The 60,243-nt window shown below is 44.0% G+C and overlaps 1 protein-coding gene across 1 annotated transcript; it reads right to left on the bottom strand.

Annotated features, from left to right (window-relative positions):
- Positions 1-16,062: 16,062 nt before the first annotated feature.
- LOC109906756 (ventral anterior homeobox 2-like) lies at positions 16,063-55,501 on the bottom strand. The gene is made up of 3 exons (XM_020504619.2): positions 54,412-55,501; positions 50,062-50,249; positions 16,063-18,635 (listed from the first exon to the last, which is right to left on the bottom strand). Exons 1-3 carry the CDS (start codon positions 54,671-54,673, stop codon positions 18,138-18,140), a joined length of 948 nt encoding a protein of 315 aa, XP_020360208.1. The 5' UTR covers positions 54,674-55,501; the 3' UTR covers positions 16,063-18,137.
- Between the last annotated feature and the right edge of the window lie 4,742 nt (positions 55,502-60,243).

Consider the following 60,243-nt stretch of genomic DNA (forward strand, 5'->3'; position numbering starts at 1 on the left):
TCACCTGTTCAATCAATCAGAAAATGATTCATCATTAATCAATAATCATATTCAGGTCAACCTTCAATACATTAAATAAACACTCCTCTCTCCCTGCTCCACCAGCTCTCTTTTCCTGGCGAAAGAAACAGAGAGAGAAAGAGAGAGAGATGAGGTGAGACAGAGGGAGAGGGAGAGTGAAAGAGGGTAAGGAGGGAGGGAGGGCCCTCATTCCCTTTTCAATAGACGTGTGAACAAAAGCCTGTTCAAACTGTCGGGCGCGGAGCCTTGGGTGTTTACTGCTCTTGTATCTATAACCAACAAATCAAGGCTTTGGCCTCTCATCCACTTCCCCCCACCCCCTCCATGGCCTCCTCCATCACTGTATTGGGAACAGCAAATTAAGGACTGGCCCATCTGGGTGTTATGACCAATTACGGGGGAAGCTGTCAGCCCAGATTAAAGCCTGTTGGGGAAGGAGGGCGTATGAGGGGGTCTTTTATTAGAGATCTGGAGGGAGGAGGGAGAGAGGGATGGGGGTGAGAGAGAGAGAGAGAGAGAGAGAGAGAGAGAGAGAGAGAGAATGATGGATGGATGGATGGATGGATGAGTATGGGAGAGTATGGGGGAGAGAGAGAAGGGCAGAAAAGGAAAGAGAGATTGTGAAGAAAGAGAGAGAAGGGGACTATGGTGGACCATCATTTTTCCTATAAGGCTGTTAATTGAAACATTATGTTACACTTTCAGATTTCTGTGAGTTAGCACACTTATGATCCTATGGGTTCTTGGGGAAGTTCCATTATCTGGCTGTAGCTACAGGTCTGGATCTGTGTAGTTCGATGTGTTCTAGATTATGAGGTCAATTCAATTCAGTGTCACTGATTTGGAACGGTAAACAACAGAGACATGACTTCACACTAACGAGTCAGGATGAGTGCACTTTCTCAGCTAAACATAAAGGGATCATGTAAGCGATATAAACACAGGGGAAAATCCCCACGGTCCATGTACTTGGTGGCGTACCTTATTATCTCTGCTCACTGGCATAAGCAGTGATTTTCTGTAGCATTTTCTCCGGCCAGCTTTTCTCTCTTTGGGGGACTCAAACAAAAGACCCATCATTAACTTTTTGCTCCATCGGAATGCTGAAAGACCTGTCAACCACAACGCCCCTCCCTTCCTCCCCCTCTTCCTCCCCCCATCCTGCCTTTCTCTTGCTGCTTTTTGAGGGCTCCCAATTTGCAAAGGCCAGGTGTGCCTGGGCCCAGAGTTAGCCAGGGAGGGGGTGGGTGAAGGGGTAAGGGGGTGAGGGGGTGGTGGGCACACAAAGGGGGTTCCACAAGCGTTCCTGAGAGCACTGGTGCGGACCGTTCTCTGGTCCAGGCGGTGATGGAGGGTGGTGGGGCAGCGACTAGCTAGTGACGATGGTACAATATCAGAAGCTGGGGGACTGGAGGACAGAAGTGGGTGGGTGGGTGGACGAGCTAGAGGGGAGCGGGGAGAGGGGAGAGCAGAGCAGGGACTGACTAATTGGCACTAATTGAATTGGATGTGCAGATCAGATAGGGAAGCCGTGGAAATAATCTGAAGTGTCACAGCAGATAACGCCGGGCCGACCCAGAGTGTCCACCTCATACGGCCGTCTGTAACATAGCCTGCGAGAGGGCACCGGCCCCCTTTGTCAGCGCCACAATGGGGAGGCAAGCGGGACCCGGCAGTTACAGAGAGGAGCGGCGAGCCCAACAGGGGAAAGGGCGGCAGGAGGAGGGGGGAGAAGACGGAGAGTTTGCATTGTGCAGGACCACTTGGCTGAGTTTGGACTATAACTTGTGGGACATTTTAAACTTGAATTAACTCAGTTTGTTAAGGTAAACTTGGGTTTAGCTTACATTAACTTATTTTAAGTCATATGCTCAGTATTGTTTATGGTGTAGTCCTGTGAGAAACTATTTGCACATACTGTTGGGTAGTAGACTACTATGAGGTAGTCACTAAAACAGACAGGGCGAGGGAGGTTTAGATACCACAAGATTAATCTTCTGTGTGTGATGGCAGGCAGGCAGGCAGGCAGGCAGGCAGGCAGGCAGGCAGGCAGGCAGGCAGGCAGGCAGGCAGGCAGGCAGGCAGGCAGGCAGGCAGGCAGGCAGGCAGGCAGGCAGGCAGGCAGGCAGGCAGGCAGGCAGGCAGGCAGGCAGGCAGGCAGGCAGGCAGGCAGGCAGGCAGGCAGGCAGGCAGGCAGGCAGGCAGGCAGGCAGGCAGGCAGGCAGGCAGACAGACAGACAGACAGACAGACAGACAGACAGACAGACAGACAGACAGAGAGAGAAAAAGAACAAATTCATTGTCAAGCAATGAAGGAAAAGAAGAGGTGATACTGATGTACAGTATATACAGGCCTTTACAAAACATAACTGTACAAACCTAAAATGAGAGTTGTCAAATTGTCCTTGGTTTGGGGGAATTAGTCTGTGAGGTGAACATTTTATTTGATGGCAATGCTATTTTTCCATCAAAATGTTTTGCCTTGATCACATTGATGCCTGCACAGGAAGAAGAACAATATGTAATCTTAACTTCTAGTCCCTGCTTCAATCCCTTTTATACTGGGATTCTATCATTTGGAAGGCAGGTAACCTAGTGGTTAGAGCGTTGGACGAGTAACCAAAAGGTTGCTGGATCAAATCCCCGAGCTGACAAGGTAGAACTCTGCTGTTCTTCCTCTGAACAAGGTGAACAAGGCAGTGTTCCCTGGTAGGCTTTCATTGTATAGGAGAAATTGTTCTTAACTGACTTGCCCAGTTAAATAAAGGTTAAGTTCAAATACTAACTGACACTCATTTTGAAAGGATTTTGAGATTGAAAATAGTGGGAGAGGAAGAGGGGAGTTACTGGGGACACTGGTACAGTAGGTGACCTGTACGCTTCCATGATTTCTCTGTACGCTTTTGATTAATAAGCAAAGAAGAAGTCACAAAAGTGTTGGAGTGACACAACATCTACGCTGTACTTATCGGAATAATTACAGAGAAACAACAACACCACAATGTAAAGTGTGGCCCAACACCAAGAACATTTTGTAATGTATATACTGTATAAGGACTCTAGGAGAGACGGAGACCCAAAAACTGTTGATAAAGCGGACAAATCCACCACTGAGGCTTGAATTCAAAAATAGACTGGATTTATTGGGGCATCATGATGCACAAAAAGTGCATTGTGCAGAAAAGTGAATCAATCAAATGGTGAAAATAAACAAAAGACAATGTTTATACAGAAACGTGACACATTAATGATACAATGTATATATGGTAGCTAATTGTAAGTCTACATATCATTATGTATCATATGTTATATATACCATGATACCTCTGGATGGGTTGCCCCGACACAGTTCTAAATAAGATGTCCAACAGATTGTGCGTTGGATTAGGGTCAGATGAAACACATCAAATAAACATCACTGAGCAAAGAGGCACGAGCCTGTACAACATGTGAGTCAGCTAAGTGGACTGGGTTAGTCAATGAGCAGACCTGCACAACATGTGAGTCAGCTAAGTGGACTGGGTTAGCCAATGAGCAGACCTGTACAACATGTGAGTCAGCTAAGTGGACTGGGTTAACCAATGAGCAGACCTGCACAACATGTGAGTCAGCTCAGTGGACTGGGTTAGTCAATGAGTAGACCTGCACAACATGTGAGTCAGCTAAGTGGACTGGGTTAGCCAATGAGCAGACCTGCACAACATGTGAATCAGCTCAGTGGACTGGGTTAGCCAATGAGCAGACCTGCACAACATGTGAATCAGCTCAGTGGACTGGGTTAGCCAATGAGCAGACCTGCACAACATGTGAATCAGCTCAGTGGACTGGGTTAGCCAATGAGCAGACCTGTACAACATGTGAGTCAGCTCAGTGGACTGGGTTAGCCAATGAGCAGACCTGTACAACATGTGAGTCAGCTCAGTGGACTGGGTTAGTCAATGAGCAGACCTGCACAACATGTGAGTCAGCAAAGTGGACTGGGTTAGCCAATGAGCAGACCTGCACAACATGTGAGTCAGCTCAGTGGACTGGGTTAGCCAATGAGCAGACCTGTACAACATGTGCGTCAGCTCAGTGGACTGGGTTAGCCAATGAGCAGACCTGCACAACATGTGAGTCAGCTCAGTGGACTGGGTTAGTCAATGAGCAGACCTGCACAACATGTGAGTCAGCAAAGTGGACTGGGTTAGCCAATGAGCAGACCTGCACAACATGTGAGTCAGCTCAGTAGACTGGGTTAGTCAATGAGCAGACCTGCACAACATGTGAGTCAGCTAAGTGGACTGGGTTAGCCAATGAGCAGACCTGTACAACATGTGAGTCAGCTCAGTGGACTGGGTTAGCCAATGGGCAGACCTGCACAACATGTGAGTCAGCTTAGTGGACTGTGTTAGTCAATGAGCAGACCTGCACAACATGTGAGTCAGCTAAGTGGACTGGGTTAGCCAATGAGCAGACCTGTACAACATGTGAGTCAGCTCAGTGGACTGGGTTAGCCAATGGGCAGACCTGCACAACATGTGAGTCAGCTCAGTGGACTGGGTTAGTCAATGAGCAGACCTGCACAACATGTGAGTCAGCTAAGTGGACTGGGTTAGCCAATGAGCAGACCTGTACAACATGTGAGTCAGCTCAGTGGACTGGGTTAGCCAATGAGCAGACCTGCACAACATGTGAGTCAGCTCAGTGGACTGGGTTAGCCAATGAGCAGACCTGCACAACATGTGAGTCAGCTCAGTGGACTGGGTTAGCCAATGAGCAGACCTGCACAACATGTGAGTCAGCTCAGTGGACTGGGTTAGCCAATGAGCAGACCTGTACAACATGTGAGTCAGCTCAGTGTACTGGGTTAGCCAATGAGCAGACCTGCACAACATGTGAGTCAGCTCAGTGGACTGGGTTAGTCAATGAGCAGACCTGCACAACATGTAAGTCAGCTCATTGGACTGGGTTAGTCAATGAGCAGACCTGCACAACATGTGAGTCACCTCAGTGGTCTGGGTTAGTCAATGAGCAGACCTGCACAACATGTGAGTCAGCTCAGTGGACTGGGTTAGCCAATGAGCAGACCTGTACAACATGTGAGTCAGCTCAGTGGACTGGGTTAGTCAATGAGCAGACCTGCACAACATGTGAGTCAGCTCAGTGGACTGGGTTAACCAATGAGCAGACCTGCACAACATGTGAGTCAGCTCAGTGGACTGGGTTAGTCAATGATCAGACCTGCACAACATGTGAGTCAGCTAAGTGGACTGGGTTAGCCAATGAGCAGACCTGTACAACATGTGAGTCAGCTCAGTGGACTGGGTTAGCCAATGAGCAGACCTGCACAACATGTGAATCAGCTCAGTGGACTGGGTTAGCCAATGAGCAGACCTGCACAACATGTGAGTCAGCTCAGTGGACTGGGTTAGCCAATGAGCAGACCTGCACAACATGTGAGTCAGCTAAGTGGACTGGGTTAGCCAATGAGCAGACCTGTACAACATGTGAGTCAGCTCAGTGGACTGGGTTAGCCAATGAGCAGACCTGCACAACATGTGAGTCAGCTAAGTGGACTGGGTTAGCCAATGAGCAGACCTGTACAACATGTGAGTCAGCTCAGTGGACTGGGTTAGCCAATGAGCAGACCTGTACAACATGTGAGTCAGCTCAGTGGACTGGGTTAGTCAATGAGCAGACCTGCACAACATGTGAGTCAGCAAAGTGGACTGGGTTAGCCAATGTGCAGACCTGCACAACATGTGAGTCAGCTCAGTGGACTGGGTTAACCAATGAGCAGACCTGTACAACATGTGAGTCAGCTCAGTGTACTGGGTTAGCCAATGAGCAGACCTGCACAACATGTGAGTCAGCTAAGTGGACTGGGTTAGCCAATGAGCAGACCTGTACAACATGTGAGTCAGCTCAGTGGACTGGGTTAGTCAATGAGCAGACCTGCACAACATGTGAGTCAGCTCATTGGACTGGGTTAACCAATGAGCAGACCTGCACAACATGTGAGTCAGCTCAGTGGACTGGGTTAGCCAATGAGCAGACCTGTACAACATGTGAGTCAGCTCAGTGGACTGGGTTAGCCAATGAGCAGACCTGCACAACATGTGAGTCAGCTCAGTGGACTGGGTTAGCCAATGAGCAGACCTGTACAACATGTGAGTCAGCTCAGTGGACTGGGTTAGCCAATGAGCAGACCTGCACAACATGTGAGTCAGCTCAGTGGATTGGGTTAGCCAATGAGCAGACCTGCACAACATGTGAGTCAGCTCAGTGGACTGGGTTAGCCAATGAGCAGACCTGCACAACATGTGAGTCAGCTCAGTGGATTGGGTTAGCCAATGAGCAGACCTGCACAACATGTGAGTCAGCTCAGTGGACTGGGTTAGCCAATGAGCAGACCTGCACAACATGTGATAACTGATAAGACTACATGTGAAAACATTTGACAACATGTGAAAACATGATCTGGTGTTAAATAAATGTGACATGGGGATGCAACATTTCAACATCTGATATGAAACTACATGTGACATTTTTTAACACGTGGAAAGGAACATTTGATTGTCACATGCAAAAGTTTTTCAAACGTGAAAATGCAATTCCACCTGTGAGAGTTCGATTAGATGTTATTCTCCTCACATGTGTAAAGGTGGTGTTAACATGTAAACTCTATATTGAACACCTGTGGAAAAACTGACATCACGTCTCTTTTGTTTTCACATGTGAACAATTCAGCTCAACATGTGAAAACTGTTATTTCACATAATTACTTTTGTTGTAATGGAAGTAATGAAATGGGGTTTTAAGGTAAGTGGTACAATGTTCAGCTAAAATAGTGTCAAAGTTGAACATATACATTCAATACCTATAATACATCTCTGCATGTAGCAAAATAGTGGCATCTACACTGCTGTTTTAGTTATCAGTTCATCTCACTATTCTGTCATCATTGATTTCATTTACTGGATTCAGCAATTTGAGTGTTTTCTGTATAGTTGTCTAATGTTGTTGGGGCATAATATTCTGTTTTAATGTTACTCCTGAATAACTATGATAAATATAATAGGTTTTAATGTTACTCCTGAATATAATATTTTTTCTTGAGCGTATACAAAGTTGACTTTGAAGTCAAAAGTGTTGGAATACAGATGAAATCAGTTGTTGACACAGACATGGTGGCATTGCAGGATGTTTGGTATGCTGTGAACTAAGAGGTTGTGAGTTCAAATCCCGGTAGAGGATGTGTTGAATAATGACTGTGTAAATCCTGTGTCAAATATATAAGTTGAAAACATTGCGGGTACTTTGGGGACATCCTAACAACTCATTTTTGTTTGCAGGACATTCATGTGTAACTTCATGTGAAATATCATCTCATATGAAGTGTTCTAAAACCACATGCTTTGACATGATTTTATATGAGAAAGGTTCTGTGATCATGTGAAAATCCACGTGACGATATTTCACATAAATATTCCAAAACCACATTGTTTCACATGGGAAATAAAATTTGCAAAATATGACAATTTCACTTGAAATCATGTGTTTTTCCCCATAAGGGAATTGTGAACACTCCATTTTAGACTGGAGCGGTGGGTATGGAAGCTAGACAAAAAACGATATTTTCCAAATCTATTGTGGGATTATCACAACCTCTGTCAATAAGTACGATTTCAACAATCTGATTTATAATATAAAAAACACTGACATAAATAAATGCTATGCAACCATGGAAGACGGTCAGTGTTGTATCTCAAAACATATTTACTTATTCTTTCTTCTAAATGTTTCCATAACAACTGAAATTGAATGCAACTGTTCTGAATGACATACTAAAGCCCATTGACCACTTCGCCTCATCAAACCATTATCAAGCACGATGCTGTCGTCTTTTCTCGCCCTTTGACCATGTCCCTCTATTGCTTCCCTATGCACTTCCTTGTTTACGCATCATCAAAAGGCGCCGAAGAAAGACAAGGGGCAAAGACTGTGCACTGCACACCAATGGGGACTAAAAACTAAACCTACACGCCTTTCACACTTTTCCTTCCAACCCTTTTGTAGCAGTGTTAGCTTGTTTGAACAGGAAGAATAGAACACAGGGTGGGAGGTGTGTGTGTGTGTGTGTATGCGAGAGAGAGAGAGAGAGAGAGAGAGAATCACTAATGGTCCCCCCATCCCCTCCCGCCCCGTCCTGTCTGCCTGTTGAGGACCCTGGTCGGTCGACTGGTCTCAGGAATGCAGCCGGGCTCTTTCTTTCCGAGGGCTAAGTCAGTCAGCCTCTTGTGTGAAGCATGTCAAAACAAGCAGCCATCATTCCACCCTAGGCTGAGAAAAGCAGGCAGGCTAAGGAAGAGGTGAGGAGGGGTGAGGAGAGGTGAGGGCCTTCCAGTCCACTAAGGTCACCCAGCAATTAACCCCAAGATGTGCCCCACCCCACCCAATGTCTCTCTCTCTCTCTCTCTCGCTGTCCTTACACACACACACACACACACACACACACACACACACACACACACACACACACACTCCTTTCCCCAAGTCTCTCTCTCTAATCCAGAGGACCTCCACAGCTGATCGCCTCTCTCCCCCTCATCTGACCTCTGACCTTGCGCACCTCTTTGAATTTCACATGACTGTGCAGGTGTGGAGAAGTCCCTGGCACTGGATGGGCCCCAATTAGTAACCCTAATTAGTGCAGGGGCCCCCTGATGGGTTAAGGGAGGGGTGAGAGAAGGGGAGCAGGCAGGACGGTGATGCGTGGCTAAAGGCCTGGGAGGCCAGGGTTCTACACACACACTAATTCTACACACACTAATTCTACACACACTAATTCTACACACACTAATTCTACACACACTAATTTCACACACACACGTAGCACTAAGATATGGCACAGGACTAGGTGATGGCTCCGGAGGGGATGGCTACCATCTTATCAGCTCTTAACCAACCATACTATTTTATTATATTTTTCACATTGTTCGTAACTTCTTTTGTACATAATGTTGCTGCTATCGTATCTTATGACCGAAAAGAGCTTCTGGACATCAGAACAGAGTTTTTCTTCAATGAGTCGGGTGGGAAGGATATACTATACAGACACCCAACTAGGCCCAGATCCCCGTCATTCGCTGGAGAAGGAAACTGAAACTTTCCGGAAAAAGATCAGGGTGCCTTGAGAGGATCTGGCGACGAGTGGCTAATCTGCCTTTGCCTTCCGTCCAGCAAGTTAAAGTTCAATTGCAGGAAATTAAATGGGACGAACTGAAAGCATGTATATCGTAGCAACAGGACATTAAAAACTGTAATATCTTATGTTTCACTGAGTCGTGGCTGAACGACGACAATAAGAACATACAGCTGGCGGGTTATACAGTCTATCGGCAGGATAGAACAGCAGCCTCTGTTAAGACACGGGGCGGGGGCCTATGCATATATGTAAACAACAGCTGGTGCACGATATCTAAGGAAGTCTCAAGGTTTTGCTCGCCTGAGGTAGAGTATCTCATGATAAGTCGTAGACCACACTATCTACCTAGAGAGTTTTCATCTGTATATTTTGTAGCTGTCTACATACCACCACAGACCGATTCTGGCACTAAAACCGCACTCAATGAGCTGTATACCGCCATAAGCAAACAGGAAAACGCTGATCCAGAGGCATCGCTCCTAGTGGCCAGAGACTTTAATGCAGGGAAACTTAAATCTGTTTAACCTCATTTCTATCACCATGTTAAATGTGCAACCAGAGGGAACGAAATTCAAGACCACCTTTACTCCACACACAGAGATGCATACAAAGGTCTCCCTTGCCCTCCATTTGGCAAATCTGACCATAATTCTATCCTCCTGATTCCTGCTTACAAGCAAAAATTAAAGCAGGAAGCACCAGTGACTCGGTCTATAAAAAAGTGGTCAGATGAAGCAGATGCTAAACTACAGGACTGTTTTACTATCACAGACTGGAACATGTTCCGAGATTCTTCAGATGGCATTGAGGAGTACATCACATCAGTCACTAGCTTTATCAATAAGTGCATTGAGGACATCATCGCCACAGTGACTGTACGTACATACCCCAACCAGAAACCAAGGATTACAGGCAACATTTTCACTGAGCTAAAGGGTAGAGCTGCCACTAACCCAGAAGCTTATAAGAAATCCTGCTACGCCCTCTGACGAACCATCAAACAGGCAAAGCATCAAAACAGGACTAAGTGTCACGCCCTGACCTTAGTATTCTTTGTTTTCTTTATATATTTTGGTTAGGTCAGGGTGTGACATGGGTGATGTAGAGTATGTGTTTTTGTACTGTCTAGGGTTTTTTGTAGGTTTATGGGGTTGTTTACCATCTAGGTGTTTATGTATGTCTATGGTTGCCTAGATTGGTTCTCAATTAGAGGCAGCTGTTTATCTTTGTCTCTGATTGGGAACCATATTTAGGCAGCCATCTCCTTTGGGTATTTGGTGGGTTATTGTCTATGTGATGTTAGCACTCAGTTGTGATAGCGGTCACGTGCGTCTTGTTATTTTGTTTGTTTGGTTAGTGTACTTCGTGTTTTTTCGTCTTTCATTAAAAAAAAGATGTATTCACATCACGCTGCGCTTTGGTCTCCTCACTACGATGTTCGTGACACTAAGATCAAATCGTACTACACCGGATTCGACGCTCGTCAGATGTGGCAGGGCTTGCAAACTATTACAGACTACAACGTGAAGCACAGCCGAGAGCTGCCCAGTGACACGAGCCTACCAGACGAGCTACATAACTTCTATGCTCGCTTCGAGGCAAGTAACACTGAAACATGCATGTGAGTATCAGCTGTTCCGGAAGACTGTGTGATCACGCTCTCCACAGCCAATGTGAGCAAGACCTTTAAACAGGTCAACATTCACAAGGACGCAGGGCCAGACGGTTACCAGGACGTATACTCAAAGCATGTGTGGACCAACTGGCAAGTGTCTTCACTGACATTTTCAACCTTTCCCTGACCGAGTCTGTAATACCTACATATTTCAAACAGATCACCATAGTCCCTGTGCCCAAGAAAGTGAAGGTAACCTGCCTAAATGACTACCGCCCCGTAGCACTCACGTCGGTAGCTTTGAAGTGCTTTGAAAGGTTGGTCATGGCTAACATCAACACAGTCATCCTGGGAAACCCTAGACTCACTTCAATTTGCATGACGCCCCAACAGATCCACAGAAGACGTAATCTCAATCGCACTCCACACTGCCCTTCCCCACCTGGACAAAAGGAACACCTATGTGAGAATGCTGTTCATTGACTACAGCTCAGCGTTCAACACCGTAGTGCCCACAAAGCTCATCACTAAACTAAGCCCTGGGACTAAACACCACCCTCTGCGACTGGATCCTGGACTTTCAGACTGGCCGGGCAACAACACATCTGCCACGCTGATCCACAACACTGGGGCTCCTCAGGGGTGAGTGCTTAGTCCCCTCCTGTACTCCCCGTTCACCCACAACTACGTGGCCAAACATGACTCCAACACCTTCATTAAGTTTGCTGATGACACAACAGTGGAAGGCCTGATCACAGACAACGATGAGACAGCCTATAGGGAGGAGGTCAGAGACCTGGCAGTGTTGTGCCAGGACAACAACCTCTCCCTCAACCTGAACAAGACAAAGGAGCTGATCATTGGCTATAGGAAATGGAGTGCCGAACAGACCCCCATTAACATTGTCTAAAATTGACTACACACACACATAGCACTAAACTGACTACACACACACACACACACAGCACTAAACTGACTACACACACATAGCACTAAACTGACTACACACATAGCACTAAACTGACTACACACACAGCACTAAACTGACTACACACACACACACACACACACACACACACAGCACTAAACTGACTACAGACACACACAGCACTAAACTGACTACACACACAGCATTAAACTGACTACACATTCACACACACACACACACACACACACACACACACACACACACACACACACACACACACAGCACTACTGATTAGAACAAAGAAAAGGACACAAAAGCAAGTGTTTTATTTTCTGATCATTCTGATTACAAAAAAACTAAATTAAATACAGATTTTCTGGGTTTGGCGTCACTGGAGCTCAGGTGAAACGACAACTTTAGCCCCATGCACTCCTGTTACACTGTCCCTACAACTCATCAGGGTTTACCTTCTCTACTTCTGTCCACTGGCCCTACAACTCATCAGGGTTTACCTTCTCTACTTCTGTCCACTGGCCCTACAACTCATCAGGGTTTACCTTCTCTACTTCTGTCCACTGGCCCTACAACTCATCAGGGTTTACCTTCTCTACTTCTGTCCACTGGCCCTACAACTCATCAGGGTTTACCTTCTCTACTTCTGTCCACTGGCCCTACAACTCATCAGGGTTTACCTTCTCTACTTCTGTCCACTGGCCCTACAACTCATCAGGGTTTACCTTCTCTACTTCTGTCCACTGCTACAGGGAGTGCTACCCGGCTCCCCACCTCCACCCCTCCCCACCTTCCCTGCCTCTCTTTCTACCTTTCCTCCTTCCTTTCATTCCATAATAAAGGGGGGGCTCCCTTCCTTCCTACCTCCCCACCTTCCCTGCCTCTCTATCTTCCGTCCTTCCTTCCATCCCTCCTTCCTTCCATCACTGTGAAACGGGCCACCCATCTGGTCTCCTGTCTCCGGGCCCTCTCGCGCTCTCAAATAAAGGCGGCAATCATTTTAATTGGCACCCTGGAGTCAATTGTCCCTGTGTTGCTGGAAAAGGAGGAGAGGCGGAGGAGAGGAGAGGTATATAATTGTTTGTCATCCAGAGAGGGTAACTTGTGAATCAGCATATGATTAAATATATTTCCCCTAGAGCAAATGCTACAGTTCACGTGCAGCCATTATTGGATCATAGTCTTGGTTTTGAACAGGATGTTGTCCATAAGAATGAAGTAAAGTCAGTTACGTGAAGTGTTGTGGTGAATAGAAGAGTCAGACAGACCAAGTTACATAGACATATATTTATATGCATAAAAATACATATTATACAATATTTTGTCCTTTCGAGCCAGAGAGCTTGAAAACCACTTTTTCAAACCAGAACACAAAGAAAGTCTCTTTAAATAAGTGCAATTTGTTAATGAGACAAAGAATTGTAAAGCATATATCACGTTTGACATTTCTTCTGTCTTTTTTTTTGTTTTTTTTGTTGTTGCTGTTTCTTGATGTTGTTGTTTTTTGTTGTTGTAAACATCACATGGTACTGAGATGGAGATACTTGTGCTAATACCCATATATTTACATTGTAAAGTTCTTCACTGTGAGTAGTAGAACGGTGCCGATTAACTTGACATGGTCAAACACAACTTTTACTTAGCCTGATCACAGATCAGTTTGTACTTTTATCCAACAGCATGACAAATTATAGTTGGCTTAAGCACATACAGATTGGGAATCAGGCTTCAACTTTACTGCCAAAAGGAAATAATGTACTGTATGGCCTTATATACTGTACCCTCACATAACCTTACTGTGCATAAGAACAAAACATTGCCTCTGGACTTTATTATTATTTATTTTTAAATAAACAAACATTGCCACACAATCGCATAAAACCATCAAACTCATGATACAGTAGCACCACGTATAGAGAGAGAGAGAGAGAGAGAGAGAGGAACTGGGCCCATATTTACAACGTGTTTCAGATACTTTGGGAATATGGGCCCTGGAGAGCCTGAAGGAGGAGAGGAAACAGTGTTCTCCAGGTTTGGGGTCAATTCAATTTCAATTCCATTCAATTCATAAAGTAAACCAAATTCCAAATCCAATCCCAAATGTTCCTTATTAAAAAGCATTGAATAGAATCAGAATTGAAATGTCAGTGTACTGCCTGAATTGCCTGGAATTTAAATGGTATTGACCCCAACCCTGGTATGTTCTACCCCGAGTCACATCTCTCTGACATGGGTTTATTTGTATATGAAGGTGAATTTTCAGTGTTGCACGGTGTCAGGAGAAAACGCGTAACAAAAGTCAGCGAGGGCAGAGAGAGAGAAAAAGAGAGAGAGATAAAGAGAGAAACTGTTTGATGCTGGGCTATTTGCTATGAAAGCACTATCATCTTCAACCCAGGAAGGGCAAAGGTTAGATTTCCTTCTGTGGTGCCTTTGAATGTTATTTTGTTGAAAATGAGAACGGCCTCTCCTTAAATGAAACACACGTACTAGCTTTTCAGCGCTGCTTTTCCATGTGGTTCCAACACCGTGCACAAGAACAGTGTCGGCTGAACGTACAACACAAACACAGGACTGTACAGCTGCAGGAAAAGGAGTTGTTATTGAAAGAGATGGTCAGACGAGAGAGAGAGAGAGGGATCACATGACCGGGAAAGGGATCACTCTACTTGTTTAGTTGTTTACTGGTCGAAGTCTTGAAGGGATTGAAGCTGGGTGAATATCTGAGTTTGACACAGATACTGAGAACTGCCAAAAAAATACCACTTTGACTTTACAGGAGGAAAGATTTGTTTTCTAGGAATACTGTTAAAAATACAAAGAAATAAATACAGTGTGAGAAGAGAATGCCTTTGACATAGTGGCAGGGGAGAAGCAAAGAGTTCTGGACCAAAATAAAAGAAAGATGAAAGAAGACAAAAAAGGACGTGAAGTAGAAGTGGGAAGCTAGGTAAGTTGGTTCCTGCCTACCTGCTTTTCTGGCTGCCTGTCTATCTCCCTACCTCCCTGCCTCTCTGCCTCCCTCCCTGTCTATCTCCCTACCTCCCTGCCTCTCTGCCTCCCTCCCTGTCTCTCTCCCTCCCTCCCTCCCTGCCTCTCTGCCTCCCTCTCCATCTCCCTCCCTCCCTGCCTCTCTGCCTCCCTCCCTGTCTATCTCCCTCCCTCCCTGCCTATCTCCCTCCCTCCCTGCCTCTCTGCCTCCATCCCTGTCTATCTCCCTCCCTCCCTGCCTCTCTGCCTCCATCCCTGTCTATCTCCCTCCCTCTCTGCCTCCCTCCCTGTCTATCTCCCTCCCTCCCTGCCACTCTGCCTCCCTCCCTGCCTCTCTGCCTCCCTCCCTGTCTATCTCCCTCCCTCCCTGCCTCTCTGCCTACCTCCCTGTTTATCTCCCTCCCTCCCTCCCTGTCTATCTCCCTGCCTCTCAGGTCTGCCTCTCAGGTCTGCCTCTCAGGTCTGCCTCTCAGGTCTGCCTCTCAGGTCTGCCTCTCAGGTCTGCCTCTCCCTTCAATATTTGATGGAGGACGGTGTGAATTATGGATGCTGCTTATTGAAAATAACATGATGTTCAACAACAGCCCCGGTAGAACCACAGCAACAACACACAAACAGAGAGGTTTCCATGACCACAAGACCCACAGCGGTGCTTCACTACGACAACGTGAAGGTGAGACTGGCAGACAAAGGTCAGAAGGTCAGAGAGACACCGTAGTAGAGCAAATCTGTTGTTTTACTATCAGAATCTTTTTTTCCACACACTTTTCTCACAGAGGGGATTTTTTCAGGCTTTGGAATAATTTAGGTGGATTGACCTTGGCGATTATTCGTGAAGGTCGGCGATAAGGTCGGCCCTTTTTCATTGATGTCATCACATAGCAAACCAGGACCTTCACGAGAGCAAGAAATAGGGGGCCCAAAATGTGATCCATATACACTGAGTGTACAAAACATTAAGATCACCTGCTCTTTCCATGACATAGACTGACCAAGTGAATCCAGGTGAAAGCTATGAACCCTTATTAATGTCACTTGTTAAATCCACTTCAATCAGTGTAGATGAAGGGGAGGAGACAGGTTAAAGAAGGATTTTTAAGCCTTGAGACAAATGAGACATGGATTGTGTATGTGTGCCATTCAGAGGGTGAATGGGCAAGACAAAATATATGACTGCCCTTTGAACGGGATACGGTAGTAGGCGCCAGGTGCACCGGTTTGTGTCAAGAACTGCAACGCTGCTGGGTTTTTCATGTTCAACAGTTTCCCATGTGTATCAAGAATGGTCTACTACCCAAAGGACATCCAGCCAACTTGACACAACTGTGGGAAGCATTGGAGTCAACATGGGCCAGAATTCCTGTGGAACGCTTTCGACACCTTGTGGAGTCCATGCCCCGATGAATAGGAAAACCACCAAGCTAGAGGTGAGAAATAGAAAGTTGTGAAAAAACCCAGTGGAGATAGTTAACATTGACAAACTGAGGTCAAACTACAGTGACCAGGGCTTGGAGCTTTGAGTCTCTTTGAGAAAATAATCGAAACGTGTCTGAACTGAATCCAGAATCTCTGACTAACCCTTAACCTGTCTTCTTAATAGATAGTCTGCGTACACTGTGTTTGGAACTGTACCTATAGGTGATACAACCTGTGAATATCTGATACCTCAAGATCTCAAATAACTTTCACGGTCTAGCACATGACAACAAACTATATTCAAAAAGAGGGAGATGGGAGATCATGTAAAATCTCCAAGGAACATTTGGTGCTTTAGATCAAAGTAAATGGGCGAGTCTTGAGCGCGGGAGAGGGTCTAGGAAGGAATATCCAAATATAATTGTTAGATAATAAACAGGGAAAGGGGAAATAGAAGCCACTGAATGTACCAATCTGAGAAAACATATACATAGAAAAAAGCTTATTAGGACTTGGGAGAAGAAACCAGTTTAAAAGAGATGATGCCTACTGCATCCTACAGTATCTGTCGACCCATCAGAACATCACACACAGACTTCCATGAGATAAGGAGAAGGATTGATATGAACCGGTTAGAAATTCTGTCTGTGTGTGTGTGTGTGTGTGTGTGTGTGTGTGTGTGTGTGTTTGTGTGTGTGTGTGCACCAAACCTACGTGAACAACATTCAAACACAAGATTTGGGATAAGGAGTGTTTGGCCAGACCAAGCACAGGGGGCGGTGGTGGGATATGTACGGGACAGATGGGTCGCTTTTTATGTACACCAAAACAAATTCACCCCCCACCCCGCCCCCCAACGATGATGAGCCCTTTTTGTTTGCAAACATTCAGAGATGATCTAAACCGGGGGTTGTTGTGGCAACCTGCGGGTGGGTGGCTTTAAACCAGAGAGTAGTCTCTGTAGCCAATGGTAAAGCATACGGAGTGATACTGTCACCGGTGAATTACACATCAAGAGTTAATCTCATGGGAGTGGATAAAAGGTCAGGGGGTTAGAGGTCAGAGGTCAAGCTCCTCAGGTTGACCTGGATTTACTCAAGTTGATTGGACGACACGACGGACGTGAGGACGTAGCGCAGAGCAGGGGCCAGGATAATGGCGCTATTGCTAACCCGTTACTTTGGCAAGGCCATACCCCCAGTACCTTTTATCAACTGCTATTTCTTCTTCATAGCATGGATTTGACCTAGGACTAGCTTTAGTTCACATATTACTTGTCCACATTTTTTTTAAATACACACACAACCAACCAAATACAGAATTTACAGGAATCAGTGTTGGACACTATACAGTGCAAATTAACATTAGAAACTGCTAACGCGTATGATTATTTGACTTGGAGCGCTCTGGCAGAAAACTGCCACATGATGGGAAACCTGGTCATTTTGCTGGAAGGTATGTAATATGTTAAAGGGGTAACTGGTTGCACTCCTTTGTATTGTAATGTAATCTACAGACGACATCACGCTTATTCACTTACACTGACTCAGTCAGGGCCTTTTCTACGATGTCAGGCTTTTAAAAAACATAATATGGAACAGAAAGAAAGAAAGAAAGAAAGAGAAAGAAAGAAGAGAACGATCACACAAACGTACTGACTGGACAAAGTGAACAGAGGAGGAGAAGCGTTAAGAAAAAAAGGTTTGTTCTCCGCATGAATCACACACACATTTCATTTCTCCCAAATAATTCACAAGCAACGTTTTTGTGTGTGACGGGCTTCATCATCACCCCTGTCTGTCACACCACAAGGTCCTGTTCCGTAACACCCCCACCGTGGCAGGCAGTAGCTGAACAATGATGTTGATGAGCCAACCAATGATGGACAGCAATGTTGGTGGGTGGATAGGTGGGAGACCAGAGGGGGAGGGGGGGGGTCATCCCAACCCCTTAATGGCCGCTTTTTAGGAAACTCTCTTCTTCCCACTTAGATCTCCATCCTTGGAGATCCTGTCCAGCCGCATGTATGGCTCAAATGCCGAGGACCCGCACCCGTACCCAGATGCCAGTTCATGATGAGCGCCCCCTAGCAGCGGCATTGAGAAGCACAGTGAGTGCGGCGGCGGCATGCCCAGACGTGGCGAAGGTGAAGTCCCTCCCAGGGAGGGCAGTGACAGCCCGAAAGTTCCACCCATGCCAAGAATGCCATTTCCTGGTGGCGTGCTCCTACTCACGCCTGGCGAGGAGGAGCCCCCTCCGGAGCTGACCAATAGAGAGCCATTTCCTGGGTGGTGGCCCAATGGGGGATGGGGGGGCGGGGCGGAGAGGAGGCGGCCCTGTTCGAGGAGACGCAAAATGTTACAGGTGGCCAGTGACTCCGAGGTGGAGGAGGAGTGCTTGTCAGAGTCCTTGGTCGTGTCCTTCTTCTGCTTGGTGCGGCGGTTCTGGAACCACACTTTAACCTATAAAGACAGAAGAAGTGAGACAGACTAAAGAGTTAAAACATGGCTTTATTCATTGAATGGTTCACTAAATCAGCAGACAATAGGAGAAATAAGAACTCATACTTATGTCTAGTTCAAACCACACAAACACAGATTCTGTCTCAACAATCTACTTAGCCATCATTGGATTCCGGTTCATTCTGTTGCATGAAACTTTTGTGAAAACGAAACCTTTATTTAATTCAGCAAGTCATTGTCAAGAAGGCACCTCCAAGTTGAGAGTTACGATACATAACTATATTATTTCAGTGGAGGCTACAGTAAAGTATATGATATTATATGATATTTCCACAAGTTGGTGACACGTGATACCTAGCTAAGTGCCTGGCCATCCATGCACGCACAGACACAAGCAGTATACATACAGAGACAGCCCCCAGAGTACACCTCATTGGATCAACACTGTTGTATTTCCCACTGGGTTCAACCATGATTGGTTGTTTTTTACCCTCATCTCTCTACACTCAAATCAAATCAACGTTTAGCAGATGTTAAAGCAAAATGCTTGTGTTTCCAGCTCCATCAGTGCAGTAAATGTCTAACAGTGCAATACTAATACACAAATCATTCCTGGAGAAAAAATACTTTGAAAAAAATATATATATATATCAGAATGAGTAATGTCAGAGTACAGAATATAAATATGTGGTGCGCACAGACTGTATAGACAATATATAAGTAGGAAAAAAGCATGTACAGCAGTAGTTATATAGGATGAGCTATGTGGAGAATACAGTATGTACAGCAGTCGTTATATAGGATGAGCTATGTGGAGAATACAGTATGTACGGCAGTAGTTATATAGGATGAGCTATGTGGAGAATACAGTATGTACAGCAGTCGTTATATAGGATGGGCTATGTGGAGAATACAGTATGTACAGCAGTAGTTATATAGGATGAGCTATGTGGAGAATACAGTATGTACAGCAGTAGTTATATAGGATGGGCTATGTGGAGAATACAGTATGTACAGCAGTAGTTATATAGGATGAGCTATGTGGAGAATACAGTATGTACAGCAGTCGTTATATAGGATGAGCTATGTGGAGAATACAGTATGTACAGCAGTAGTTATATAGGATGAGCTATGTGGAGAATACAGTATGTACAGCAGTAGTTATATAGGATGAGCTATGTGGAGAATACAGTATGTACAGCAGTCGTTATATAGGACGAGCTATGTGGAGAATACAGTATGTACAGCAGTCGTTATATAGGATGAGCTATGTGGAGAATACAGTATGTACAGCAGTCGTTATATAGGATGAGCTATGTGGAGAATACAGTATGTACGGCAGTAGTTATATAGGATGAGCTATGTGGAGAATACAGTATGTACAGCAGTAGTTATATAGGATGAGCTATGTGGAGAATACAGTATGTACAGCAGTCGTTATATAGGATGAGCTATGTGGAGAATACAGTATGTACAGCAGTAGTTATATAGGATGAGCTATGTGGAGAATACAGTATGTACAGCAGTCGTTATATAGGATGGGCTATGTGGAGAATACAGTATGTACAGCAGTAGTTATATAGGATGGGCTATGTGGAGAATACAGTATGTGCAGCAGTAGTTATGTTGGATGGGTTATGTGGAGAATACAGTATGTACAGCAGTAGTTATATAGGATGAGCTATGTGGAGAATACAGTATGTGCAGCAGTAGTTATGTTGGATGAGCTATGTGGAGAATACAGTAGGTACGGCAGTAGTTATATATGATGAGCTATGTGGAGAATAGAGTATGTGCAGCAGTAGTTATGTTGGATGAGCTATGTGGAGAATACAGTAGGTACGGCTGTAGTTCTAAAGCATAAGCTATGTGGAGAATACAGTATGTACAGCAGTAGTTATAAAGCATAAGCTACAGTGGGGAGAACAAGTACTTGATACACTGCCAATTTTGCAGGTTTTCCTACTTACAAAGCATGTAGAGGTCTGTCATTTTTATCATAGGTACACTTCAACTGTGAGATCTAAAACAAAAACCCAGATAATCACATTGTATGATTTTTAAGTAATTAATTTGCATTTTATTGCATGACATAAGTATTTGATACATCAGAAAGGCAGAACTTAATATTTGGTACAGAAACCTTTGTTTGCAATTACAGAGATCATACGTTTCCTGTAGTTCTTGACCAGGTTTGCACACACGGCAGCAGGGATTTTGGCCCACTCCTCCATACAGACCTTCTCCAGATCCTTCAGGTTTCGGGGCTGTCGCTGGGCAATACGGACTTTCAGCTCCCTCCAAAGATTTTCAATTGGGTTCAGGTCTGGAGACTGGCTAGGCCACTCCAGGACCTTGAGATGCTTCTTGCGGAGCCCTGGCTGCCCTAGCTGTGGGTTTTGGTGATTTCTAGATTTTTGTTTTATATTCCGTCTCTCACAGTTGAAGTGTACCTATGATAACAATTACAGACTTCTACATGCGTTGTAAGTAGGAAAACCTGCAAAATCGTCAGAGTATCAAATACTTGTTCTCCCCACTGTATGTGGCAGTAGTTATATAGTATGGGCTATGTGGAGAATACAGTATGTACGGCAGTAGTTATATAGGATGGGCTATGTGGAGAATACAGTATGTACGGCAGTAGTTATATAGGATGGGCTATGTGGAGAATACAGTATGTACAGCAGTAGTTATATAGGATGGGCTATGTGGAGAATACAGTATGTACGGCAGTAGTTATATAGGATGGGCTATGTGGAGAATACAGTATGTACGGCAGTAGTTATGTTGGATGGGCTATGTGGAGAATACAGTATGTACAGCAGTAGTTATATAGGATGGGCTATGTGGAGAATACAGTATGTACGGCAGTAGTTATATAGGATGGGCTATGTGGAGAATACAGTATGTACGGCAGTAGTTATATAGGATGGTCTATGTGGAGAATACAGTATGTACGGCAGTAGTTATATAGGATGGGCTATGTGGAGAATACAGTATGTACGGCAGTAGTTATATAGGATGGGCTATGTGGAGAATACAGTATGTACGGCAGTAGTTATATAGGATGGGCTATGTGGAGAATACAGTATGTACGGCAGTAGTTATATAGGATGGGCTATGTGGAGAATACAGTATGTACATGTAAAGTGAATAATAAATGAACTTCTCAGAGATCAAATTATATTTGATTGCCCCGATAGGTTGACGCAGACAAGGGGGAGGGATTAGAATGAGATGGGAGTGGAATGGGGACCTCGTCAGTCAGTGGGTGTGAGAGTGGAATCGATTCTGGTGCCACCAATGACAACAGAGACTAAAGTATCTAATACGCTGGCCCAAGTAAGTAAAAGCTATAACCACAGGGATAGGTTTCAATGGTATCTAGGATGCTGGTGTTGCCTAAACCGGTTTCAACTGAGAGACAAAGAAAGGGCAAAGCAAAGTTCTCATCTCTCACTGCACTATTATGCACTGTATTGCACAGTACTGTACTGTTCTGCAGTGTACTGCACTGTACGGCACTGCACTGTTCTGCTGTCAGTGTACTTTACTGCACTGTACTGTACTGGACTGCATGGTATTCTACTGTACTGCAGTGTACTGCACTTCACTACTCTGTACTGCAGTGTACTGTAGTGTACTAGACTGCACTGTACTGTTCTGTACTGCACTGCACTGTACTGTAGTGTACTGCACTGTTCTGCACTGTACTGTAGTGTACTACACTGTACTGCACTGTACTGCATTGTACTGTACTGCACTGTAGTGTACTGTACTGCACTGTTCTGCACTGTACTGCATTATTCTGCACTGTACTGCACTGTATTATACTGCAGTGTAATGCACTGCACTGCACTGCACTGTGCTGCACTGTATTGTACTGTAGTGTACTGCACCGTACTGGACTGTAGTGTACTGCACTGTACTGGACTGGACTGTAGGCCTACACAGCGAGCTTCTCTACACAGCACACAACAGCACACAGTGTGAAAAGCTCACTGAACTCTGACTGTGCTTGTTTCTGGATGTTTAATTGATGCACAGGTGCTTTAATGTATAGCGTGTGGTTTGAGGGGGGGCTACGCGCACACACAGGGTAATGGGGGTCAGGGGAGATCGGATGTCTTTGCTCACACACACCCAGGGTAATGGGGGTCAGGGGAGATCAGATGTGTTTGCTCACACACACCCAGGGTAATGGGGGACAGGGAGGATCAGATGTCTTTGCTCACACACACACAGGGTAATGGGGGCCAGGGGAGATCAGATCCGTTTGCTCTCACACACACAGGGTAATGGGGGTCAGGGGAGATCTTGTGCGTTTGCTCACACACACACAGGGTAATGGGGGTCAGGGGAGATCAGATGCGTTTGCTCACACACACACACACACAGGGTAATGGGGGTCAGGGGAGATCAGATGCGTTTGCTCACACACACACAGGGTAATGGGGGTCAGGGGAGATCAGATGCGTTTGCACACACAGAGAAATCATACTCATGAAAAATGTATACAATCTTCACTGACTTACTGCTCTTTTCCTCACCTCTCGGGTGTGAGTGTGTGTATTCATACGTTTGTGTGTGTGTCATGGCATTCGATCCGGGCAAGGCGATCACCACACATGACCCATTGATGTGAGCTGACTGGAAGAATGCGATCGCTGCATCTTCATATCGAGAATAAACCCTGTCAGATTCTCCTTCGTATTCTTCTCTCTCCGCCACTCTATACATTCACCATGAGACAAACACATCTCTTGGCACAGATCAGGTAGTGTAGTGTTCACACTAACACGCAGCCTACACGTCCACACTCACATGCTCATAATGTACATATACATGTATAGGACCGTCACAGACCACATAGTGTACACATACAGTACACGCTACCATCGTCAACTCATCCACTCTTTATCTGGAGAACACTGCCATGTAATTAAGCTAAAGAGGGGATTGGTGGATTGGTAGAGCGAAGCAGAGTGAGTTCCAGTTACATTGACAGCCTACACCGGCCAAACCCAGAAGACGCTGGGCCAACTGTCCACCGGCCAAACCCAGAAGACGCTGGGCCAACTGTCCACCGGCCAAACCCAGAAGACGCTGGGCCAACTGTCCACCGGCCAAACCCAGAAGACGCTGGGCCAACTGTCCACCGGCCAAACCCAGAAGACGCTGGGCCAACTGTCCACCGGCCAAACCCAGAAGACGCTGGGCCAACTGTCCACCGGCCAAACCCAGAAGACGCTGGGCCAACTGTCCACCGGCCAAACCCAGAAGACGCTGGGCCAACTGTCCACCGGCCAAACCCAGAAGACGCTGGGCCAACTGTCCACCGGCCAAACCCAGAAGACGCTGGGCCAACTGTCCACCGGCCAAACCCAGAAGACGCTGGGCCAACTGTCCACCGGCCAAACCCAGAAGACGCAGGGCCAACTGTCCACCGGCCAAACCCAGAAGACGCAGGGCCAACTGTCCACCGGCCAAACCCAGAAGACGCTGGGCCAACTGTCCACCGGCCAAACCCAGAAGACGCTGGGCCAACTGTCCACCAGCCAAACGACGCTGGGCCAACTGTCCACCAGCCAAACCCAGAAGACGCTGGGCCAACTGTCCACCGGCCAAACCCAGAGGACGCTGGGCCAACTGTCCACCGGCCAAACGACGCTGGGCCAACTGTCTACCGGCCAAACCCAGAAGACGCTGGGCCAACTGTCCACCGGCCAAACGACGCTGGGCCAACTGTCCACCGGCCAAACCCAGAAGACGCTGGGCCAACTGTCCACCGGCCAAACGACGCTGGGCCAACTGTCCACCGGCCAAACGATGCTGGGCCAACTGTCCACCGGCCAAACCCAGAAGACGCTGGGCCAACTGTCCACCGGCCAAACCCAGAAGACGCTGGGCCAACTGTCCACCGGCCAAACCCAGAAGACGCTGGGCCAACTGTCCACCGGCCAAACCCAGAAGACGCTGGGCCAACTGTCCACCAGCCAAACGACGCTGGGCCAACTGTCCACCAGCCAAACCCAGAAGACGCTGGGCCAACTGTCCACCGGCCAAACCCAGAGGACGCTGGGCCAACTGTCCACCGGCCAAACGACGCTGGGCCAACTGTCTACCGGCCAAACCCAGAAGACGCTGGGCCAACTGTCCACCGGCCAAACGACGCTGGGCCAACTGTCCACCGGCCAAACCCAGAAGACGCTGGGCCAACTGTCCACCGGCCAAACGACGCTGGGCCAACTGTCCACCGGCCAAACGATGCTGGGCCAACTGTCCACCGGCCAAACCCAGAAGACGCTGGGCCAACTGTCCACCGGCCAAACCCAGAAGACGCTGGGCCAACTGTCCACCGGCCAAACCCAAAAGGCGCTGGGTCACCTGTCTACCGGCCAAACGATGCTGGGCCAACTGTCCACCGGCCAAACGACGCTGGGCCAACTGTCCACCGGCCAAATCCAGAAGACGCTGGGCCAACTGTCCACCGGCCAAACCCAAAAGGCGCTGGGTCAACTGTCTACCGGCCAAACGATGCTGGGCCAACTGTCCACCGGCCAAACCCAGAAGGTGCTGGGCCAACTGTCTACCGGCCAAACCCAGAAGACGCTGGGCCAACTGTCCACCGGCCAAATGATGCAGGGCCAACTGTCCACCGGCCAAACCCAGAAGACGCTGGGCCAACTGTCCACCGGCCAAACGATGCTGGGCCAACTGTCCACCGGCCAAACCCAAACGACGCTGGGCCAACTGTCCACTGGCCAACTGTCCACCGGCCAAACCCAGACGACGCTGGGCCAACTGTCCACCGGCCAAACCCAGACAAAGCTGGGCCAACTGTCCACCACCCTATGGTTGTGATACAGCCTGGATTTGAACCAGGGTGTCTGTAGTGACACCTCTAGCACTGAGATGCAGTGCCTTAGACCACTGCACCACACGGGAGCCCGGGGTTGGGCTGGGCAGGGCTGGGCAGGGCTGGGCAGAACATGGCTGGGCAGGGCTGGGCAGAGAAGGCTGGGCAGGGAGGGGCAGGGTAATCTTGACCCAGGCCCATGCACTATAGAGTGAATATTGTGCCATTTGAAACACATCCACGATGAGTAGGACCTACCTAGCCTATATGACTAGCAGCAGTGTGGCAAGGACAGGGCACACACAACGCTGCCGTGAGCTGCTGCATTCACATCACACACAGCAGTCATAGAGAGCTCATATGTCTGTAAAGCACGCGACCGCCACTCAACCACAGAACAGAAACCAATGCTTTTCAATGTAGAACATTTGGAATTGGAAGTGGAATTTGGTTTCCATTCTAAATGGACTGAAATGGAAAGGGAATTGTCCCCAACCCTGGATAGAACTGTTGGTTAGTTGAGTCCCTTTCAGGGCACCATGGTCTCCGCACACCGTTAGTATGTGTATAATGAGATTGGGGAGGAATCCTCCCCAGCTGAGAAGGATACTGACGCCACATCTTAGACTTAGAGTAGTAAAGACCTGGGCCCCTATCCACAGTCTCAGTCTTGTTTTAATCCTCTTTATGTATACAGTATATACTATATGAGCCTAAGTTAAAAATACCACTTCCCAAATCAGGGTTTTTCAAGCAAAGCCTCTGACTGATTCCTGTGTGTTCCTAATTCCTCCAAATTGGGTGAAAACCCACACACCTTCAGGCAATCACCTCTCTGCGCTTCCTCGATGGGGCACGGCTTAGCCAGGGGCTGAGGTGAGAGGGAGCTGGAGGAGGGCCGTTCATTTCACAGTCGTCCGCTTGAGGAAAAACCCTAAGGTTTACAGGGGACTTTACTATGGGGGAAATTATGAAAAGAGAAAGAGAGCAAATCTCTACCCTCTCCATACATCTACACTATTGGAAATAAATCCGTCCTAATGGGATCCAGGGTTCAGAGATGGGGCAGAGATTACTGAGAGAGAGGGGGGAGAGAACGAGAGAGAGCTGGGCAGGCATGACCAGGATTTGCCCTCAAGCCATCACCCTCCCCACCGCTTCTACCAGGGCATGGCCGGGTCAGAGCAGGGTAGGGCAGGGCATGGCCGGGTCAGAGCTGGGTAGGGCAGGGCATGGCCGGGTCAGAGCTGGGTAGGGCAGGGCATGGCCGGGTCAGAGCAGAGCAGGGCTGGGCAGGGCAGGGCATGGCCGGGTCAGAGCAGGGCTGGGCAGGGCATGGCCGGGTCAGAGCAGGGCTGGGGCAGGGCAGGGCATGGCCTGGTCAGAGCAGGGCTGGGCAGGGCATGGCCGGGTCAGAGCAGGGTAGGGCAGGGCATGGCCGGGTCAGAGCAGGGCTGGGCAGGGCATGGCCTGGTCAGAGCAGGGCTGGGCAGGGCATGGCCTGGTCAGAGCAGGGTAGGGCAGGGCATGGGCATCGCATGGCCGGGTCAGAGCAGGGCTGGGCAGGGCATGGCCTGGTCAGAGCAGGGTAGGGCAGGGCATGGCCGGGTCAGAGTAGGGCTGGGCAGGGCATGGCCGGGTCAGAGCAGGGCTGGGCAGGGCATGGCCGGGTCAGAGCAGGGCTGGGCAGGGCATGGCCGGGTCAGAGCTGGGTAGGGCAGGGCATGGCCGGGTCAGAGCTGGGTAGGGCAGGGCATGGCCGGGTCAGAGCTGGGTAGGGCAGGGCATGGCCGGGTCAGAGCAGGGCAGGGCATGGCCTGGTCAGAGCAGGGCAGGGCAGGGCAGGGCAGGGCAGGGCCGGGTCAGAGCAGGGCTGGGCAGGGCATGGCCTGGTCAGAGCAGGGTAGGGCAGGGCATGGCCGGGTCAGAGCAGGGCTGGGCATGGCATGGCCGGGTCAGAGCAGGGCTGGGCAGGGCATGGCCTGGTCAGAGCAGGGTAGGGCAGGGCATGGCCGGGTCAGAGCAGGGCTGGGCAGGGCATGGCCGGGTCAGAGCAGGGCTGGGCAGGGCATGGCCGGGTCAGAGCTGGGTAGGGCAGGGCATGGCCGGGTCAGAGCTGGGTAGAGCAGGGCATGGCCGGGTCAGAGCTGGGTAGGGCAGGGCATGGCCGGGTCAGAGCTGGGTAGGGCAGGGATGGGCAGGGCTGGGTAGGGCAGGGATGGGCAGGGCTGGGCAAGACTGGACAAAGCAGAGTATTGGTATGTTGTTATTTTATTAGGGTCCCCATTAGCTGTTGCAAAAGCAGCCTACATATCAATGCATACACACAAACTATCTAGGTTAAATAGGGGAGAGGCATGTGCCTCGAGGTGTTGCTTTATCTGTTTTTATAAACCAGGTTTGCTGTTTATTTGAGCAATATGAGATGGAATGAAATACCATGCAATAAGGGCTCTATATAATACTGTATGTTTTCTTGAATTTGTTCTGGATTTGGGGACTGTGAAAAGACCCCTAGTGGCCTGTCTGGTGGGATAAGTGTGTGTCAGAGCTGTGTGTAACAATTTGGGATTTTCAACACATTATTGTTTCTTATAAAAAGAAGAAGTGATGCAGTCAGTCTCTCAACTCATAGCCAAGGTAGACTGGCAGCATAGTACTAATATTAGCCCTCTGATTACAATTAAGAGCAAAATGTCCCGCTCTGTTCCGGGCCAGCTACAGGTTAACTAGGTCTTTCCTTGCAGCACTGGACCACACGACTGGACAATAATCAAGATTAAACAAAACAGAACTTGCTTTTTGGAGTGTGGTGTCAAAAAAGTAGAGCATCTCTTTATTACGGACAGACCTCTCCCCATCTTTGCAACCATTGAATCTATATGTTTTGACCATGACAGGTTACAATCTAATGTAACGCCAAGTAATTTAGTCTCCTCAACTTGTTCAATAGCCACACCATTCATTGCCAGATTCAGCTGAGGTCTAGCACATAAGGAATGATTTGCACCAAATACAATGCTCTTAGTTTTAGAGATGTTCAGGACCAGTTTATTACTGGCCACCCATTCCAAAAGAGACTGCAACTCTTTGTTAAGGGTTTCAGTGACTTCATTAGCTGTGGTGTATGATGTGTATATGGTTGAATCATCAGCATAGATGGACACACATGCTTTGTTTAATGCCAGTGACAGGTCATTGGTAAAAATAGAAAAGAGTATAGAGGGCCTAGAGAGCTGCCCTGCGGTACACCACACTTTACATGTTTGACATTGGAGACACTTCCATTAAAGAAAACCCTTTGAGTTCTATTAGATAGATAGCTCTGAATCCATGATATGGCAGAGGTTGAAAAGCCATAGCACATAAGTTTTTTCAACAACAGGTTATGGTCACTAATATCAAAGGCTGCACTGAAAGTTAACAGTACAGCTCCCACAATCTTCTTATTATCAATTTCTTTCAACCAATCATCACATGTGTACATGTTGAGTGCCCTTCTCTATAAGCAAAGAAATAGCATTGTAATTGGTCAAACACCATTTTTTCCAACAGTTTGCTAAGAGTTGGCAGCAAGCTTATTTATAGGTCTCTTGTTAGAACCAGTAAAGGCCGCTTTACCACTCTTGGGTAGGGGAATTACTTTGGCTTCCCTCCAGGCCTGAGGACAAAGACTTTCCTCTAGGCTCAGATTAAAGATATGACAGATAGGAGTGGCTATAGAGTCAGCTATCATCCTCATTAGCTTTCCATCTAAGTTGTCAATGCCAGGAGGTTTGTCATTATTGATAGTTAACAATAATTTTCCACCTCTCCCATACTAAGTTTACAAAATGAAAAATTGCCCTGCTTTTCTTAGGCAGGAAATGCCCACGACAAACAGTGAGCAATTATATTCATGTATAAAAAAACTAATAATGAAGTTAATTTTTTTTTTTATACATGAATATAATTGCTCACTGTTTGTCGTGGGCATTTCCTGCCTAAGTTTGCCCACTTTGCCAATGAAATAATCATTAAAATAATTGGCAACGTCAAACGGTTTTGTGATGAATAAGATGGAGTTGAATGTGTCATTCTGCCCATAATTTCATTTAAAGTACTCCACACTTGTTTCCCATCATTCCTTGTGTCATTGATCTTGGCTTCATAATGAAGTTTCTTCTTCTTTTTGTTGAGTTTAGTCACATTATTTCTCAATTTGCAGTAAGGTGGCCAGTCAGATGTGTAGCCAGACTTATTAGCCACTCTTTTTGCACCATCTCTTTCAACCACACAGTTTTTCAATTCCTCATCAATCCATGGCGCCGTAACAGGCCTAACAGTCTGTTTCCTAACAGGTGCATGTTTATCAATAATTGGAAGAAGCAATTTCATCAATTCATCAAGTGCAGCGTCTGGATGCTCCTTACTAATCACATCAGACCAACAAATATTTTTAACATCATCCACAGTCACAGCAAAGTATTTTGTATGATCTCTTATACACTATTTTAGGCCCAGCTGTTGGAACTTTGGCTTTCCTGGATATAGCCACTATACTGTGATCACTGCATCCAATGGGTACGGATACAGCTTTAGAACAAAGTTCTACAGTATTAGTACAAATGGAATCGATACATGTGGATGATCTTGTTCCTGTAGTGTTTGTAAACACCCTGGTAGGTTGATTAATAACCTAAACCAGATTACAGGCACTGGTTACAGTAAGAAGCTTCCTCTTGAGCGGACAGCTTGATGAACACCAGTCAATATTCAGGTCCCCAAGAAAGTAGACCTCTCTGTCTACATCACATACACTATCAAGCATTTCACACATATTATTTAGATACTGACTGTTAGCACATTATGGCCTATAGCAACACCCCAAAAGAATAGGCTTTAGATGTGCCAAGAGGGCGGGGCAGGGCTAGGCAGAGCAGGGCAGGGCAGGGCAGGGCTAGGCAGAGCAGGGCTGGGCAGGGCAGGGCTAGGCAGAGCAGGGCTGGGCAGGGCAGAACAGATGTAGGATAGCAGAGCAAATCAAATCAAATGTATTTGTCACATACACATGGTTAGCAGATGTTAATGCGAGTGTAGTGAAATGCTTGTGCTTCTAGTTCCGACAATGCAGTAATAACCAACGAGTAATCTAACCTAACAATTCCAAAACTACTACCTTATACACACAAGTGTAAGGGATAAAGAATATGTACATAAAGATATATGAATGAGTGATGGTACAGAACGGCATAGGCAAGATGCAGTAGATGGTATCGAGTACAGTATATACATATGAGATGAGTAACGTAGGGTATGTAAACATTATATTAAGTAGCATTGTTTAAAGTGGCTAGTGATATATTTTTACATCATTTTCCATCAATTTCCATTATTAAAGTGGCTGGAGTTGAGTCAGTGTGTTGGCAGCAGCCACTCAATGTTAGTGGTGGCTGTTTAACAGTCTGATGGCCTTGAGATAGAAGCTGTTTTTCAGTCTCTCGAACCCTGCTTTGATGCATCTTTACTGACCTCGCCTTCTGGATGATAGCGGGGTGAACAGGCAGTGGCTCGGGTGGTTGATGTCCTTGATGATCTTAATGGCCTTCCTGTGACATTGGGTGGTGGTGTAGGTGTCCTGGAGGGCAGGTAGTTTGCCCCCGGTGATGCGTTGTGCAGACCTCACTACCCTCTGGAGAGTCTTACGGTTGTGGGCGGAGCAGTTGCCGTACCAGGCGATGACACAGCCCGACAGGATGCTCTCGATTGTGCATCTGTAGAAGTTTGTGAGTGCTTTTGGTGACAAGCCGAATTTCTTCAGCCTCCTGAGGTTGAAGAGGCGCTGCTGCTATGGTGTTAAATGCTGAGCTGTAGTCGATGAAAAGCATTCTCACATAGGTATTCCTCTTGTCCAGATGGGTTAGGGCAGTGTGCAGTGTGGTTGTGATTGCGTTGTCTGGGAACCTATTTAAGCAAATTGGAGTGGGTCTAGGGTGTCAGGTAGGGTGGAGGTGATATGGTCCTTGACTAGTCTCTCAAAGCACTTCATGATGATGGAAGTGAGTGCTACGGGGCAGTAGTCGTTTAGCTCAGTTACCTTAGCTTTCTTGGGAACAGGGACAATGGTGGCCCTCTTGAAGCATGTGGGAACAGCATACTGGGATAAGGATTGATTGAATATGTCCGTAAACACACCAGCCAGCTGGTCTGCGCATGCTCTGAGGGCTTGGCTGGGGATGCCGTCTGGGCCTGCAGCCTTGCGAGGGTTAACACATTTAAATGTTTTACTCACATTGGCTGCAGTGAAGGAGAGTCCGCAGGTTTTGGTAGCGGGCCTTGTCAGTGGCACTGTATTGTCCTCAAAGCGGGCAAAGAAGTTATTTAGTCTGCCTGGGAGCAAGACATCCTGGTCCGAGACGGGGCAGGTTTTCTTTTTGTAATCCGTGATTGACTGTAGACCCTGCCACATACCTCGTGTCTGAGCCGTTGAATTGCGACTCTACTTGGTCTCTATACTGATGCTTAGCTTGTTTGATTGCCTAACGGAGGGAATAGCTACACTGTTTGTATTCGGTCATGTTTCCGGTCACCTTGCCCTGGTTAAAAGCAGTGGTTCGTTCTTTCAGTTTCACGCGAATGCTGCCATCAATCCACGGTTTCTGGTTTGGGAATGTTTTAATCGTTGCCATGGGTACGACATCGACAATGCACTTTCTAATGAACTCGCTCACCGAATCAGCGTATTCGTCAATGTTGTTGTTGGACGCAATGCGGAACATATCCCAATCCACGTGATCGAAGCAGTCTTGAAGCATGGAATCAGATTGGTCGGACCAGCGTTGAACAGACCTGAGCACGGGAGCTTCTTGTTTTAGTTTCTGTCTGTAGGCTGGGAGCAACAAAATGGAGTCGTGGTCAGTTTTTCCGAAAGGAGGGCGGGGGAGGGCCTTATATGCGTTGCGGAAGTTAGAATAACAATGATCTAGAGTTTTACTAGCCCTGGTTGCGCAATCGATGTGCTGATACAATTTAGGGAGTCTTATTTTCAGATTAGCCTTGTTAAAATCCCCAGCTACAATGAATGCAGCCTCAGGATATGTGGTTTCCAGTTTGCATAGAATAAAATCAAGTTTGTTCAGGGCAATCAATGTGTCTGCTTGGGGGGGAATATATACGGCTGTGATTATAATCGAAGAGATTTCCCTTGGTAGATAATATGGTCAACATGTGATTGTGAGGAATTCTAAGTCAGGTGAACAGAAGGACTTGAGTTCCTGTATGTTGTTATGATCACACCACATCTCATTAATCATAAGGCATACACCCGCCCCTCTTCTTACCAGATGGTTGTTTCTGTCGGCGCGATGCGTGAAGAAACCAGCTGGCTGCACCGACTCCGCTAGCGTCTCTCGAGTGAGACATGTTTCCGTGAAGCAAAGAACGTTACAGACTCTGATGTCCCTCTGGAATGCTTGCTCGGATTTCATCAACCTTGTTGTCAAGAGACTGGACATTGGCGAGTAGTATGCTAGGGAGCGGTGCGCGATGTGCCCGTCTCCGGAGCCTGACCAGAAGACCGCTTCGTTTCCCTCTTTTAAGACGTCGTTGTTTTGGGTCGCCAGCTGGGATCCGATCCATTGTCCTGGGTGGAAGGCAGAACACAGGATCCACTTCGGGAAAGTCATATTCCTGGTCGTAATGATGGTGAGTTGATGTTGCTCTTATATTCAGTACTTCCTCCTGACTGTATGTAATGAAACCTAAGATTACCTGGGGTACCAATGTAAGAAATAACACGTAAAAAAACAAAATACTGCATAGTTTCCTAGGAACACGAAGCGAGGCGGTCATCTCTGTCGGTGCCGGAAGTATCGAGGATAGACCAAGGGTGCAACATGCAGGATAGCTGGACTGCTACAGGGTAGGCCTGTGTCCACTACTACACAAGCTGAAGACAGGACAGGTCTGTGCCGGGTTGGATTAGGTGTTAAGACAACTGTTTGGGCTAACCCAGGGCATTGCTCATCTGGGGCTCTGTATACAGTGCCTTAGGAAAGTATTCAGACCTCTTGACTTTATCCACATTTTTTTGTACGTTACATACTTTTGTTTTTTCAGCAATCTACACACAATACCCCATAATGACAAAGCAAAAACAGGTTTTTAGAAATGTTTGCTAAATTGATTAAAAATGTAAATTAAAAAATATTACATTTACATAAGTATTCAGACCCTTTACTCAGTACTTTGGTGTAAGCTGTAGTTGTACAAGTGAGAGCTAGTTAATCTCTCTAAGAGAAGCCTAGCTCTATTACGCAGGGCACCTGCTGACAATCTTTCTAACACTTTCTGTGACCCTGTGAAAGGCTCAGCGGTCCACTCCGCGACTTCCCCCGTGACTCCTCCCATGACCCCACTGATCCTACACGTGATGAACATCAGATTGTTCTCTTAGACCGAAGTGAGGCAATTCATTACTTTTCTAAAGGGAAACTGTATGGTAACAATTACTTAGTTTTCTATAGGGAAAATGTATTGTAACAATGACTTAGTTTTCTATAGGGAAACTGTATTGTAACAATGACTTAGTTTTCTATAGGGAAACTGTATGGTAACAATGACTTAGTTTTCTATAGGGAAACTGTATGGTAACAATGACTTAGTTTTCTATAGGGAAACTGTATGGTAACAATGACTTAGTTTTCTATAGGGAAACTGTATGGTAACAATGACTTAGTTTTCCATAGGGAAACTGTATTCTAACATTGTACAAGGATGAATATGACTACTTTTCTATATGGCTAGTGTATGTACAGAGCTCCACGCTGTCCTTTTCCTCCACAGCCTTTCTCTCTCTCTCCAATAGCCACATGCTGTAACACCAGGCCCCTCTGACTGTCCCCATCCGAATCCCTACCTCCTAGCTTCTACCACTCCCTGCCTCCTAGACCTCTTACATCCTCCCTTTCTCCTATATCTGTTCTGATACCTCTTGCCCTCGTGCCCAAGCTCATCCCTCCTTCCCTCTCTCCTGCCATCCCTCCCTTGCATTACTGAAACACATATTCAAGCAGGTTCAGCCAAGGGTCAACCCAGTCTTAGCGAATCGCTGATAGATGTGGCTCCCTAATCCTTCTTAGTAAAAAAGCACTTGGGACTATTATTAGGCCCTCTGCTTCGCGCTCCGTCACCCTCCCTGTCCCGCACCCTGCCCCGCTCCGAGGTGGACCAGGCCCATCTTCCTATGGTTCTATGATGTCGAGGTTTAGATTTTCCTACGGAAATGTAATGCTATATTAAAATGATTAGGTGAGCCAAAATGTAATGCTATATTAAAAGGATTAGGTGAGCCAAAATGTAATGCTATATTAAAAGGATTAGGTGAGCCAAAATGTAATGCTATATTAAAATTATTAGGTGAGCCAAAATGTAATGCTATATTAAAAGGATTAGGTGAGCCAAAATGTTGTAGCATTTTTTATCAGCCTTTACATTGGTTGACTTTTAATAAATGACTTGTTATTACCCCTCTATGTATAGTGCTTATGATGGCTTTTGAAGGCCCTATAAAGCCTTATGAATGCCCTATAAGGCCTTGTGAATGACCTTTATAAGCTGTAGTTGTACTAGTGAGAGCTAGTTAATCTCTCTAAGAGAGGCTATGTGGGAGAAAAGCCTAGCTCCATTACGCAGGGCACCTGCTGACAATCTTTCTAACACTTTCTGTGACCCTGTGAAAGGCTCAGCGGTCCACTCCGCGACTTCCCCCGTGACTCCTCCCATGACCCCACTGATCCTACACGTGATGAACATCAGATTGCCTCACTTCGTACGAAGAGAACAATTCATTACTTTTCTATAGGGAAACTGTATGGTAACAATGACATTGTTTTCTATAGGGAAACTGTACTGTAACAATGACTTCGTTTTCTATAGGGAAACTGTACTGTAACAATGACTTAGTTTTCTGTAGGGAAACTGTATGGTAACAACGACTTAGTTTTCTGTATGGAAACTGTGTGGCAACAATAACCTAGTTTTCTATAGGGAAACTGTATGGTAACAATGACATTGTTTTCTATAGGGAAACTGTATGGTAACAATGACATTGTTTTCTATAGGGAAACTGTACTGTAACAATGACTTAGTTTTCCATAGGGAAACTGTATGGTAACAATGACATTGTTTTCTATAGGGAAACTGTATGGTAACAATGACATTGTTTTCTATAGGGAAACTGTATGGTAACAATGACATTGTTTTCCATAGGGAAACTGTATGGTAACAATGACATTGTTTTCTATAGGGAAACTGTATGGTAACAATGACATTGTTTTCTATAGGGAAACTGTACTGTAACAATGACTTAGTTTTCCATAGGGAAACTGTATTGTAACAATGACTTAGTTTTCCATAGGGAAATTGTATTGTAACAATGACTTAGTTTTCCATAGGGAAACTGTATGGTAACATTCTACATAGATGAATATGACTACTTTTCTATATGGCGAGTGTATGTACAGAGCTCCACGCTGTCCTTTTCCTCCACAGCCTCTCTCTCTCTCCAATAGCCACATGCTGTCTTAACACCAGGCCCCTCTGTCTCTCCCCATCCGAATCCCTACCTCCTAGCTCCTAGCTTCTACCACTCCCTACCTCCTAGCTCTTAGCTTCTACCACTCCCTGCCTCCTAGACCTCTTACATCCTCCCTTTCTCCTATATCTGTTCTGATACCTCTTGCCCTCGTGCCCAAGCTCATCCCTCCTTCCCTCTCTCCTGCCATCCCTCCCTTGCATTACTGAAACACATGTCCAAGCAGGTTCAGCCAAGGGTCAACCCAGTCTTAGCGAATCGCTGATAGATGTGGCTCCCTAATCCTTCTTAGTGCAAAAGCACTTGGGACTATTATTAGGCCCTCTGCTTCGCGCTCTGTCCCCTTCCCTGTCCCGCCCCCTGCTCCGCCCCAAGGTGGACCAGGCCCTTCTTCCAACAGTTCTGTGACGTCGAGGTTTGGATAAGGGAATTAGGCTCACAGTGTGTGTGTGTGTGTGTGTGTGTGTGTGTGTGTGTGTGTGTGTGTGTGTGTGTGTGTGTGTGTGTGTGTGTGTGTGTGTGTGTGTGTGTGTGTGTGTGTGTGTGTGTTGCGTTTACAGGGACAGCACAATTAATTAGTATTTTGACCAATCAGATCAGCTCTGAAAAAGATCTGATGTTATTGGTCATAGGACCAATTAATGGGGAAAAAAATAATCAGATTTGGTCTGCCTGTGTAAACACAGCCTAAGAGGATACCCCTAACTTCTTCACCACTCCCTTGTTCCTTCCTACCACGCCACAGCACTCTGTGTGGTGGAGTCCAAGCACTGCAGCCTGACATAGTTAATCTACAGATGGTGGCTACAGATGGTGGAATATGCCACACATCTCAATGTGCTACAAACAACTACTCAATAAAATGGACTCTTGAACAGGGCTTAACACTAGGGATATGCAGTTCATGAGACAACCCTCAATAATTACCACTCGGCTACAAATGTGTGTGGGTGTGTCAGACGCATTTGCGTGTGTATAAGTGTGTGTCTGTATAGCCTACGTGCGTGGGTGTGTTATCTGGACACGGGGGCAGGGATTCCAGGCAGTGTGTTCTAAGGAATACTCTATCCATATGGATGTTGCGGGTTTCTGTTCTTGCTAATCCAATGATCCAGGAGATAACAGCATTACGGCATTGCCCGGCGAATAACAGGAAGACCTGAAACGCATGCACACACACACATCCTTCAGCGTGTCATTGCTGGGTCCAATTGTGTATCGTCCTTAGCAATGAATTGTCATGCACCTGTATGTATTGACAAATGCCCTACTTTACTTAATTGCCTTATCATGTCCCCTACCACATCCCTCTCAGATCAATAAAGAAATATTATTTTATTGATTCATATGAGCAGACAGATGAATAGAATTTGATTGATTAGCTAAGCTGATGAGGGGCAATGAGCTCCTCCTGAGCCAGCGTCTTAACTCTGTACTGTTTACACTGGCATACTACACACCCGCCTGGCCCCTGCAAGGACCTGGAGGTCACCCCTATGGAATTAGGAATTATAATACCAGAATGGACATGATCCTTCTTCTGATGGTCCAAAGGTCAGCCATTTTTGTCAGAGAGTTGGTCCACCGTGGTTTGCTAGTGCCACGATAAGATATTGTGTAAAATAATTAATTTTAAGAATGTATCTGTACTCAGTGTTTGTTAGCTAGCTAGCCAGTTTTAGAGGAATGATTCCATTATTTTTTCAAATTAACTGTCAATATGTCAACATTCCATTCAAACAACAAAGTCAATCCACGCACTGGCTGAAATCAGTAGCTGACAGGACTTAGACAAGTTGTGAGAGGGCATTTTCTGTTAAACCTTACTAATGCTTGTGTACTCAAATATCCTTCTTTAAGCCTCGGCATTAGGCTAATCATATAAGACAGAAACGTGTGTGTGTGTATTAAGATAGAACAGGCCTAACTGTTCTGTGTGTAGAATGACCCCATGATGTCATGGGGTCATTCAGCCAAGACCTGACAGAAAGTGGTTCCTCAGAGCAATGTGTTATGTCCTGAACACCAGGGATAAGGCTGTGGTTCTGTTAGGAGCCAGTTTCTGGGTGAAAAGGTTCATGCTTGTGTGTATGTGTGTAGGGGTAGGACCATACATCCTCTGGGCCGACAGTCAAAGGCGCTTGCTCGCCCAACTTGGGGGAACCGTTGAGCTACTGTGAGAGGAAGTATGTCTGGGAGTGACTTCCTGTCACATTGGCACCTATTGTCCTCACTCAGTTGCGACAGAACGAGACAACATTTTCATTATAGCCTGTACCCCATAACCCAGTTTCGTCTCTCTCCACACACACACATACACACACATACACACACATACGATCATGTGTTTTGCAGATGCTTGCATAAGATAGCGTGACTATATAAGGCTTCCAGACTCTTTGTGCAGGGGGCTCTCACTCCATTCACTGTGTGTGTGTGTGGTGTGACCGGCTCCCATACTGCAATAATTGTATTAATAAAAGTAGTACCTTGACTGATTATTGACTTTGCCTCTCCTCATTATTAGTTAAAGGTAGAATTTCCACCACAGTAGGAAATGGAACCAGTACTGATGTTGTATCATATAATATCACTCAGCTTTCCAAGAAAACAACAATGAAGACGTTTATGGTCTGTTCACGTATATTTTGGAGGCTGTTTATACAGAAAAATTGGTTTAAAAAAAACAAACATGTAAATTGTATTTATGATTATATTACAATACTTTAGGTTGACAATAATTCTATGACACAATGTCTGATACATCACATGCCTTAGTTTTATTTTCCTGCATAAGTCAAATCGGTATTATGCCTCTTCTGCCATTCATTCCAATTAGACTGATTTGGATTTCTTCCTGATCAATATGTAACCATTCTGGAACTTTGAGGGTTTATGACACAGCTCCTCTTGGAATTTAATAGGATCTCTATGGTCGTCCCCTCCTCCGTTCCCCAGATAGGATATGAACATGTCATGAAATTTGAATTACAGGAAATTAGCTGTAAAACTGCAACATTTTCTCTCTGACCCATGGCAATGTGTAGAATTGCAGGACATTTTCTTTAAAAATGCTAAATGCTAAATGTGTAGAATTGTATGAAGTTAGTTGCTTCCCTCCCTATACATTCGTCTTTTACATGATCTCTTTCTTGGTCTCTGTCTCTCTCGCACTCTCTCTTTCTTTCTCTCTCTGTCTTTGTCACTGTCTCTGTTTCTCTCTCTCAGACATCTGTGGGACTATGTAATGCTCCAGACGACTGGCCAGACACTGTATGTCTAGGAGTTACTGGGAACAATGCACAGTGAAATACATTCACACACACAGAAACAGAGAGAGAAAAACACACACACACACACCTACACACACACACACTCAGACCCCTGCTATCTGCAACCTTGGTGAAAGGCATTAACAAAGACCAGGACAACCAATTCAATTGTACGTTGTAGTCAGTGCAAGACCCCACAGCAAAGCAATTAATGAGTGACAACAGATAAGTAGATGGGAGAAGCTCAGGTGTTAAATCATCTGAGAGGAACACAAGAGAACAGCATCCAAACACATTCAGATACAGAATGAGGAAAATGTAGTATTAATTATTGCAGGCCTAGCAACCGTCTACACCAGCAATCTGTTAGGAAACCAGCTGGGAAGTTGTACAATAGAACCTCTGACTGAAGTTTCCTGCGGGGAAACACAAAGCTATTTTATTTTTATGTTATTCTATTCTTGTGCTGTTCTGAACAGCGTGGTTTTTCCTGGTTCGGTCATTAAATATGTCCAGGAAAAACTCCTGGCCCCTACATACAAATTCCGTGTAGCACCAAGACCGTTAATGTCAGTCTAGAGAGAGGAGCTCGCCAGAAGGAGAGGGACAGAGGGATGTCACATACACACAGAGGGGTGTCACATACACACAGAGATAGAGGGATGTCACATACACACAGAGGAATGTCACACACACACAGGGACAGAGGGATGTCACATACACAGAGAGGGATGTCACATACACAGAGAGGGATGTCACACACACAGAGAGCGATAGAGGGATGTCACACACACAGGGAGAGGGATGTCACACACACACACAGAGGGATAAAGGGATGTCACACACACAGAGGTATGTCACACACACAGGGATAGAGGGATGTCACACACACAGGGATAGAGGGATGTCACACACACATGGATAGAGGGATGTCACACACACATGGATAGAGGGATGTCACACACACATGGATAGAGGGATGTCACACACACATGGATAGAGGGATGTCACACACACAGAGGGATAGAGGGATGTCACACACACAGAGAGGGATAGAGGGATGTCACACACACAGAGAGGGATAGAGGGATGTCACACACAGAGAGGGATAGAGGGATGTCACACACACAGAGAGGGATAGAGGGATGTCACACACACACAGGGATAGAGGGATGTCACACAGACAGGGATAGAGGGATGTCACACACACAGAGAGGGATAGAGGGATGTCACGCACACAGAGAGGGATAGAGGGATGTCACACACACAGGGATAGAGGGATGTCACACACACAGAGAGAGGGGTAGAGGGATGTCACACACACAGAGAGAAGGATAGAGGGATGTCACACACACGGATAGAGGGATGTCACACACAGAGAGGGGGATAGAGAGATGTCACACACACAGGGATAGAGGGATGTCACACACACAGAGAGGGATCAAGGGATGTCACACACACAGAGAGGGATAGAGGGATGTCACACACACAGAGAGAGGGATAGAGGGATGTCACACACACAGAGAGAGGGATAGAGGGATGTCACACACACAGAAAGGGATAGAGGGATGTCACACACATACAGAGAGAGGGATAGAGGGATGTCACACACACATAGAGAGGGATAGAGGGATGTCACACACACAGAGGGATAGAGGAATGTCACACACAGAAGGTATTAGTAGAGCTGTGTGTGTAAAGGATTCTGACAAGTTGATGTTTGAAAACAGGAGTTATGTATCTCTCTAATACGTCCTCAGTGCTCCTCCCTCCTCCCTGGGTTTTATTAAGATAAGGATCAGATCCGCTCTCTAAGTCTCTGCTCTCTCTCTGTCATCTGTCTGTCTGCCGGTCGGTCTGTCTCTCTCTCTGTCATCTGTCTGTCTACCGGTCGGTCTGTCTCTCTCTCTGTCATCTGTGTCTGCCGGTCGGTCTGTCTCTTTCTCTCTCTCTGTCATCTGTCTGTCTGCCAGTCGGTCTGTCTCTTTCTCTCTCTCTGTCATCTGTCTGCCGGTCGGTCGGTCTGTCTCTCTCTCTGTCATCTGTCTGTCTGCCGGTCGGTCTGTCTCTTTCTCGCTCTCTGTCATCTGTCTGTCTGCCAGTCGGTCTGTCTCTTTCTCTCTCTCTGTCATCTGTCTGTTTGCCGGTCGGTCTGTCTCTTTCTCTCTCTCTGTCATCTGTCTGTCTGCCAGTCGGTCTGTCTCTTTCTCTCCCTCTGTCATGTCTGTCTGTCTGCCGGTCGGTCTGTCTCTTTCTCTCTCTCTGTCATCTGTCTGCCGGTCGGTCTGTCTCTCTCTCTGTCATCTGTCTGTCTGCCGGTCGGTCTGTCTCTTTCTCTCTCTCTGTCATCTGTCTGTCTGCCAGTCGGTCTGTCTCTTTCTCTCTCTCTGTCATCTGTCTGTCTGCCGGTCGGTCTGTCTCTTTCTCTGTCATCTGTCTGTCTGCCAGTCGGTCTGTCTCTTTCTCTCCCTCTGTCATGTCTGTCTGTCTGCCGGTCGGTCTGTCTCTTTCTCTCTCTCTGTCATCTGTCTGTCTGTCTCTTTCTCTCTCTTTCTCATCTGTCTGTCTGCCGGTCGGTCTGTCTCTTTCTCTCTCATCTGTCTGTCTGCCGGTCGGTCTGTCTTTCTATCGGTCTGTCTGTCTCTTTCTCTCTCGGTCATCTGTCTGTCTGCCGGTCGGTCTGTCTCTTTCTCTCTCTCTCGTGCAAATCCATGGTCAGTACAGCACAGATTAGAATAGATTACCTTTTGTTTCTGTTAGTATTTAACCTGGTATTTATCTTGCATTAAGTTCTGCAAAACCACTGTGTTGGAAGGTTAGACACAGGCATGGCAGACCTACATGTCACTACAGCCATTATCAACACAACACACATGCACACATCTACTGTCCTTCACTTATTGTATTTTACTTACTGTACCACACTTACTGTACCACACTTACTGTACTACACTTACTGTACTACACACACAAGTCTCTAAAACAAACATGGTTGTGGGTGTTTTCCAGCAGCTCATCAGCCTATCTAAATGTGCATGTTTAGCAAGCTTTGCTGCCTTGATAGATCAAAATATATACAAATATTTGGTCACTCACAGCTGCTAGCTCTGACCAGCTTGTGTCCAAAGCTCCACATGAACTAGTGGGATTCCATTCATTCTGTAACTTAGCCCTCTACTATTTGTCCCAGGGCCAGAATAAACCAGTTTTAAACAGCCCCTTCCACCATTAAATCATGTTTTTCCCTGGATGGGCATTAGAGAACAATAGAGTGATACAATGCAATACGTCAATAAAATAAGGCCTGGTCATGGTGGACCCATGGTTGGTACCAGGTGGGTTGGTACCAGGTGGGTTGGTACCAGGTGGGATGGGAACAGTGTTGATGGGAACAGTGTGATTCTATATGCAAACGTGTGTCATTGGCCAAAATTCGACCCGTTTTCATCGTTGCTATAGAGTAATAATACCAACGTTGCAATAACATGGAAACTACGTTGACTCAACATCTTTATGCCAAGGCCTCAGAGTCAAGTGACAGATTAAGATACCTGTCATTATTTACATAAGTGAAAAGATAAACCCTTACTAACTTAAGTATTTGGTGGAAAATGTTTGTATTTTTGGCCTAAATGATCATTTCAGTCGGAGTCAAAGGTCATTTCAGTCAACCATTTCAGTAAAAATAATTTCTGCACAAGTAATTTCCGGAAAAGTCCATTCCGTTAAAAGTAATTTCAGTAAAAGTATTTTCACTAAACGTGGTTTCAGTAAAGGTCATTTCAGTTCTGGTGATTGAAGCGTTGTACTCCAGGGTAGCCCTCACCTAGAAGACCTTCCTTTCTCACATTGTGGAATGTAGCTTATCTACAACCAAATTCAAATGAAAAGGTAACACAATGAAAGGTGCTAACGAAGACAGTCTCGATGTGAAAGACAGTCATTAGACCCCGTTTGCGGTGCATCTGAAATGGCACCCTATTCCCAATAGGTGCAATATAGTGCAATAATTTAAACCAGAGCCCTGGGCATGAGTAGGGTCCTGCTATATAGGGAGAATACACTGAGTGTACAAAACATTAAGGAACACCTGCTCTTTCCATGACATAGACTGACCAGGTGAATCCAGGTGAAAGCTATGATTCCTTATTGATGTGACCTGTTAAATCCACTCCAATCAGTGTAGATGAAGGTGAGGAGACAGGTTGAAGAAGGATTTTTAGGCCTTGAGACAATTGAGACATGTGTGCCATTCAGAGGGTGATTGAGCAAGAGTGCCTTTGAACTGGGTATGGTAGTAGGTGCCAGGCGCACAGGTTTGAGTGTGTCAAGAACTGCAAAGCTGCTGGGTTTTTCATGCTCAACAGTTTCCTTTGTGTATCAACAATGACCCACCACCCAAAGGATATCCAGCCAACTTGACAAAACTGTGGGAAGCATTGGAGTCAACATGGGCCAGTATCCCTGTGGAACGTTTTTCGACACCTTGTAGAGTAGATGCAACAACGACATTAGGCTGTTCTGAGGGCAAACGGGTGTGCAACTCAATATTAGGAAGGTGTTCCTAATGTTTTGTACACTCAGCGTAGGTTGCCATTTCTGCGCATTCCCAGACTAAAGGCGTTTCTCAAGCAAACTGAAAATGTACTCTGTGGACTGATAGACAGAATAACGGAATTGAAAATGTATTAATATTGTAAGAGATTACGAGTGCATGGGATGAAAGTGCTCCAAATTGTATGGAGGTATTAACCGAGGGTCAATCCAAAATGTACTTTTAAGCTTTTATGTAAAACAAGGAGTCCGAGAAACCAATTGGAGAAAACACAAGCAAGAACAATTGGGGTGCACAGTCAAAGAACCATCCCGAAATGCAATGTGAGTGTTTCTTCTATAGCTGAGTAAATCATTTTAGCAGTGAACACAAAGAGAAGTTAGTGACAGAGACAATAGTAACACAATTACGCTGCCTTTAGGGATGTATTTCCTGATATAATATGAACATTATCCCTCCTTGGAGCAGTTAAGCCTGCTAGAACAGACATCCCCAAGAAAACTCCATAGCGTGCCAAGGGTGCGAGGCTCCCCGCCGCGTTACATGGGAAGGGGGAGCCACCTGCTGGGCTCTGGGGAGAGGCGAGATGTTGCCTGAATGAGGGAGGGGTTTGACTTTACAGGTTATTCACCCGACTCAAATAGTTTATAGGTTCGCGTTTTCGTCATGGATCGTGTTCTGGAGGCAGCTCTGCAGTGGTCACTAGCTCGCACAGCCACAAAGTAATAACTGATTTTAATAATATCTGATTTTAAACCGAACCCTAACCACACTGATAAGCCTAATGCCTAACCCTAACCACACTGATAAGCCTAATGCCTAACCCTAAATTTAAATGTAAAAAAAACATTTATGTTTTTAAGAATTTTTACAATATAGACCATTTTCACTTTGCAGCTGGTCCATCTAGCAGAAATCGCTCACTTCTGCCTCAAGGACAAGACTTCTCCCAATAAACGTCAACCTGAAAATAGTTTGCTTGCATGTAGCTCTTGGTGAACTCAAGGCTTTTACGCACAACTGGCATGGAAACTTTGTTTTAACTGGGAAACGGTTTAGGTAGCCCGAAGCATATTCAGACACCTCATTTAATAATTTGTCTTAGTACAAGTTGAACAGCAAAACATGCACACTATTTTCTATATTTTCTGTCTTTTTTGATTAAATGAAACTGTTAAAAAGTATTTCCCGTATGTATTTTGTTGAGCAAATGTAGCCTATGCCTCATTGCCTGGGCAATTTTGATACGTGACCAAACTAATTCGAGTTAGTTTGGGTCAACGACACCTGGGTCAACGACCATATCCTCAAACACATGGTGCTTAGGAATCCGCGCAAATGTCTTAACGAACTTCGGCACAATAAACAATTTACATGACTGACGTCATATTATAAGAGCGCAATATCACGAGTTAGGCTATATCTGTTTGTGTGCATACGCTGCCTTTAATAAACTTACTAAACTTATTGTAAAATATATATATATTTAGGCCCAATATTGTCGGGACTTCGATATTTCGTGTTAGTCAACTATAATAGGCTAGTGAATATAAATGGGCTTACAATGTCAAAATGTAGCAATATCTTACAGCATGGAAGGATTTGGGGTTAAATGACGCGTTATTAGGTGTTATTATGACGTTATTGGATGCGCTAAGGTTTAAGCTACGAGCCTATTCCATGTATTGAATTGAATTCGTATTAGGCTTGATCTCTTTAAATGATCAAATTAAGAATAGCATTTGATGAATTCAATCACTTATTTTTGAATCGAAAGAAATCGACAAGAGATGTCATAGCATGGAATGGGCATTTAAAAATATCAGTAAGTGATGAACATGTTGATGTAAACATTCTTCACAGTGGCCAAAACATCCATGACATAGTTCCACCTCTTCTTTTGTTTTGGCCTAACAGCAAAAAGATGATTTGTGATGCTCTTGGTTTGAAGTTTACTGGTATATTGTGATAAAATTAGATATAAGATTGCCATAGTTGTCTTTTTAATTAACTTGATGTGTCTTTTCGACGCATGATTGTTTGTGTGGCTATAGCAAATTGGACATGGTCGACAATGGTGGTAGGTGAACCTTCTTCCCTTCAATATGAAGCTGCATGGAGATAGACTATAAAACAAAATGTTGTAGATAGAATGTAGGCCTCTAGATATTTCATATTGTGAAATAAACTTGACTTTGAATGGAAATATTTGAACGAGGGCGTCACTGGATGAATACGAATGAGTTTGGCTTAACGTACTCAGAAATCAGAGTACATTTTTTCCCAACGTGCATTTCGGTTATCACCGCCTCCTTGAAATTGAAAATGCTAATTAAATCGTGTTTCTGACCATCAAAGTTAAATCTAGCCTTGAGTTAAGATGAGTTCGTATTGTATTCATAAAAGCTATTATTTCCACGCTAAATCCTGCATTTCGCGAAAGCTCTCACAACGAAGAAGCAATGGGAATGGTTTCAAACCACACATAATGGTTTCAAACCACACACTTACGTAAGTGGACCTGGAAATCAAATAACCTCAGAAAGATACTAATAATAATGTGTTAAACTTCTATAGCGCTGTTCATAGAATCTCAAAAGCACTTCAAGAGCAGAGGTCAACCAATAGAGGCCACGTCTTTGAATGATACAGCTAATAGCAGTGGCTGCATCTCAAAAGCATTGGCTTGCTTTCCTCGTCTCGTCTCCTTTCCCTCATTGTTATTGATCTATCTGTATAAGGGCAGTACAAATGCGCTGGAGAATTGTATGTAGATATGTGTAATAGTACACCTAAGTGTAGGCTAATTGTTCTGTTGTTGCTGTATCTATATAGTGTAGGCTAATTGTTCTGTTGTTGCTGTATCTATATAGTGTAGGCCTACATACTGTATGTGGATCATGTATACATTCTTTGTTCATATATTCTGTCTGTATGTTCTGCTTATTGTGGTCAGCACTATTTCACCAGGTCAAGTTCCTGGTAGCATACATGTGAATGTACATGGTGAATAAAGTTGATTCTGATTCTCATTGGTCCTAAATCGAGGGAGATGCCGTTGAACTAGAAATACTTGGTCTTGAATGGCCCTTTCGACAAATAGGCTGGGGCCTATAGCGTCTCTAACAAGTGTTTTCATTCACACCAACCATTTGACGATAATCAACCCTGTCACTCTCTCATTTTCAGGAATTAACGTACAGGCTACACATAGGTCTAGCCTACTAAATGTGTTGCGGGAATTATAACTAGGCATGTAACTAGTTTAGTTCTATAGGCATAACTCGTATAATTACACCAGCGGCATAGTAATGCATTCGTTGACAGAAAACATATGAGGTTCTGGATCCTCCATGTTATCTATCATATTTTAGTTGCCAATCGTTGTTTTCTGTCACACCATGGTGTGGTTCTAAATGGAGGGAGATGCAGTCTTGGACAGACCAGTGGGGCCTATAGCATCTCTAGCAAGTGTTTTCATTCACACCAACCATTTGACGATAATGAACCATGTCACTCTCTCATTATCAGGGATAAACGTATAGGCTGCACATTACGTTAGGTCTACTAAATATATTGCGGAAATGATAACTTACCGTGTAAATAGTTCAGCTCCTATAGGCACAACTCGCTTCAGAGACATAGTAAGGCATCAGTTGACAATTGAGGCCATGGATGTTTTCCATCATATTTTAGTTGCCATTTTGTCCTATTCTTTCACACCGTGTTTTCTGTCATTCACTATCATTGCTCTATCCTTCATTTGGAGGACACGGGCTATAGTATAGCCTTACAACCATCCATCTTTCCCTTGTTACTGTTGTCTAGAGAAGTTTGTTTTATACAACACACTGTATCGTTGCAAAAAAAGTTTAATATAAATATATTAACATGATCGTTATTGTTATTATTATAGAATACTTAGTGTAAATCGCCGAGGGCGTGATGGTGTTTGGCTGATGGGGCTACTATGAATTCCCGCAAAGAAACGTCAGCACTGACAATAGGTTATGAACTCGTAGATAGGCCCCAAGAATGGAGCCATTGCGCAAATGCAAGGCTATATGATGATGATGATATGGAGTTTCCGAATAAGACATTGGTCGTGTCTTAGATGTAATAGGTTTACATCTCGTGCTTCTCCTCAGTAGATACATTTAGTCTACATGACAAAAGTTAGGTATAAAATAATTCAGAGACATTATACAATAGAATCCCACTGAGCACACCACGTCATTCCAACTTGGATAATAGCGCAATATTTGTTTTAGAAGTTGATCAATGAGATTACCACCTATATTCACCCACTCAAAGTAACAGCCAAACGTTAGTAGAATTTCCTATGTGCTATCACTAAAAGCAAATTCTAAAACCACAACCAAATTCCAGTGGAAAAAACGGTCTGAATTTTTGGTTTAGTTGACACCCAAATGTCTATCAATGCGCTTTCAACCATTTAAAAAGGCACAGCAAAGTTCAAATGGGAATACCATGTCAGATATTTTATTTATACAACAGATGCATGTGTTTTCACTCTGCTTCATCTAATAACAGCGCCAAATGACCTGGATTGCAGTTGAGATTACATTAAAAGTACATGGTGCAAGTGATCAATACCGTTCGAGATTTGCCTCAGATTATTACAGCAATTTTGAAGATCTCTCCACAAACCTGCGATGACCTATGCATGCTATCTTGAACCTGCACGCGTTATATGATTACATAATAAGACATTTATAGTTACAGTAACCTCAAAATGTGGCCATGGATGTGTTCCTCATTTTAAGGTTGAATGTTATATTAGTTTGTTAAATAACCTTAATTTTGGGCTATTTACTCTATTGCAAAAGTAATATTGAATAGTTTTTGGTTGACGACGCAACCAAATATCAACATTTGCCACTGATTTAGTTTGGCTTTAATTACAGTTTAATTCCAGTCCACAAATTAATAATTGATATGTTGGAATCACATCGCTAACAAAAAACAAAGTAGAACTAAATCAAATCAAACTTTAAATATCTCCTTCAAATGTTGATATTTTGTTGCGCTGAAAACCGAAAAATTAAATATTCAACTAGGCAAGTCAGTTAAGAACTAATTCTTATTTACAATGACGGCCTAGATACAGTGAGTTAACTTGCCTTGTTCAGGGGCAGAACGACAGATTTTTTTACCTTGTCGTCTCAGGGATTCGATCCAGCAACCTTTCGGTTACTGATGACTGGCCCAACGCTCTAAACACTAGGCTACCTGCCGCACCAATATCACTAAATATCATTACATTTTAAATCAACCAGAGCTTGAAACCCAAGACCTATTGTATTGTCTATTCTTGTTGAATTATGGGTTGATTTAAAGCATGATAAAGTATGGTCACATTTAATTTGCTCTGTTAAACCTACTATAACTTCGATAAAAACGAAATAGATTCACGGTTGCTAAGTGGAGATCTTTTAACAATCATTCTCATGCCAGCACATTGGTAATAGTCAGTGACACATGGCATAGTGGGGCTTGGTTAAAAACCATGGATGGGACACCAGAAGGTAGCTGTAGATAGATAAATTCAGTAGGAGGTGCTGCCCAGACTATTGTTTTTCTTCCTTCGGACATACCAAGATATGACATTGGTCTAAAAGTACAAATTCAAAGATATGTTATACAAGGTTGTATGTTACAATTTGGTTTCCATGATGACAAAATCCTGTGGTTGAAATTTTACCCTAAAAAAACTGTTTATGTGGATTACTTTTTTCAACTCCAATGCATTTTCCACGAAGATTCCACTTCACAACATGTTAACAAATTACATTAAAACAACGTTGATCCAACATGTTTGTGTCCAGTTGGATGTGACTGCACTGCACAGCGATTAGTTATAATGTATGATATAACCTCAGCCTAATAAGTTACCTTTATCAAACCAATAAGCACAGGGATAACAAAAAACATGTTCTTTGAACTGGTAAATAAACTATTTAAACATGAAACTCAAACTGTCTTTGGGTAAAATAAATGTAATCTAATATTTGAATATTTAAGCCTATACAAATTGGGACTCCTGAATGTACTTCCTATTTGTCTTCATTGTTAAAACAGGATATCAATCTATTATCCCCACGACTGAGGAAATACTCTGTCAAATGATGTCTGTTTCTTACCTGTGTCTCAGACAGGTTCAGCTGCCTCGCCAGCTCAGTGCGTTCTCGGCCGACTACATACTGGCAGCGCTGGAACTCGAGCTCGAGCCGGTAGAGCTGCTCTGCAGTGAAGGAGGTCCGCGTGCGTTTTGGCCTGTCGAGGTCGAGACCCTTTGGCAACACGATCTCCCGGATGGTACCCTTAGCATCTGTGGACATTGCAGCCGGACAGTGTGAAATGTCACAATTACAAATAATAGTCTTAGGCTACTTTGCTTAACATTACAATTGCATATGCTGTTGTACCAATGTCATAATTCTTTGGACAGACCAAGAAAATATAGTTAAACATTGTGCTCCTTTATGGCACAAATGTGTGCTTTCATATAAGTAGGGCCCACGCGATTTTAGAATAACCTTGAAGTGATCATTATTTTCAGTATGAGGAAATTGACGTGTAGTTTGCATGCTTGGGAATTATAGTGTAGGCTAGTCAAGTTACTAGGGAAAGAAATACAGAAAGGGCGTAAAATAGTATATATTGTAAGAATGACAATGTCCGTAAATACAACTCAATGCACCAGATAACACCAGATAACCCGTTATGTTAAGGTTCTGATGCCTTAGAATAGTTTTCCCATACTTCCAACTGAGCGTAGGCTACATTAGGCTATCTCATGGAACTGGAAGTAAAGGTCAAATAATAAGAATTTTAAAAATCGGAATACCATTGTTGCATTGCAATATGTTTGGGGAATATTCCCCAAAAAGTAATAGCCAGAAGTCCGGAAAATTAGAGCTGAAAGAAACATCCCTATCACATTACTAAACTATACCTAATTTTACTAAATATTACGTGCACTGTCTGCCTCAGCGAGAGCGAATGTTTGGAGACCATGTTTTCAGAGTTCTATTTCAATTGTACATTTGCCATGCGTCCTAGAACCCTGGAGAATGTAGCCTAGGCTAGTTGATGCATCAATACACGTTTAATATAGCAATTTATGGGACAATATTACATTTTTTGGTTCAATACATACAACATCAGGAAATGCGTGTTTTTATATCAAATTAGGTCATATGCCAAGTCTTGCTATGGGGAATATGCTATTAAACCAATACCAAATAGCTGTTGAGTGTAAAACTAATTGTGCAACTTTATCTTGACAAGTTTAAAGTTGCTATAAGTCCAAACTGACTGTCAATGTAGAAGGAATAGAAAAATCTATATTTTTAAACAAAAATTTAAACACGTTTTACGTAGTCACAATAGTCCCATGCATATCCTACAATCCGCCCTAATCAAGAGATGTCTTTAATACTTATCAGTCAGTCAATACTAGACATGGTTAAAACAACGAAACGCTCCTCAAGTAGGCTAGAAAGAGGGACGTGGTTTGACTGAAAACAATGAAATAATCTTCGTCCACTGTCCAAAAAATGTGACTAATCAAACTAAATATATGAGAATAAAATATATCAACCAAATGTTTTCTAAATCCCTCACCGAAATCGGATGTTAAACAATTTCCAGTATTTTGAAATAATATAGTCTTTACAATAGATAGGCCCGCCTATAAGTGATATATACATCTGAAACATACATATAGCCTAACCCAGCTGGTTTCCCACAATAAAATACAACTGTCAAATGAGGTATAGCCCTATAGCATTTCTGTCGTATAATGTTGCGCCTAAATCCATATCAATTCCCCAGCAAAACGTCCATCAAATTCTAGAAGCTTCAGAATTCAGAATTCCTTGACAGAATGGAACATAAGCCTATAACCTAAATACATGGCTCTGGGCCTACTGCTTCCTGCGTAACCACCATTGGGTCTACTATCTGTTTCCTTTGTCATTGCAGTCACGTGTGTGGTATATATATTGAGGCTACTTATATGGTTGCACCATTGACTACAGCCTATAGATTGCACAATTTATAGATATTTATGTATGACGTAGACTACCATCAGTGACTCCATATGTGTTGCCTACACTGGAAATAGCATCTAGGCCTATATGCAGCATAGTCTCGGGCACGGCATGCAAGCATGGTGTTAGCCAGAGCGACATGCAGAGATTCATTCTAACATTTCGAATATTTATGATTTCCAACTAATACATCATCCATTCATTCATAACACAATAGATTAAAATCATCTCAATGTTAAACGTTACAGCAGGGCCTCTAAAACAGTTTGCACGCGCATCGAGACGTCGCAGGTCAGCCATGCTGACCTTTCGCTGACCCCGGGTTCTCACGAGGTATCCAGCGCATTCAATCGTCAGCTTTAAAAACATATAGTGACACCGGGGACTAAGGATTTTACTTGGATTCAGCGCTCAACTCGCCCTCGCCACTTCTAATCTAGCTCGGTCTGCCGCGGAGGTCGCTCCCTGCTACAATTACCGTCTTTCTATTCAGATTCACACCCACCAAGACACCGTTTCAAGGCCTGGGCATGAGCATTTAACTAAATGATGTAGAACTTTCCAGTAGGCAATGTATGATCATCATTGTTCAAATGAATGGGCCAGTTGCACATTTGGTGAAAATCAAATTGTGCACACAAAGGGGGGAAAGTTTAACTTTATTTTGTAAAGTGTGATATTGATATTGTCAGTGCCTACATGTCATGTTAGCCTGATATGCATCCCACATTCGTGTGAAAACTATCCTGGTAAGGGATATGGATATTATATTTTTGAAATGAGTGGTCAATTTGAAATTGTGAATAGAATAAGCTTAAATAAAATGTGTTTTCTGTTCACTATGACTATTATTAAAAATAAAACCATTTTAAAACTGTTGATAAGAATAGTCTTCCCAAACATGTTTGCTACCTGTATTGTTTGGGGTTTGTTGACAGCATAATGCATTTTACAGCCCCGCTAAGCAGAGCAAAGACATATGTCTATAAGCACTAAACAAAACTATAGAGATGCATATTCAATTCATTTAATTCTAAGTTAGTCAGTCACATAACCTAATTACTATCGACTACAAGACATGTAAGTATAGCATTTTATATAATTTTGGTCACACTTTTAACAATGTGACATGTTTTAACAATTCACACTCCTGAAACTATTTTATAGCGTTTTAAATATAAACATTTGAAAGGTAACTGGTATACACCAAATATGAAAAACCAATACTTTCCTTATAGATTTGCAGTTAATATTTGTTTTTAATTCTGAAAGACGCATGGCTCTGTGTTTGTTGTGCTTTGAGACGGGAAGTTTGCTGAGGAGGATGATTATTGTCATAATTTACTACAAACTACTGAAGCACTATTGCCATCATGGCTGCATACAATTATAAGATCTGTCGATGTGCCATTGAGCAAGGCACTTAACCCTAATTGCTCCTGTAAGTTGCTTAGGATAAGAGTCTATTTAATGACTAAAATGTAAACTATTTAGTTTCTGTCAACACGTTTTAAAATAGGTTGTAGGCCTTAAGATCCACAGAAATACATTTGATTCATTCTTAAAAATAACTATTTAGTTTTTAGTATTTTATTAGGATCCCCATCAGCTATTGCTGAAGCAGCAGAACCTCTTCCTGGGGTTAATTTTTTTCCTGGGGTCTATTTAGTGAGTCTACATATTTTGGAGAATTCCATGCAGAGGTGGCGTAGACCAAGAAATGTGGTTCCCTTTTTTTCTTAGCAAAGAGGGCGTGGACCATTTAGATGATTTCTTATCCCGTTTTTGATAACAATACCTTAACTCAAACAAAGGCAACAACGTGACCACGAGTAAACACACACTAAGACATACACATGGTTTGTGTTTAAAAAATATTTTGTTTGCCAATGATTACTGAATCATTTGTTGGCTCATATAGTACAAAGCAAGTACTGCTATTATTATGTGATCCTATAATGTATATTATGATACTGATTATTATTATATAAATTGGGATTGATAAAAGTATTGATGTAAATACATGTGATGAAGTTTGAATAGTTGAGCAGTTTAAAAAAAATCTAACCTGTTGTCAGAATATATGGCTATATGTTAATGTTGAATTATATTAGACATATATAGTATTATATCTTCATCTGAATATGAGAATACCTTCAGATTTTATTTACAATAAATCACTTAAACTATTGGTTTATTTGTAAGCGTAAAAGTAGTATAGTAGTAGCAGTGTAGTAGTAGTTGTTATCGAAGTAGTGTAATATTAGTTAATTGCAATAGTAGTGTAGATGTAAACGTATCCTTCTAAAAAATAATAGCCTAGTAATAAGTTAATTTTATGAAAATTTAGCAGAAAATCTGTGCTCTCTTTCTGCAATTCATCTTTCTAGATGTACATTTTCTCAACAACAACAAAAAAGAGAATATTTTACTAACCTCGAACTAAAATCCTCTGGCAGTAGTCTGGGTCCACGGGGTCCAGTTTATCATGTCCGTCTTCACTGGAGGAGGTGGGGGTTGACGCCGATGTACCCGCGGTATCGGTTGTACTCTGCACCGGCGACCTGCTCCCAAGTTCGATATGGCATTTGTCCATCCGGTCACCGTACAGAGAGTTGGATCCACGGTGGTGGTGGTGGTGGTGGTGGTTGCGGTCCTCGGCGATCCCATCGCCCATAGTCGTAGCTTGATCGAACATCGATTCCAATATTGGTGTATAGATCTCCTGTATTCTTCACCTCGTTATTGGGCAGTTATTTCTATTCTTTAACTTGTTTCCCTCCTTTGCAATAGTTATATTCAGATATGCTGGGGGAGACTACACCACAAAGTAGATCCAGCTAGGCTACAAACCAGAACCAGCCTCGCGGACCTGCGACGGACACGAGCTGCCCTGCAAGTGTCTCGGCATGTTTCAGCACTATCCTGCGGCCCGAAGTAGAGAAGAGAGATTGTGGATGTGGTGAGAAGGAGGGGGCCCTGTGGACAAGCCAGATAGCGAGCCTCCTCAGCTATAGATACGCGCTAAACCCAAAATGCATGTTGTACGTATACAATGAGTGTAGCCTACAAGAGGAGACCAGATCTATGACCAAAGAAACTGGGAGGTGCTATACTTGTTCACCCACGTAAAAAATTAACTGAAAGACAATCGTGTAACCACCAGCATGATCTATCTTAGTCTCTGCAAAGCCAGTCAGTTCACTCTGTATCCAAGAAAGGAACCTTTTCTCCAACCATGCACCCCAGAGCATGGGCTTGAAATCAGTTACTTTACCTCCGTTTGACTTGCTGGTTTCGGCGGCGCTGTGGTGGCATGGTCACGGCTATTGGATTGTTGGTGGTCTGCTCGGGGTCTTCTGCATTTGGAGATCGCAATAATGTCTGTGTAGAAAACGTTGAGGAGGGGGTGTTCAAATTGGGGAAAGGGTCACATAAGGTAAAACGAACCATATAAGGCATGGCCATGCCATTCTTGTGTATAACTATTGTATGATTTTTTTTAGATCTTGGTGGCTGTAGTCTTGCCGGTTTGACAGTCGTATATCGACAATATTGTAATGACAGGGTGCACTAAAGTGGCTGTCACTAGGAACGTAATATCCGGTTTGCTCAGGCTAGTCTTTGATTGGTGAACAGACTCAGATCGGTATATGTAGTATATAGTCCAAGGAACCCTTGTTTTTTATTCTAATTTCTAAGTTTAAGACACTATAGATTTTTCTCTCCCGACTAGTTTAAACCGAATAATAGACGCGTGCATATACTATGCATACCTATAGGATATTATCAATTATTTCAACGCTATCGAAAAGAAACTGGCTACTCGAAGCATGGAATAGTCAATGGATGCAATAAGCTCAGTCACCACAGTAGGCTATTTTGCCATGATCTTTTTAGAGGGAAATCATGAAATTCTCTTGTACAAAGCCGTAATAGCATCTCACGAAAACATTAAAGAAAAGAGAGGATGTTTAGAGTTGAGAGAAGTTTAGAGAACGTAAAATGCACATAGTCTAAATCAAATCAAATTGTATTTGTCACATGCACCGAATACAACAGGTGTAGACCTTACCGTGAAATACTTACTTACAAGCCCTTAACCAACAATGCAGTTCAAGAAATAGAGTTAAGAAAATCTATACTAAATAAACTAAAGTAACAAATAACAGTATAAGATTACATAACAATAACGAGGCTATATACAGCGGTCTGTACCGAGTCAGTGTGCGGGGGTACAGTTTAGTCGAGGTACTTTGTATATGTAGGTAAGGGTAAAGTGACTATGCATAGATTGTAAACAGCGAGTAGCAGAAATGTACAAAAAAATCTAATAAATTGCCCACCAAAAATTGCCTATAGCTAAAACTTCAATGATAAACCCGAAGTGCACTGCAACCACTCATTAGCCTAGGTTACATTTGGAGTTCACTATAGATCTTGTCAATAGGCCAAGATCTATAGCCTACGCAGCCTAATTTCTGCAACAACAAAAAAGACGGTTATTATAGTTGATAGTACAATGCATTTTGTACAACTCATGCACAAGACCTGATGGCAAATAAGCTTTTTTTCAACTAGAGATGAAATAGTTTTTCCTCTAGCGTGCCTAGTTTTATATATTTGTAGCATAGTCTTACTTGGAAAAGTTGAAATTCAGTCAAAGTTTATATGCCTAGTTTTTTCCTCAAATGTATATATTCAGTTCTTCAGAAACGCATGAACTGTGCTAAATGATTTAGCCTTGTTCCATCGGTCCATTAGGCCTAATATTAACGAAAATATGAACAACACTTGGGCTTCTTTGCCCAAATTCACATTTAATAGCGATGGGTTCTATTGTTGTATGTTCAACTAAAGCCTTCACTTATTTTGAGTTCATTACATGCCTACCGTTGTTGTGACTGCGCAGTATAGCCTAATTGTGGCTGTTGCGAATTGTAACTGGGACCAACCGCAGGTGGTTGTCTGTTGTAGGCCTATACCCATTTACAAGGCACAAAACATCCACATTGGGAATGAATGGGATTACATAATTAGGAAGGTAATAATTATTAAATAGCTGATTATTCGTTTCAGATGTTGTAATCTGTGAATGCGTTGAATGTACCTGTCAATCAAATCCCACACTCAGCAGTAAGATAAGAGAGGACTGATTGCCACAACAGCTCTCTGTGTGTGTGAGGGTGACGACACACCCACCCACCCACCAACCCACACACACACACACACACACACATCAAATGTTTTGCAGTTTCAATAGGCCTACACTTTCCCACACCCGCAGTCCCTCATCCCATATAGGCCTAACGTCATTCATGGCATCATCACACTGGTTCAACTATTCAAACTTCATCACGTGTTTACATCAATAATATTATTGATCAAAATTGAAATAGTAATCAGTATCATAATATACACTATGCCAATCATATGGTTTCTCTCACTTCAATGCAAATATCTTTTGACAACTAAACATCCAATATGCAGTACATCACACTGACAATCAAAACAAACCAACAACAACTCATGGGGCCATAATTGTTTCAGTCACATAATGATTGATGTCCGTTGTATACTGTATTTTTATGTGGAACATGGCGTTTGATACTGTCAACTGACTCGCCTTTCTTAGTTGCCCCTGAGGTGATAAATACATTTGTATTGAATTCAAATCAAATTGAACTGAATGCTTGTCTCTTGCCAGTCATCTAAACAGCCATATGTCAATACGTCGTTTCCTCCATATGGTTACACATTTCACACATCTGTTGACGTTTCTACTTATATAGCTCAGAGAACACCCCTCTTCACATACCATCCGTATCACTATAGAAAGAAAAGTTGTAGGCCTAAAGCAATGCATTTCCCTTATCATGCGTTTCTGCCACATAGCATTTAAGGTCCCAATCTTATTTGTCAGACAACACCATCAAAATGTATTTTTCTTTCACCAATGGCACATTTTTGGATAAATATTGAATTCATATTGTATGACTACAGAATAGGCTACTGTTTTACAAAGTTTAGGCCTACAACGGATAGGCGTTTACCCCCAAAAAGTAAGACGGCATACACAAACGTTACAGGTAATGGCGCGTCCATTTGAAATCTATATTTAACCGTTACATAAATGTAATCTTACAGCCAAATGTGTCTCCGAATTGCAACGTAGTCTGTTTGTGTGTCTGATTCAACCCCTAGTGGATATGCATTTTATAGATCACTCCAGATTACTGTAATCCAACGGGTCAATGTCGGGGTACCAGGCCATGCAGAAATCACAGTCAACAGGCTTTTTACGCAGCCAAATCTACTAAAGAAGTTGTGTGGTTGCGTTGCGTTATAGGCTACCTGAGGCCTCAGCCTGGAGGCCTAGGTCCTGTATGTAACAGAGGTTCGCCTGGAACAGTTTAAATCAGAGGTAGACGCACATTAAATATAGCTGCTTCTGTTGCATTCTCAGATACTGGTCCCCTGCCTTGGGTTAAGTGTTTTTGAAACTAAAACATTGTTAACTATTACTTGTTATCTTGGTATTTAAAGTAGTTTCATGATTATCATTATTGTTATCAGTATAGCTGTCAATATATTTGTAAATTACTATCGAAATGAGTTCCTCCAGCATGCATTGTAGGTCATGACATTTGTTTTAGGCTACATTTTTGGGGGGTTAAACGATGGGCAGCTATTTTTGTTGTTTTCATACATCTTAATTGTCTTTAGTAAAATAAAAATGTTCTTAGGAAAAAATAAAGTTAGTTATCATGTACAATGCCTTCAGAAAGTATATCCCTTGACTTATTGTGTTGTGTTACAGCCCGAATTCAAAATGGATTAAATATATTTTCTCACCCATCTACACACAATACCCATAATGACAAAGTGAAAACATGTTTAGACATTTTTTTTTTATGAAATAAAGAAATATCTAATTTGCATAAGTATTCAAACCCCTATGTCAATACATGTTAGTCTTGGGTAAATCCAAAAGCTTTGCACACCTGGATTGTACAATATATGTTTTAAATTCTTCAAGCTGTCAAGTTGGTTGTTGATCAATGCTAGACAGTCATTTTCATGTCTTGTCATAGATTTTCAAGCCAATTTAAGTTAAAACTGTAACTAGGCCACTAAGGAACATTAAATGTTGTCTTGGTAAGCACCTCCAGAGTATATGTGGCCTTGTGTTTTAGGTTATTGTCCTGCTGAAAGTTGAATTTGTCTCCCAGCGTCTGTTGGAAAGCAGACTGAACCAGGTTTTCCTCTAGGATTTTGCCTGTGCTTAGCTCTATTCTGTTTCTTTTTATCCTAAAAAACATCCCCAGTCCTTGTCGATGACAAGCATACCCATAACATCATGCAGCCACAATGCTTGAAAATATGAAGACATTGAAAATACCTTTGAGCATGGTGAAGTTATTAATGACACTTAGGATGGTTTCAATACTCCCAGTCACTTCAAGGATACAGGCGTTCTTCCTGTATCCTTGAAGTGTTGTGTTGGATTTGCCCCAAACATAACTCTTTGTATTCAGAACATAAAGTTAATTTCTTCACCAAATGTTTTGCAGTTTCACTTTAGTGCCTTTTGCAAACAGGATGCATGTTTTGGAATATTTGTATTTTGTACAGGCGTCCTTATTTCCACTCTGTCAATAAGGTTAGTATTCTGGAGTAACTACAATGTTGTGGATCCATCCTCAGTTTTCTCCTATCCCAGCCATCAATCTCTGTAACTGTTTTAATGTCACTATAGGCCTCATGGCGAAATAGAGTTAGGAAGAACGCCTGTATCCTTGAAGTGACTGAGTGTATTGATACACCATCCAGTGTTATTAATAACTTCACCATGCTCAAAGGAATATTCAATGTCTGTTTTTTCTCAACCATCTACCAATAGGTTCCATTCTTTGCGATGCATTGGAAAACCTCCCTGGTCTTTGTGGTTGAATCTCTGTTCGAAATTCAATGCTCACCTGAGGTACAGAGATGAGTTAGTCATTCAAAAATAATGTTAAACCTTGTTATTGTACACAGAGGGAGTCCATGCAACTTGTGTGACTTAAGCACATTTGTACTCCTGAACTTTTTTAGGCTTGTCATAACAAAGGGGTTGAAAACTTATTGACTAAAGATATTACATTTTTTCATAATTTATTAAGTTGTAAAACATACTAAAAACAAAATTCCATTTTGACATTATGGGGTATTGTGTGTATGCCACGCAATCACAACGTAATCAATGTTAAATTCAGACTAACACAA

Source organism: Oncorhynchus kisutch, linkage group LG16 (assembly GCF_002021735.2).
Source record: "Oncorhynchus kisutch isolate 150728-3 linkage group LG16, Okis_V2, whole genome shotgun sequence".
NCBI lineage: Eukaryota > Metazoa > Chordata > Actinopteri > Salmoniformes > Salmonidae > Oncorhynchus > Oncorhynchus kisutch.

Coding starts and splice junctions, on each gene's coding strand:
- LOC109906756 (XM_020504619.2), bottom strand. CDS start 54,673: ATGTTCGATCAAGCTACGACTATGGGCGATGGGATCGCCGAGGACCGC. Junction 50,250..54,411: donor CCAGAGGATTTTAGTTCGAG/GTTAGTAAAATA, acceptor CAATGTCCACAG/ATGCTAAGGGTACCATCCGG. Junction 18,636..50,061: donor TGAACCTGTCTGAGACACAG/GTAAGAAACAGA, acceptor CTGTCTTTATAG/GTTAAAGTGTGGTTCCAGAA.